Here is a 72,089-nt window from a genome sequence, read left to right on the forward strand (position 1 = left end):
GGAAACCGATTTCGGACACTTTTGATGTCCAAACGATTTTCGGAGAAAAAGCGTCTTGACATCGAAAGTGTTCGGAAACCGATTTCGGACACTTTTGATGTCCAAACGATTTTCGGAGAAAAAGCGTCTTGACATCGAAAGTGTTCTGAAACCGATTTCGGACACTTTGATGTCCAAACGATTTTCGGAGAAAAGCGTCTTGACATCAAAAGTGTTCGAAACCGATTTCGGACACTTTTGATGTCCAAACGATTTTCGGGAAAAAGCGTCTTGACATCAAGTGTTCGGAAACCGATTTCGGACACTTTTGATGTCCAAACGATTTTCGGAAAAAAGCGTCTTGACATCGAAAGTGTTCGGAAACCGATTTCGGACACTTTTGATGTCCACACGATTTTCGGGAAAAAAGCGCCTTGACATCAAGTGTTAAATCCCCTAATTTCCCTTAATTCTTGTCAATTTCCTTAATTCACCTGAATTTCCCTTAATTCTCTTCAATTTCCTTAACTTCCTCAATGTTCCCAATTCTCCTCAATTTCCCCTCATTTTCCCAAATTTCCTGAAATTCCTCTATTTTCCCAAATTTCCCTTAATTCACCTGAATTTCCTTAATTCTCCTCAATTTTCCCAAATTTCCCTTAATTCCCCTCAATTTTCCCCAATTCCCCTCAATTTCCCTTAATTGCCCACAAAATCAATTAATTCACCTGAATTTCCCTTTTCCTTAATTCCCCCAAAATTGCCCTTAATTTCCCCCATTCCCCTCAATTTCCCTCATGTTCCCCACTTTTCCCAAATTTCCCTTAATTGCCCTATAGGCCCTCTCCCTCACCAAGTAGTACCATAGCCATGCGACAAACGATGTTGACGTAACAGCATTTTTTAGAAATTGTTGAAAATCGTGTAATGCCCCTTTAATGACTTAATTAGCATATTTCGGGACGAAACTCTTTTCCAGTATGGGGCCGGTACCTGCCTTCCCCATCACCAAGTACCATAGCCATGCGACAAACGATGTTGACGTAACAGCATTTTTTAGAAATTGTTGAAAATCGTGTAATGCCCCTTTAATGACCTAATTAGCATATTGCGGGACGAAACTCTTTTCCAGTATGGGGCTGGTATAGGCCCTCCCCCGCACCAAGTACAGGGTGGGCCATTAAAAAGTTCACACTTTTTCGATGGCTTATTTCTCAGAAATGAAAACACATATTGAAATAAGTTGAACATATTTGTAAACCTCTATATCTGGACTGTCATTGCTGAAAAGGGCATTAACATCCATGGTCTAATTACAAAATGGCGACCATTTAAAGCAGAGAAGTCAAAAACCACTTTGCATACACGTAAGACTATAGACAATGATCATGCGTATTAAGTTTTTAGGCTTAAGCAAGTTTTAAAAAAGTTTGATGACTCTATATGCATTTACTTGAGTGTCATTGCCGGGGTCATCGGACTCATGCGTGTATGAGTTGTTTACTGTTTGAAAATCATTCACCTGTGAAATTGACACAAAAGGCTGATTGGACATGCTCATTTACATAACAAATACACTAGTTTTGGAGGGAACTTTAAATTTAAAATGCCTTGCGTGCGTTCTTGTCATTCATGTTAGAGATACCCGTGTAAGTACTTTGAGGTGATTCTTGCTGTTCAAAATGCGGCAGTTTACAAAGGAGGAACGAATTTTCATCGAGGAGGAAATTTCAAGAACCGGAAAGGTGCGCTCTGTCCTGAATGCATGGCCGAACCAGTTTCCGAATACCAGACTTCCTAGTCGCCGACACATCTATAATATTAAACAAAAGTTTCACTTACATGGAACTGTTCTCAATCGGAACAAATCTAACAGTGGGAGACCACGAACAGGAAGATCAGCCAATCACATTGCCGATGTTAGAAGGGATTTGCAAGCTAACCCAAGATTGAGTACTCGACGGAACAATTGTCCCCATATTCCAAGGACAACGTTCAGACGAATCATCACTCATGATATCGAATGGCACCCTTACAAGATCCTTAAGCGTCATGGACTGCAACCAGGAGATCCAAATCGGCGACTTCAGTTTTGTAACTGGTTAGTTAACAGAGCACGTCGCTTTCTTGATACCGCTGTTGTTGTTGACGAGGCAAACTTTCAAATGGACGGGTCTGTCTCTTCTCAAAACGTACGGATGTATGCACCGAAAGGCAATCCTCCGAGAGACTTTGCTTTTAACGTTCCACATGACAAACGCAAAGTTAGTGATAGGACCGATATTCGTTGACCAGAACATAAATGGAAACGTTTACCTCGACATAAGCAATGATCAACTAGAGCCTCAACTGGTCCAAATATTTGGACAGCAAGCGAACGGGGCCATCCGCAGGGCGTGGTTCTTTCAAGACGGAGCGCCAGCCCACCGTCTTATCGCTGTTAGAGACAGATTGCAGGAGTTGTTTCCGCATCGTGTTGTCGGCCTTGGACATCATGTGGAGTGGCCTCCGAGGAGTCCTGATCTGACACCTTTGGGCTTCTGGTTTTGGGGTGATGTCAAGGCGTCTGTGTATGCCGAAGTTCCGCCAAGGAATTTGCGGGAGCTGAGGAGACGTATTACAGATGCGTTCACAAGGATCCGACGCACCAGGGTCACTTCAAGAGCAGTTCACCATATGTACGATCGTGCGATGATTTGTATTCGCGAGCAAGGAGGCCACGTTGAAGGACGATAAGAACACTTTAAAGACAGAAGCATTTTCACTGTGGCATGCATAAATCCGTGACTTTATGGAACCATGATAAGCAGTAATGAAGAACAGAACTATTTTTATCAGAGTCAAATATGATTTTACTTGTATTCTTACTTTTCTAGTGCAATATTTTTAATTTCATGGCAATTTGAGACAAATAACTCGTTTCCATTGAAGCACTGCTACGGTTTACATGTGTCTATATGAAGAAATAATTTCCGAAGAGAAGGAGAGACATTCCTGACACCTATTTATAAATTTATCTTGTTATATCTCTATATAAGATTTATGTTATAGTGCAATAACCATCATGAAGACTCTGGTATAAAATTATGCACATTATCTAGAATGCGACTAATAACAAACGTTAACTGCGCAGATTATTTAAAGCTACTGTTACATATTCTGTTCAACTGGAAGGCTACATATTCTGTTTGAAAAAGAAATATTTATTTAAATATGGTTAATTTACAAGAGAAATATTGACAGAACTTTCATGCGTACTGTTATTTTTCTTCCTTTGTTCCTAATCAATTGTGGTGTGAACCAGCGACCACCATGCATATATCGCGTGATCATCCGCTCCATTTGACTTACGTGTGTGCAAAGTGATTTTTGACCCCCTTGCTTCAAATGGCCGCCATTTTGTAATTAGACCATGTATGTTAATGCCCTTTTCAGCAATGACAGTCCAGACATAGAGGTTTACAAATATGTTCAACTTATTTCAATATGTGTTTGCACTTTTGAGAAATAAGCCATCAAAAAAGTGTAAACTTTTTAATGGCCCACCCTGTACCATAGCCATGCGACAAACGATGTTGACGTAACAGCATTTTTTAGCGTTTGTTACTAACGGACTAACGGACAAACAGACTAACGGACGGAGAGACATGGTGACTTATAGAGCTGCTACCCGCAGCTAAAAACAACCCATTAATGTCAACATAGACCCAGGGTCTATGATGCCAACCATTTTGTTTGCGTAACTTAATTATTTAAGATGGCCTACTGCATTTACTTTTCTGATTTTGCCAACTTCAGGGCCGGGGGGGCACTTAACACAAATGACCATACGGGTAGGCACCCCTGGAAAGACCCCCCCTTTTGGATTTCGCAGCTCCAGATCCGAAAGACTCACTATAAAGACCCTTTATTTTGATCATTTCGTCCCTAAAAGAGAAATTGCTCATTCCTCATATTTCTGGGGGGTTTTCAGGCGATTTTCAAACAAAAAGCCAAGAAATACCTTGATTTTGACTGTTCGCAGCTCCAAAAGTTTCCCCCTCCCCTTTTTACTGGTACGCCGTTAGCTCCCAAAGACCCACCACCTCAAAATTCCGGGGGAACATAGAACATACCCACCAACTATTTTTGGTGTTCCCTCCCCGGGCTTCAGGGATGCAAGTTTCCTGCTTTCATGAAGTCCAAATTAATTCCCGCACTTTTCATTATTTTCAGCCCGTTTTGGAGGCTTTTGGCCCAGATTCACGCACTTTTCAGGCTTTTTCCTTCAGGTCAGCTTGCATCCCATGCAAAAACGCCGTGTTAAAATTCAACAGCTCAGGGAATTTGCAGTGCAGCTCAACTGATGCAACTCGATTATTATAACGCCCAACCAAATTATTGCAACTCAAACAAAATGAGTATTAAACATCTTTCGAATCTGTCCAAATTTGACCACTACCCAAAGAATTTAGCTTAATAAAACTATTCAGTGAACGGCTCGGTAGTACACATTTTATAACTTTTTATGGCAATTAAAAATTGATATTTTTGAAATTCAACAGTCCTCGGAAGTAAATTATTGAATAAATCAAATGATATGTAATTAAAGTGTATGTAGCTGGGATGAAAAGCCGTCCATCATCATGATCATATGAAAATTTTGACCTTTCGTATTGAAGATATCAATTTTTCCCCCAAACACCACTAAAAATGTAGGTCTTTTTTTTTTGGGGGGGGGGAATGTATTATCTTCAATTGATGGTCGGCTTTTCATCCTAGCTACATACGCTTTAAGTATATCATTAGATTTAACAGAATTACTTCGAGGACTGTTAAATATCAAAGTTTAATAATTTGCCATTATCTCGAATGTAAAAAAATCAATTGGTATCAGGAGGACATTCCTCGTATTCAGAATGTGATTCCATCTGATCATGGAAGAAAGAACTCTTTCTTCCATGATCTGATGGAACATGAAACGGACAGACGGAGTGACAGAAACATAGATAAATAGCGAAAAACACGAAAATAAAGTACATTAAAATTATATTCCAAAAGACTTCTAATCGTGTTCTGCAAGCGCCTTCAGAAAATAAGTCATTAATGCTGCTACATGTATATAAAGCATGACGACAGCTGATGGAAATTATGAAAAAGACTAAAGGTTATTAATCATTTTAAACTGTTGTGATTTGGTAGTTCACAGCATCTTACGAATGGTAGTGAGCTTTGGCAAAATTGCATTGCTCAATTCTTAGCTAGCGTGTAGAAGAATTAAAATGTCACAGGTGCTGCAGTTCTTGAGTTACGTTGTAAAGAGGGCTGAAACAACAACACTTTTGTAAAACGTACATAACTCATTAACAATAATAAATTAAGCAAGTTTGCAAAGTATACGATTTGTAGAACTAACTTTTGCAAAACCTCAAGGTGTTAATTTTCAATAATATATTGATCTAGATAATAAAAATTGATTTTTAGGTTGCTTCGACCAACAATACCTCGTCTACCCTTAATATGTAGGCCTATACAAATAAATGGAAGTTCCTATATAAATGATATTAATAAGCTAAACTGAATGACGGCAGCTGATAAACATACTTATACTTATGTATGTAGAATTCGAAATAAATGAAGTTCCGCGATATATTGGGCCTTTAAATGTACTAAATATATGTATGTAGAGATGATGAATACAAGAAAGTAATAATTGAACGCAAAAAATGCTATATTTTCGACATCGGCCCTACATGCTATCTGCAGTATAGTAGATATCGAAAAATCATGATGCATCAAAAGTCTTTCCTAAATCATACAATGATAATTGCTAATCTCCGCCGCGTACAATCCCTACTAAGTTATCTACAGTAGATAGTGAAAAAACATGATCAATCAAAATGATTCCATACAAACAGACTTTCTTAAAATCAGTGACGTAGATTTCTTTTTGATATTGGATTTCTTGAAGTATAGCATGTATAGTGAATCCAGCACCTTTTGGCGACAGAAAACTGTTTATTGTACAAAATATTGCCAGTGAAGCTAAGCTGGTGAAAATGGTGCAAACGCGGAATAAATGCGCGCGAAGCGCCCAAAAATGGGCACTTTTGGGGCTAAAATGGCCAAATATGAGGTTAATTTGGTCAGAAACCCACATACAGGCGTCAACATTGGAGGGGGGAGGTGATTGTACCATCCCCCCTTGGAAAATATTGGTGGAGGATCCCCCCCCCCGATCAACGCCTATGCCTAATGCGTTTTGCGCGCGCCTTCAGATATAGTGCTGCCTTGAAAAAAACAAGCTAAACTGACGGTAGCTGATAAAAATTCGGAACAAGACTTATTTAGTTTAAAGAAATGGATTTCCGCGACCTAAATGAGATTGAAATAGGCATATAGGCCTAGAGGGAAATAATGTGAGCCGACTTATGTAGAAAGAGATGATGAGCAAGAAGGTAATTATTGGACGCTATAAATGTTAAAGCTTCGATATAACCTAAGCCCTATACATGCTATCTTCAGTAGATAGCGAAAAGGCATTCATGACACATAAGAAGATTTAGCATACTTAGTCGAGGGAGTCTTCCCGCGAGTCTTATGCCCGAAAAGAAATGGGCGTGCCCATCTCACATTGGAGACCGGGATTGGAGAATCCAATTGTGATTTTGAAAGGAAAACTAGAAGACGGGCTAGAAGATATCTTTCTCATCCTCTGTGTGTGAATATAATTATAATGCGCGTATAATAGAGATAAACGACACAAAATCAAAGATCGTACTACCAGTTGCAGTTGATTCCCCGGGGTTGATACCTGAGAAATCCCCGGGAGAAATCGAATGCCAAGTTCTACATGGCCAGTTTCTGAGATGGGCGGATGTTGGTTCCTCCTCATCTTGATTGATGACTGTAATGTAGGCTTGGGCGCACCGATGTTTGAAGTAAAATTTAATGCTGCCTGGCGCGTGAACCCGTTTCCCGTCACCCGCCCTCACTTCATTTTCTGACCCTCACTTGAAATATTCATTATTGTGATTTTCCAAAAAATACCGATAAAAACTGGTTATATTTGCCAAAAAAATGATGAATATCCATTTATTTTTTGTGGAAAAATCAAAATCAAAACATACATTTTGCTATCAACCCTGCAGACTCCATATACTTTTGAATCTCATTTGGGCTAAACATCCATCTTCAAGTGAGTGAGCGGTAAATAACAACACATTTTACATGCGTGTTGGTCATATAATGAAAGGCAGAAAAATAATGAATAATGAAAAAGTTACCTCACTTGTTTTCAGAAATTATGTGACGGGAAAATCAAAATTGACTAGTGGCCTAAACTCGGGCCTAAACTCAGTAAAGACACAGTTTTGCTCGAGCTTGAGTTCTGCGGCCCTGTCGGTTTTGACTTGAATTTGTTAAACATGTACTCAAGTGTAGTTTTCGCCGTTTGATTATATATGTTCTTGTCTGTCCCTGAAGTTTATCTGCTCGTCGGTTATTTTTTGTCTGTGCTTATGTACAAAGTGATTTTCATCACTCCCAGTGTACTTTTACTAGCTGCTTTTGTATTGTTTTCCTGTCACTTCTGTGGGGTCTGGAATTTTATCGAAACGTGTTTTTGTGCCTATACATTGGTTTTCGTGCCTACGTTGGTTTTTGTCGCTACATTGGTTGTTTGGTTTACCATGTCTGTTTACGTGCAGTGATTTTCATTTTGTTCTAGTCCTGTTGGTTTTGCAGGATAACACTTCCGTGGGCATTGGAATTGGTAATTTTTGGCTATTGAACTTTACTTACCCGGTATGTCTACATAATTTATTTTGTTGTTATTTGTCTCCTCTGCGTACCGTCTACGTCAGTCTAGTCATGATTTTTCTTCTTTCCCCACGTCAAGTTGGTATACCTTGCTCTTTTTCTTTCCAGTTGTTCATATGCCTAAAATAATATATCTTCTTGTACCATTTGCAGGCAGGGCCGGATTTACCATGAGGGCCAGATGGGCCCGGGCCCAGGGCCCCCAAATTTTGTGTAGTGTGCATCTTCCATTAAGCCGAAAAACACCATGTTTTGGACCAAAATAGGGTAAAAAAAAAATTTACAATCTAAAACTTGGCCACTTGAGTGCACATGCCTTCCTGTGTGTTTGGGGACCTCCAAATTTTGGCCTGTCCTCAATCCCGACCCTGTTAGCAGGGGCGGCGCGGCGTAACTCTTGGGCGGCGTAATCAGACCTGACCTTCGGGGGGGGGCAAGGCAGGAAGCTCCTGGTTTTTGGCATAATTATTAGAAGCTGATGTTTCAGAGTACAAATTTCACAATGAAAGTAGTATAGATTTGTTTGAAGCTGCACTAAAATTCTTCCCTCTTTTTTCCTTCGCTGCCCCCTTCCCACTGATCATTTATTGATCCTTGATATGTATTCGGTGTCCTCTTCTAGTGTCATACGGCATTAGCCCTCTTTTTCATCGTGGTAATGTCAATCACAAATTGTTACAGGTCATTTGAGGTGGACTAAGTTTATATTTGGATTGTCAGAACACCTTCCCCAATCAAACACATTTCTCTTGCATTTGATCATCTTCTACTCTTCCCTAGAAAAATCATTATAATACCAAATCTAGGCCTACACACCATGGAATTCACCATATCACGTCCAAGTTCACATTGGGCGGGACATTGGGCGCCACATTCCGTTTTTAAAGGAATTTTTATTCATCGTGGTATCGGTATTTCGTTCAAAAATGCTATTGATTATTGCCCATCTCTAGGTGATTCAGAGAGTCGGAGAAAGTGTAAACAATGATACATGGAGCGAGTAACGAGGAACATCATCGCCAAGACTCGTCGTTTTTCTCTTGCATTTTTACACTGAAAAGATGACTATCTGTCGAAAATAAATAATTGTAAGTGTAGCTGAATATATTTTGTACTACTAAAGTAATTGTCAATGACGATAAGCCAAGGTATAAGGTCAGAATGATGGATCCATCGATCAGTTGTATCCGGCATCAACATTGCATTCCAGATTCAGCATTGAATCAATGATGCATTCGTGCATGGTGGTTTTATGGAATACTGGACACTTCATCCCCTGGACATTTCATCCCCTGGACATTTCATCCCCTCGTGTTAAAACGCTATTGTAGCGTTCTTTGAGCGTGACAGTGAATCAAGAATGTATATGAATATAATAATTTTCTAGAATCTTGAACTTAGAAGGAACTAAAATAAGGAAATTAATAATCTTATTTATCCAATGTATGCACCGTGTTCTGTATGAGCTATCACCAGCTGATCACACGTATAATAATCGATCAATGTTGAATGGCAGCAGGGCCTATAGACTAATAGTTAATAATAGTTTATACATTCAATGAATTTACCTAAATTGAACAGTGCATACGAGCATATCTTTATTTGTTATTACTGTGAGTATTATTGTCATTATATTATTACCGGTACTATTATTGTTAATATTATTAGGCATATTATTATCATCATTATTATTATTAATATTATTTACTGTGGGTTTTTTGTTGTTGATAGCTCAGATTATATATTATTGTTATGTTAAGTGTATTCTCTTTTTTCCTGTTAATGTTATTTATGTATTTATTATGTATTGTTCATTCATTTATTTATTTATTTATTTATTTATTTATTTATTTATTTATTTATTTATTTATTTATTTATTTATTTATTTATTTATTTACTTAAAGTTGTTCATCTAACAAAATTAGTACATTTTAATACTATTTATCTGTTTATTGCATATTGATAAATATGTCTGCATATGGAAGGATCATGGCAATATTTTTGTATTGTCCACTTGATGAGGTGATTAGCGCAATGTCATGTTAAACAATAGGAACAATAGCCGAATGGTTACAGGAAGTTGAATTCTTTCAATCATTGACTGGTGTGCTATTAATCAATGGAATCTACATCTATATAATCATTCGGGAATCTGTAATATAACCAGAGTCTTATCACTGATAAGGTGCGATTAAAAGGTTCTAAAAGTAGTAAAAGGATAGTTAGAACTTATACTTGTAGGAGAATTAAATTAATACTAAACGGTAAAGACTAAGGAGTACTATACGCAAAATACTGGAATTCCATCAGTTCAACTGATAATAAATATCTGCATTATATGTTTTCTTTTTCTCCTGTTTTTGCCCATTTATTTTTCTTGCTTTCCTCCAAAGATCCCCTTCGCCACCTCCAAAGATCCAATTTGTTCTTGTTTTCACCCAAAAAGCAAGTTTTTGCTCCCAAGACCATTTTGTGGGGACACTCTATACTGTTGATCGGCAACCAAGTTTTAGAATATGGCTCAAAAAATGCAGAAAGAACTGATTTGGGTTTTTTTTCCGCATATGCATGTCATTTTACTATTAGAGTGCCCCCTCCCCGCAAACTTTAAAGTTTGAACTACGTGATTCTGGACAGTTTACACTCTGCATCTGTATGGATTCCAATCCATGGCCCCTAAAGACCGGGTTATAAAAAATTGTAAGTTCAGTCAACTTTCAATCAATCAACCCAGAACACCCTCCCGGTCCGTGGATAACGACTGGTAATGTAGTCTAAGCTATTTTCTATTTTCATCGCCCCCCCCCTGTGCCCACCCCCTCCGTGCCAATGTATAATGTCATTTAGTTAGTGATATTTTTAATTTACCCCAAAACAACCTCTTTTTTTTTTTTTTTTACATCATGCATTTTTGTAAAATTAGTTGATTTTCAAAAAAAAAAAAAAAAAGATAACGACTGGTAATGTAGACTAACCTATTTTCTGCCACTGCCCCACTCCCCAGAGCCATGGAACGACATGCAGTTATGTTATTTTTAATAAACCCAAGTGAACCTACATGAAAAGAGAAACTTGGCCCCCCGCTTAGCACTTTTGTCGTCTTAAGCCACTTGTCAGAATTGATATGGGAATATTCTAAGGATAATCCTGGGGATTAAGCCCTTATATCAGTTATCTCCCTGCGCGTGTATCGACTTTAATTTGTTTCCCATTGTCATACTTAGATGCACACTGACCACAGAATGTTTCCTTTTTATTTGAATTAGTTGTTATTACATCTTCTCTGGTTGTTTGGAGGTTTTGTTTTGAAGAGCTTTGAAGGACCATTGACTATGACAGAATATCCAATTTAACAATTTTGAAGTCGGCTTTTCAAAAATCGCCCAATATTTAATGGATTTTGCGGGTGAGATTTTCAAAGTAGCCAAAATGTCGCGAAATCGCGTGAGCCCTTTGTTTGTCGCGGGACGGAAGTCAAACGTCGCCCAATTGGGCAACTAAAACTGGCAATATAGTTATATGTAGGCCTATATAGATTCCACTGATTGAAAGAGTTCAACTTCCTATAACCATTCGGCTGACGGATATTGTTCCTATTGTATAACATGACATTGCACTAAATCTAATCACCTTCATCAAGTGGACAATACAAAAATATTGCCACGATCATTCCCTAGGGCATATATGCAGACATATTTTGATGCTATTATCTTTTATCACTATCTTATTAATAATATAACATACTATCCACATAACAGATACATGGTTCCCATAAAAAATGTACTAATTTTGTTAGATGAACAACTAAGTACATAATAATAAATAAATAAACAAACAAAATAAATACTAAATACATAAATTATAATAATTATAAATAAATAAACAGCCTATAGATACATAAACAATACACAATAAATACATAAATAACAGGAAGAAAGAGAAGAAATGTACGATCTTTTTAAATTTTTAGATTTTTCTTTTTTTCTTCTTCTAAAATGATAATATGCAATCATTATGAAAGTTCCCAATACATTTGGACGCGAAAAACATTGGGAATTTGCAAAGAAACAACATCATAAACTTCACCTCTATCACTCAAACATCTTGCACTGTTTGGATTAGGACAGCGAGTGGGCCTCAGAGTTAGTCTCCTCACGCGGCCAGTTTGGTTACGCTCCCTCCACATGTGGAGGGAGCGTAACTAAGCTAGTTTTGTAGGAGACTACGGTTTATGATCGTGGCCGACATAAAGTCATAATCTAAAATTATGACTTTATGTCGGACCAACAGAAAATCGTCCCATTTTACTACAAATAGGACGAATTTGACAGTTTGCTCATAGATTTAAGTTAGAACATGTGTAAATATTACAAATATGCCAAAAAATCGGTTTTGAAAAAAATAAAGGTAAATTCTGAAAAAAGATCGTACATTATGACTTTAAATGGTCCAGGCTAATATCAACAACAACAAAAAACAAAGTATAATAATATAAATAATAATAATAAAAATATTAATAATAATAGAAATGATAACGATAGGCCTACCCCGGTAAAATAACAAAATAATAATACTTTTAATAATAATAGGCCTACTAGGCGTAATACTGAATTAGAATCATCCGTGTAGGGGGCCTACACGCACTGTTCAATAGGTAAATTCATTGCACTATTGCCATTCAACATCGATCGATTTTTATACGCGTGATCAGCTGGTGATAGCTCATACAGAACTAGTCTCCACAGCAGCCAGTTTGGTTCCGCTCCCTCCACACAAACAGTCTGCCAATGGTCACGAACTGGTCCTTTTTGATTCGCTAACGGTTTTCTGCCGACGTCATCCAGCTTGACGTCAAACAAAGCTTTCAATTGGTCGATCGGCTAGACGGCTACTTTATTATTCATGAGCAAGTTTGACCCGCCATCTCGCCAGCTAGACTGAGGTCAATCAAGTTCCCGTATGTACAGCTCTAGGGCTACTTACGTGTAGCCAATCAGAAACGGCGTTATAAGTGGCCATTGGCAGACTGTTTGTGTGGAGGGAGCGTAACCAAACTGGCTGCGGAGGAGACTAATACAGAACACGGTGCATACATTGGATAAATAAGACTAATTTTAAATAAATATTAATTTCCTTATGTTATTTCCTTCTAAAGACCCTAAACAATTATTATATTCATATGCAATCTTTTTACTGTCACGCTCAAAGAACGCTACAATAGCATTTTAACATGAGGGGATGAAATGTCCAGGGGATGAAAATGCGAGGGGATGAAATGTCCAGGGGATGAAAATGCGAGGGGATGAAATGTCCAGTTACCGTTTTATGTACTGTGACTGTACGCTATGTGGTACGAATCAATACTTGGGCTTACTAAAATGCAAACGCGTAGGCCTACATAATAGTACATTGTACCATCTGAGACCATAATACCATAATACCTTAGGTATTATGGTCTCAGGTACCATGGAGGTATTTATATACATCCATGATAATCTGATAATACCGGGGGGGCACTTGTATTTCAAGGTGGACACCATGCTCGTGTAAAAAAGCATTGGGCCCGGGCATTGGGCAAGTACAGCACTGTACCTGTTTAGGGTGTCAAAAACGCCAAAAATCAGGAAAAAGGGTATACTTTTCCAAGCAAAATACTTGCTTAGGCCTTAAATAAAAAAGGGTGAAATAGGCTATGTTTGGCTTCTATCAGAACAAATCGTAGTAGGGTAAAACATTAAGAAACATCAAACTACTTAAATATTAAACAAGAACCTGAACATGAATTTTTACTTTCTTAGTGTTAAAAAAATGGCAAAATACTTGTTTAGGGTATGTTTTGCATGCGCTGAGTAATACTCGTTTAGGGTGCGTTTCAAGAGTCCATACATGAGCATGGTGTCCATCACGTAATGTAAGTGGCCCCCCAGGTACCATACTTGTGTTGTACGTGTTTTAAGGGGGTACTGCTAGTTACTACACCCCTTGTGAATTTGTGATTATTTTTGCTTTTTTCTCAAAAAATAATAACATACTGGTAACAATAGTTATGTATTAAAACAGTCTCAGTTTTTGTCTTAAGGGGGTACTACACCCCTGACAAATTTTGTGCCTATTTTTGCATTTTTCTAAAAAAGTATAACATACACTATTTCGTCGAATAAACGCCCCCGGGGGCGTTACATTTTCCCAAGGGCGTTTATTAGAGGTCATTTTTAGCACGAAAATTCCCATTAAAATCATTAGGTAAGCTTAAAAGTCACGCTAAAATGACAAACTACGACCTTTTGACACTGACTTTTGGTTCACTTCCTGGTTCGGATGCAGATTTTCGCCATTTATTGCTGCTACTCGCGACCATGTGAGCAACTTGGTAAGCTTACTCGGGAGCTTACTACACAAGATAGCATGGAAATATCAAAATTTTTGAAAAATCTTGGTTGAAAAAAGTGGTGGGGGGCGTTTATTTGAGGGGGGGGGCGACTATTTGACGAAATACGGTATTGGTGACAAGTTAGATAAGTATATTATAGGGGCAAGGACTACAATTACTGTACTGAAAATTCAGCAACTCAAAGCAAGTAGTTATTGATTTATTGATCAAATATTGGTTTTCCTCATTTTTGACTGTAACTCCACAACTGTTGTCTGTGCTGAAATAAAATTTCCAGTGCAGTAGTTGCAGTCCTTGCCCCTATAATATACATATCTTACTAGTCCCCAATGCACTATAATTTTGGAGAAAACTGCAAAAATAGGCACAAAATTGGGTACGGGTGTAGTACCCCCTTAAATACTGTTAAAAAAGACCTTGTTTTTGCACGCAGTATTTTTATTTCATTTTACAAAACTTTGTAAAAATAAATCAGAATTTTGAGAAAAATCCTCCACTCCATCCCTTCTCCCAATGCTTGTTTTCTGTACCTTCCATCTCTCTTATTCACCTGATTTACTCCCTTCAATCCATCTCATTCCCCTTTCTTCCCAATCTCCTTTCCCTTTTAAAAAATCTCTCAGCCATTCTCCTTTTCTCTCCTCTCCTATCAATTTATTTTCCTCTCTCCTTCCCTCTCCCTTCATCTCTCCTCTTGCTCCTCCTCTTACATGCTTCGTCTATCTTCCCCTCTTGAGCCCCTCTCCTCTCACTCTCACCTTTTCCAGTCATGGGCATACTGGGACCTCCGAGCCAGGGAAAAATTTCAAAATCGTCCCGCACCGACTAAAATGTTAATTGTTAGGTCTTGAATTTCTCTCTTTTCACTCAGTTAGTACCAATTTGCGATATGCATACAGCGTCCAATAACCCCAGCAATGAAAACTGGCCAAAATTAGAACAATTGTGGCCATTAAATATAAAACTATCAATCAATTTAGTCCTCGTATCATTTTACCCCGGGTCCCAGTATTTCAAACCGTGGGGGGGGGGGGACTTGTCAATCGGTACACCTCTGCTCACAGTTCATCTCCTTTCCCCATAAGCTTTCTTCTGCTGCTCTTTCCACTCCTCTCACCTCCCCTCCTCTCCCATCTTTCCTCCCCTTGAGCTCCTCGTCTGTCCCCTTCATCTCTCATCCTATGTGCCCTCTACTCCAGTGATATGAAAAGACTGTTTCTTTCATGATCATCCTCTCCACTTTCTCCTCCCCTTCTCCTCTCCTCTCTTGCTCCTCTCCTCTTCTGTCATCTCTTCTTGCCCCTCACCCCTTCCCTTCATCTCCCTTCTCTTCACAAGCTCCTGTCCTTTTCCTCTCCTCTCAAGCCCCTTCCCTACTCTCCAGCTCCTTTCCTCTTCTCTCCTCCACTCCAGTGATATCTTTTTTTTATCCCATCATCTCTTCTTGCCCTCACCTAGCTTCCCTTCATCTCTCCTCTCCAGCTCCTCTCCTCATGTCTCCTCCACTCCAGTGATACATATCTCCTCTCCCATCATCTCCTCTTGCCCCTCAGTCTCACCTAGCTTCCCTTCATCTCTCCTCTCCAGCTCCTCTCCTCATGTCTCCTCCACTCCAGTGATACATCTCTCCTCTCCCATCATCTCCTCTTGCCGCTCAGTCTCACCTAGCTTCTCTTCATCTCTCCTCTCTTCTTGTATTCATCTCTCCTCTCCAGCTCCTTTCCTTATGTCTCCTCCACTCCAGTGATACATCTCTCCTCTCCCATCATCTCCTCTAATCCTCTTGCCCCCCAGTCTCACCTAGCTTCTCTTCATCTCTCCTTACTTCAGCAGTCCAGCTCATTTCCTCCTCTCTCTACCACACCAGTAATATATTATGACAAGACATTTTAGATACTATGATTATGAGAGTTTAACTTCAACACTACACTATTTTTCGCTCACTACATGTAGTTCGACTAGCGTCTTCAGCAGATGGTGATGCTGTGATGATATCTTGTCTACAATCGGGATATCTCTCACTGATGACGTCATATGATTGACAGGATGACTTCATAGGATGTTACGATTGTAGACAAGATATCATCACAGCATCACCATCTACTGTCTAGTGAAAACGTTCCAGGTGAGCGAAAAATAGTGTAGTGTTGAAGTTAAACTCTTTAATCATTTTATCTACCACTACGTATGAATATCCACTCGTATATTTTAGATACTATTTACAAGTAAGACAAAATTAAAACTAATTGTCTACATTTTTACCGAACCCATAAAATGTTAATTTGCAAATCCAGTAAACCTCTTTTGTTGTTACACATTTTATGTATTCCAGGCAAATGGGAACTTCATGAGAGTCAGCTTTTGCAGGTAATACCATCCCTCCTACTGCAGAGCCTGTCATATATTTAAATGTAACTATTTCAACAAATATCTGAAACCAAACCAATCCAAGATGAAGCGCTTCAACGTTGTGGTTACCAACAATCTGTTAGTGCCTTGTTTCTTCCTTATTGATTGTCTTCTACTCGTCGGCCTCATCGTCTTATGGTATTTCCTTGTATTTACGGATAGTTTTCGTCAACATTTGCCGTACATCGCTTGTCAAGATGTACCATACTACAGCTTCCCTAATCTTGATGGTAGAGTACCGGAGATAGTGGTTTATGTGTTGTCTTTTGTATTGCCTCCAGTTGTGGTAAGTTGCATTTATTTCTACCTACAATCTTGGAAATTTAAAGTTTGGAACATTTTTTTGTGTGAAAAACGGAATACTGCCGCCCAGCCCTCTCCTCCGTACAATGTTGAGAAATTATGCCAATGTCCTCAGCAGCTTCCCAAGTGTTCTAACATTGATTAAAGGGGAAGGGAATCACTGTTGTACATCCTGTTTATTTCTCCTTGCAATAGAGGTTATCCACGTTACTCATGTGTGACTTCTAACAAAAGGCACTGGTTCCCGTAGTATTCTTCATTCAAACCAATTCAATGACCTCAGAGTTACTTGCATGACTTTGGCGGGCTATTTTGAAACAGTCATGGTTGCACATGTATGCAGGTACATCCTAAACAAGGTATACATGTACCGTAAAATGGGGTAACTTCGGTCAGCGGGGTAACTTTGGTCGGTCAAATATATTTTATGAAATGGTCATACATGTATTTCCGTACAGCAATATTGTTTTTAGTCATATTTGGTGTCAATTTGTTAAGAAATATATTTGGAAGAAATAATAGTCGCTCATGTCCAATTTCTTTGAAATTTACTAAAAAAAATTTTGATTTTTGACCAAAAATGAGCATTTTTTTTTTTTTTCAGAAAAAATAAAAATCGATATTTGTGAGCAAGGATGTGTGCTTGATTAATTTTGCAAGGGGTCAAATGTCACAAAAAACAACAACTTTCTCATTTGCAGCGAAGACCAATTTTTTTGATTTTTTTTTCTTCATGGAATGTAATGCTCTGACCAAAGTTGCCCCAAATGTGGGGTAACTTTGGGCAGGCTATTTTTAACCCCTAGGCCACCCTTACAAAATTATTGAAAAATCTTTTTCAACTTAAAGGTGTAGAAGGGAACCCTAATGTTATAAAAACTTCAGAGTTAATTAGAAATATAATTGGTTTTGTTTGGAAGCAGTGGTTTAAAAACTATGAAAAGTGGCACAAAGTTACCCCATTTTACGGTAGCAGTCGCTGATAGGATATGCAGCTTAAAACAGATAACTCTATACATATTTGAAAAATATGCCCATCAACGTTCCAAGAATTGTCCACAAGATTGTTAGTCCGGTATCTGCAAGGTTTTAATGTGCATCCCCCAGAACTCTACCAAACCAACTTTTTTAGTTTCCTTTTATGGTCCTATAACACATTCAAGATGTTAACAAAAAATATTCCCCGGCACTCCGGCCATATTCAAGGTTAAAGGTCAACACAGTGGTCAAATTTCAAAGTTGCTAAAATCTAGTTAACAAGCACACCAAATTATTCCTCTCATTGCAAGGATTCAGAAAAAGTATAGTTTGACCTACAGTACCTGCGACATACCATTCTTGAGTTATAAGCAAAAAGGTCAAATTTGGGGCGGTGGTCAGTTTTTTTGGCCACACAGGGGCCAAAAATTAAAAATGCTCCGATTTGAACAAAATTGGTCTCAAATTACTTGTTATGTAAAAATAAGTCAAATAAGGAATACATGTAGTTGTAACCATGTAGGATGTTTCGTTACCTAGGAAACATCACAATATAGGTTGTGGTCAATATGCTGTAATGAGGATTGACCTTTAATGGCCAATTTTGTCAATAACAAAGCATTTTAGACACAGTGCAACCGATTCCTTTTTTGACTTGCTTTTGCATGACGAGCAATTTGAGACCAAGAACGTCGCAGGTAGGTCAAACTATGTATGTACTTTTTCTGAATCCTTGCAATGAGAGGAATAATTTGGTGTGCTTGTTAACCAGATTTGAGCAACTTTGAAATTTGACCACTGTGTTGACCTTTAACCTTGAATATGGCCGGAGTGCCGGGAAATATTTTTTGTTAACATCTTGAATGTGTTATAGCCAAAATATGCTGGACAGGTATCTATGGAGACACAACAACCTCATCCGTATTTTTCTTTCCACATTTCAACAGTCGGAGGCATTTCGTAATTCTCATATTAAAATCTATGCCGATCTGGAAAATTATACCATAGGAGGGGGGACCATACCACCCAATATCATTTCCACGTCTCAAAAATCGGACATTGTGTTATACTGGCCTTCTGACAAGCGAGTCATTCTCTTTGAGTTGTCGGTACCATTTGAACCAAACATCAGTAAAGCTCATTACACCAAACTTGAACGCTATTCTTCCCTGGTTGCCGACATCACTAACGCCGGGTACTGTTGCTCACTTGTTGCTGTTGAAGTAGGCTCAAGAGGCTTCATTGACGCCGACAACAAGAATAGTCTGACTCGTCTGTCAAAAGATCTCAATCTTCCCACAAAGTATTCTGATCTCAAGACCCAGTTGATTAAATCGGCGCTAATGTCATCTTATTCCATTTTCATCGCCAGATATGAAACATCTTGGAATGTTAATGAAATTATTTAACTTTTTCTTCCCGCCATGAGTATTTCCATTTTTGTTTGTATTTTTGTCCTGCCTTGCCTGCAACCGGAATGGGTTGCAGTAGATCTGGGCTTTATATGTGTTTTTCTTTATGTTGAATAAAGATGATTTATATATATATACCATAAAAGGAAACTAAAAAAGTTGGTTTGGTAGAGTCCTGGGGGGGGTCCCGGGGATGCACATTAAAACCTTGTAGATACCGGACTATGTACTGATTGTGTTTTGGTAGGGGATCAAATGAATGAGGACAAAGTATGTAAGGCAAAATAAAAAAATAAACATATTTCACGTCCCCTCCGCTTCCTTTTTGAGGTTTCCTCAAATATATTTTATTTTTTGAAATTCAGTTATAACTTTTCAAAAAATATGTCTAGGAAGTTGGAATGCTTTCTATAGCCTTGTTAAGATACAAGAAACATTTTAGGAAGGCTTTGTGATCATTGGAGGGGGTGTAACTCTCAGAACAACAAATAAAAAAGGGCCTCCTTCTTTTTCCAGGCCGTTTTGTATACACTAAAACAGCTCTAATTATGGGTATTTACACCAATTTTATGATAAAAAATAGAAAATAAAAAGCCCCTCCTCCTCCTTTTTTTTCGAAAACCCGGACGTGAAACATGTTTTATTTTTACTTGGCCTAATCAATGTCTAAACAACCTGTCACATTGTTTTAAATGAGAAATATTTACACACTAACAAACCTGCCACAAATTGTTCTTGCCCCACCCCAGTTGCCCCCCGGTAAAAACCCAAACTAATGTAAATTTCCACTTTTTGTGTCAGTTTGCCGCCCCTTCCTAAATTTTACATCCCTCACATGCCCCCTGCAAAAAAATTTTGGCACTGGTCTTGAATCTGTCATGTCAGGTTTCCTACTTAAATCTCTTGCTGTTTGCCAAAGCAAAGTCATACAATACGACAAGTTCCATTCCAAACAACCAATATACAATGTATCTAAGCAACTGTGTGATATTTTTAAGGGTTATTTGTGCCAGTCTATTCATTAAATTGAAGTGCCCAAGTTCTAAGAAAATAAATGGATTTAAATGGATCTTATTTTTGCTATCTAGGCAAATCGAATCTTTGCATGTAATGGCAACCCATTAATTTACAAAGTGGAATAATATAAACTTGCTTGTGTACTGTACTGCAAGCTTAAGGCCATTGCACAATAGAAAAGATAAACTAGCAGTTGATTCTAACATACAGTCCAAACGCCCTTATCCGGACCTTTTTATACAAAGCTCTATTACTCTATATTATTCGGACATGTGATTTTCATATAAAAACATACAGTTTTGTATTTTACCATGTTGAATGATCATGCAAGTAAATTGCAGGAAGTGGTAAACCTATTGTATCTCATTTTGACCAAACCATCTCGATTTAGAGTGCTTGTACAGAGCAAGAAACCATTGTTATTGAATGAACACAGTTTGTTTATGGACCTACTTGTATTTTAAAGTGATTACTTTTGGGCAATCCATGGAAATAAGAGAAATTCTCTTATTTCCATGGGCAAAATGTCAGGCCAGGTAAAAATAAAAACATGTTTCTCATCCGGGTTAACAAAAAGAAAGCAGGAGTAGGGGCTTTTTATTTTTTATCAAAATATAGGTGTAAATACCTATTTTTGGGCCCTGTATCTACTTACCGTAGGTACTCATTTAGTGTATAGAATAATGTCTAAAAAACGCTGGTAAGCCCCCTCTAATGATCGCAGAACCTTCCAGAGGTGTTTGCAAAAACTAAACAAAAACAGTGTTTTTTGACACCTTGTGAATAATATTGTCACTTTTTATAAAAAACAAATAATATACATTTTGTTTTGACGTTGGGTGTAATGAAACTGATAGATTTGATGGTGGAGAATAATCTTTTGTTGGTATTTTCAGGTGCTTTTTGGTGAGGCAGCTTTAAGTGTGTACAGTCTTCAGGGATACAGAAGCCCAGGTGCTGATAAGACTGTAATTACTCTGGGTGTAAGAATGCATCCCATTATTAGGAGAACAGTACGATTTGTAGGTAAGTTAAAAAAAAGAAAGGAAAAAAACCCTTTGTATACAAGTACATGTCATGTCATGTCAAACTCATAGGTGAAGAAAGAAGAAAACTTGGCTGTTTTATGGGGGGATGGACTTTCCCCCTCCACCAGTAGGGACTGTCGGTTTGGATTTTCTCTGGAAGAGGTTAAGGGCTGGGGTATGAACGTTTGGACAGTATTTATTTTGGGACATCAGAGCACATCAGACATATCGAATTGCATTCTGAATACGAAGAATGTCATTCTGATATCAAATAATTTTGATTTTTGAAATTGCAATTTAATGCACATTTTATGGCAAATCATTAAAATTGATATTTTTGATATTTAACAGTACTTGAAGTAAACTTTATAAATCTGATGATTTATACTTAAAGTGTATGTAGGTGGGATGAAAAGCCGACGATCAATTGAAAATTTTGACCTTTTCAGATAGAAGATATGGATTTTTTTCCCAAAACACCAAAAAAATTAGGTATTTTTGGGAAAAAAATCCATATCTTCAATATGAAAGGTAAAATTTTCAATTGACCGTCGGCTTTTCCTCCCTGCTACATACACTTTAAGAATATATCATTAGATTTATATAATTTACTTCGAGGACTGTTATATATCAAAATTTGAAAAATATCAATATTTTATAATTTGTCATAAAATTTGTATTATATTATGATTTTCAAAAATGAAAATTATTTGATATCAGAAAGACATGCTTCAGATTCAGAATGCAATTCGATAGGTCTGAGGTGCTCTCATGTCCCACAAAAAATACTGTCGAAAAGCAATAAACGCTCATTTTAGATCCCTTAATTAAATGACACAAAAAAATCACTGAAAGCTGTCAAGATATTTTTCCTCATAATTTCTCTAAAGCTCTATTTTTTTTTTCCAAATTCGTTTGTGGCAAGCCCCAGTTACAGATAGTTAGCTTAATAATACATTCATCCATTAAAACCATTTCAAAAATGGCCACCAAACACCTTAACAAAATGACAGTTGCTGAACACTCTAACAAAATGGTAGTTGAGTAGGCCTCTTGTGAATGCCAAGAGCTAACTTGCATATTATGCATTTGAATTGTTTTTGAGCACGTATATCACTATTCATTTCAAATGAAGTACAAGGAAATAAAATATTTGGGTACATGACTACATGTATGTCAGCAAGGAGGTGATTAACATTAAATATGAAAAAAAAAAAGTGCAGACCCAAGCGGCTCGTTTCTGCATGAAAGAGTACAGCCGTATGCCCGAAACTGTCACCCAGTTAATGGCAGACCTCAACTGGCAGCCTCTGTAGACCAGAAGGAAGATTGCCAGATTTACTATGTTTTATAAAATGGTCAACGGGTTGGTTGACATTGACCTACAAAACTACGTTGTGAAGACAAACAGACAGACGAGAGGACATAACCAAAAATACCAGACTATGAGATGGAAGGTGGCGGCTTGGAGAGACTCCTTCTTCCCAACGACTGTAAAAGAATGGAATGAGCTCCCTCCATCGGCCCGGGGGGGTACTCAAGTTTGGTTTTGGTAGGGACGTGCCGCTGAGATTTTGGAAGTAGACCCATAAATATACCAATTTTTCAAGAAATTTGGACCCATTGATATACCAAAAGTCAAAAATGTCGGCCGAATTTACCCAAAATTGTCTTAGTTTTTACAAATTTTCCCAAAATTTTGGGAAAATTTTGGCTAGATTAAGGAAAAATTGGGCTGTTTTCCGAAAAAATTGAGAAAATTTTGAAAAAAGGACCCATTCATATACCAAAATAGGCTTTGAAAAAGGGGCCATTGATATACCAGAAGGCTGAAAATGCTACCCATGTTTGCGTACGTCCCGTATGGTCATTTGTACTGAGTCCCCCTCGCCATCGGCATTAAATTGTAATAGTCTTGAGAGTTTTAAGTCAGCAGTTAAAGACCACTACCAAACCAAAAGTAAAAAATTAAAATATAATGCATATAAGCATCATTCAGAGGTTTATACACAGTTAGGGTGATGCATCGAGAAATGATGTCTTGCTGACTATACAGATGAGATGAGATGAAAAAAACCCAAATGATGAATGCATCAATTAAATATAGCATTCTTGTTTCACATTCACATTATTTGAGTTATCGAATGTATACAATGGAATTAATGTGTCTGTATTGATCCAGTATGATTTGAAAAGAAAATAAGTTTTTAACAACCTTGAGATGTGATTGAATGGCTGCAAGGTTGCACGTTCTTTGAACTTACTGTAATTCTTTTCTTTCTTTCTTTTTCTTTCTTTCTTTCTTTCTTTCTTTCTTTCTTTCTTTCTTTCTTTCTTTCTTTCTTTCTTTCTTTCTTTCTTTCTTTCTTTCTTTCTTTCTTTCTTTCTTTCTTTCTTTCTTTCTTTCTTTCTTTCTTTCTTTCTTTCTTTCTTTCTTTCTTTCTTTTTCTTTCTTTCTTTCTTTCTTTCTTTCTTTCTTTCTTTCTTTCTTTCTTTCTACAAAGAAAGAAAAAATTCATGGACTACCAGTACTATTTCTATATTTCATTTAGACTCTCTGCAGGGCACATTTTCTACATTGTTTGATGAAGGTTTAGTAACAAAAGAAACTTGAGTCATAGTAAGGTGGATATATTTGAGTATGCTAATTCTACCATGCATGAAAGGTTTACTAAATTGTATGTTGTGCTATATGTATTTGTGTAGCCTTGAGCAAATAAAGCTTTTACATAAATGACTTAAAAATTCAAATTATTATATGGTGCCCTTACTGCCCTATATTAAATAGGTCATTCCCAGCATAGTTTTTAAATACTTTCATTTCCTGGATTTTCTTATTATGATTTTAGTTACAAATTTCAGTTGGTAATGATAATTATCCCTATCGAAACAAAACCTACTTCCCTGTCTACCCCAACAGGATTGGTTATCACAATAAAATTAATATAGTGTAAATTAGGGAAAAATAACAAACTTCTGGTTATTTTAGAGAGAAAAAATGGGTACCGTAACTTATTGATTTTGGCCATGCAGAGTTTATCTAACATATGTTCAGAACTGTTTGTATAAAAAGCTGGTCACAGGGACTAATGACAGCAAAACAAAAACGGGGTCATTGGACATTGGGTGAGAGGGAACCGACAAGTGGGGTCAATATGTACACAATTCCATTTGGCTAAGTAAAAAAATATTAGTTTCTTATCCTGACTTTTTTCAAAAAGGAAGATTAGGGCACTTTTTGTTTTGCCTTTTCCAAAACAACAGTTTTTTCCTCAAAAACGATAGATCTATAATCAATTGCAGGAAACCTTTGACGAGCGCATATTTAAAGCATACATCGCTTATTTACTGCATTGGATGCACTTGTCTCTGATTGGCTGCTGAGGCGATCTGCTGTTGCGATGCCAAGTGGAAATTTATGAATGAACTGTGCTCGTACGTGTTGTTAGCTCCAAATTTGCAACATCACGGTAGTCGCGCTTGTCAAAGGTTTGCTGCAAAATAGTATAGTGTCTTTTTGGCAAGACTTCCATGTGTCCGCCATATGTTTTTACATGTTTAATATAAACAAACTACATGTAGCTGCAAAAACGAGACTAGAAAAGGTACTGACAGCAAAAATCTTGTCTTTTTATTGTTTTTTGTAAACAAAAAAACATTTTTTTTGATGCGGCAGCAAAAATGATGCTTGGCGAGGACGCTTGAAACTAATATTGTGTTTTACTTGGCCTTAATAGTGATTGAGTACCCCTCTCCAGAGGCATAGCCAGGGGGGAATTGCACCCCCCCCCCCCCCCAGAGCAAAAAAGTGTCCATAAAATGACTAAAAATGGGACAAAAATTGACAAATGGGAAAGAAAATTTGGCTTTTCCCCTTCACACTAAAATCCTGGATATGCTACTGCCCCTCTCCCAGGGGCTATGGGGCACTCATTATGTTGAATGTGGTGGTACCGGCATTCTTAATTGTTTTATTGATTTGTTTTTCCAGGTTTATTCTTATTTGGATGTTTCTCCACATGGGTCCTGAGCCGTACAACTCAGTTAATCACATCACAGCCATCTCCTTATTTCTTTGCTGAATGTGCAGCAGTACCCGGAACCTCATGTACAGGGTCACAGGTTGTTCTTGAACTCCCGGAATGTGAGGGGTCTAATGATGATGAAGCCCGGTAAGTTGAAGGGTTATTCTCCCAGGGCGATTTCAGGATAAAATCACACCCCTATTTTTAACAATTTCATGAATTTTTGCCCTTCAATAATGCCCCTTTATTCACTAGAACGTGAACAACACAATCACTGTAGGCAACTCATAATTCACAAAAGAATTTACATAGAGAGTAATGGTGTATATTATGTGAATAACTTGCATGTGATCTGAAAGGTATATTTGTTTTAGTGGTACATACCTTCAGTATGCATAGTTTACACAACCTTTAACAGCAATAACATTATGAATTTTGAGTTCTAATTTATTTGGATTAAAAAAACATTCTGTTTTGTCATATGAAAACATAGCTAAATCCTAATCCTTTAGGGAACACCCCAACAGTTCGATGAAGCCCTATAATGAAAGTCCTTTCGTTAGAAGGCTAACCCCCTCCCCTCTAACGTAAGTGTCAAATATCGAAAATTCCAACCCGTATTCATTGGGCACAGGGCCGTCGATGGGGTTGTGGAGGGTGCGACATTGCTAGGATATTGATCACGCTTAAGAAACAATAATTCTATTTTATTTTGAAATATTTTTCTTCATGGTGTCATAATGTGCAGGATTAGATAGTGCATCTATTAATAAAAAAATTCCTTTAAAAGGAATAGGGTGGGCAAATGAAAAATTGTCAAGAGAAATGAAAGAATGAGTAAGTCAAGTTCACAATTAAAAACAGGGAAATATGACACAACATCGATTTCCAATAGGGGAATAACACAAAACGTATAAAACAAAGTTAAAAGAGTTTTTAACTTTATACGTTTGTTATTCCCCCATTGGAGGTTGTGTCATATTTTCCCTGATTTTAATTTGATCTATTGCTTATCCTTTGTTCTCTGCTGGTCAGTTGGAACAGATTTTCCCTGTTTTTATATTAACCCTTCACATCATAACACAAGACGTTTTATGTTAACATTTTATATAAAACATGGTTATAAAACTTTTGTAGATAATAGTTATTTAAAACATTTTTGTAATCATACCTAGAGGGTTTTTTATCATCAGATAGAAAGACTTCTGCTCATCTTCTCTGGTGAGACAACAGGGCTGGGGTATCTTTCCATATCAAAGTTTAAAAATCTGTCATATCAATTTCCTCAATATGTTGTATTGCAACTTATGAGTGGAAATGTTTGATTTTACAATATTTCGATATTATTTTTTAACTTTGTAACTTTATTATGATTAACATAACTGTATTTCAAAGCGTCAAACTATATCATTATTTTGTCCCAACAAACATAATCCAGGGAATAAAATATTCATTCATATTTCTACTGGTGCACATGCAATAATTTGTCTATAATACCTTATACAAGCACTATTTGTCACAAGATTTGAAAAGTAAATAGCCTATGTACACACTGAACACAATGCACATACAAGCTGTATTTAAGTATAGTCCTCTTGCTCTATGAAAAAGGGATGTTTATCCAGGACCAATTACTAGTACAAATGTAATTATCCCTTCAGCCAAATTCACTCCAGGCTAGACTAGGGCACCCCAATGATAAACCACAGTAGACAAGCCAAAAGATAGAAAATTGTTATGTAATAATGGTATTATGGGATATTTTTACACCATTTTGATAGCTCTATAATTGGGCATCAGCAGGGGTAATTGGATAAATTTGTGGGTTTGATAGTAATTCCTTTTTGGTAGAGCAACCAGAGTATAGGCCTACATGCTGAAGCTGTCAGTATAAAATGATATATATGACCTTCACGATGCTATTAATTTAGCCCAAAAATTAGGAAAACTAGCAAAACTGGTGAACTGGTACTGTTCAAATAAAAACATCTGCAAATCTTGCTGCAATTTCCAAATAGTATTTCTATTACTTAAATAATTATTTTCGTTATTTCTTTTAATACAAACACATTACTGCCTATGACGACTTTATCGTATTACTTACATATCAAAATCAAGTAATAATTACAAAACTCGCCAGTAAACTATCACCTCTGTGGGTGTTTGGGATATAACTGCACAAATATTTTCTCAACACTGCGGCATGTGAAAAAGTAGGTCAATAGTCAGAGAATACAGGGTGGGTGCGGCACGCCGCACCCACCCAAAAAAACAAATTTACCCCAATATTGTTCAGTTTTAAAATTGTGATTATCTTTCCAAGTGTAAGGATAATTTATTGGCGCAGTATACAATGTAGTTGGCCAAATTGTGGAAATAAGGGCCAAAACAAGACTATGCCATAGTCAATATTTGACAAATAAAAAACAAATTTTTGATCATGATGAACGCATTAATTCACTTGAACTCAAAATTATGCAGATTTTTATATGTTTATCACAAGTATTCAGCAAGTAATTTCATAATAAATATAAGGTTTATGTTATTTTAATATCCTCTGGTTCTCTAGTCTGGATTATGTGTTGACTTTTACATAATAATGTTTTGCTTAATTTTTGTTCAGTGTATGTTTTTTACGATTGCAATAAAAATGATTGATATGATCAAATAAAAAAAAAACACACAATGAAAGTACATTGTATAGAAAGCACACTAAATCACTATAACATTTGCTGAGGAGGATGCCCTCAATATTTTTCAAAATTCTGTTTTTCACACAATTGTAATGTACTTTAGTAAACTAACATATCCTGCAAAAATCAGGATTTTAGGTGCTGTAGTTTTGTCAAGATCTTATAATGTTTAATTATTACGATAGAAGTATTAGTTGAAAGTGTACAGTATGTATATACATGGTGGTGTTCGGGACAGTCATAACATATCAAAAGAACCAACCCGAGTCACGTTCAAAGGAGTGGCTTGCATTGGCAACATATGCGCTGGTATTAGATAGCAATTTTCTTAACAATGCCTTGTATGTTGTTTGGGCCAAAATTAAAAGAGGACATACATATATCTGATAGGCTAAATTAACATTTTTTGAAAAAAAAATCTAAATGGAAATTTTCCAATATATGGCTTTAATCACCCAAATATGGTATTCCTAACTATCCTTGTTGCCTTTCATTTTTCTCTTACTCACAGACAATCTTTTCCATCACTGTATGCTTCATTAAGTGCCTATTCAGCTGTATACAGTGGGGTAAGTATAAACTAACATTGAAAGTCTTTAATGCTCTGCATGCTAGCTATGCGCTTCAATGGAAAAAGTTCAAGTTTTGAAATATTTTCTCAAAATATCAAGAGCTATCTTAAGAACTACTGAATCAATACTAGGCTTGTTTGTACTCATTTTAATGCATTTTTCATGCTGATTCCAAATATGGTCCTGAAAATTTACGTTTCTGAAATTTTTGAATTTTTGAATTTTTTTTTAAACTTGTCGTCTGCAGTCGACACCCGCGTGAAGAGAGTTAATCAATTGATGAATGGAGTTGGTTGCAAGTGTTTTCTCCGTAGCTCAAAGTGTTTCCTGAATTTGTAGAAAGCTGAATTGAAAGTGAAATTGATCGGAACCCTGTTAAGGATAACCTATTGTTTTCTCCCAAGCTTAAAGTGTTTCCTGAATTTTCAGAAAGCTGAATTGAAAGTGAAATTGATTGGGACCTTGCTAAGGATAACCTTTTGAAAAAATAAAACAACTTTGACTCCATTCACACGAGAGAATGCCATCATTCGATGACGATTAGAAGAAATGAAGTGTGCATGCATTTACATTATGCCTACTTGAATGAAGGTACACACAGTGCTGTTCCACATTCACACCACAAAATTGCCCAAGTTGATAAAGCAATTTGAATGGACTCTTTCATCCAATTGGGTGATTTATGTTCTAAATTTGAGTAAAACTGCTTTTTTGGAGTTGTTAAACATTTGGTCTGTGCTACAGACCGTGTACATGTACTTCTACATGTATTACCCATAGGGAGAGGAACTACTGAGCTGCGCTTCGTGGCTCGAAGTCGCGGCTTCACCACTTGTAGCTTTGCCGCTCATACCCCATTCGATCGCGACTTGAAGCTGCTCATCTCCCCTCGATCGCGAGTAGTCATTGGCAAAAACTATTTAACATTAGGCTACTTGAGAGTTGTTGGCCTGATAACCAATTTGCCTTGGTACTGAATGGTTTGGCAACACCGGTTTAGTGCAGTGATTGCAGCCATCAGAAACAACAGCTTTGTATATTTTGAAAGTGTGAAAATCTGGATTGTTTTCTCTTTTTTAATAAAATTGTACAAACTCACTCATTTTTTTAAAATAATTTTCTGTTTTGGAATATAAATATGTTGTGTGACGTAGTTCATACGACAATTCAAACGGAAATTGCAATTTGTTTTTGTGAGTCGGAATTGAAGTCATTTGTGTAGTATTCATATTTACTGTATTATAATTACAGGGAGTCAACCGTCATTAATCAAGGACAGAGATAATAAGGAAATGGTTTGTGAAATTTGATTAAATAATGAAATATCCCTTGCATGTACATGTAACTAACAATTAATGGCTAGTTAATATAACTATACATAAGCTGCATTCACACAGGAGGTAGACATGCATACAGATGATTAGATGGGCCAGAGCCAAAAATGCTCATCGCTCAACCTAACAATTAGAAATTGTCACAGGAGTGAATTTCTCCTCTGGTTTAATAGACTACTTACCAAAGATTATGAATCGGCTAAAAAAAAGAAAAATTTGCCCGTCAATTTCGGAATGCAAGCAATAAAATACACATGTAGCGCCCTCTCGGTGTGGCGGAATGGAATTGTTAAATTTGATGTTACTACATATTTAAAAAATATAGGATTTTTTTGTTTATGGTATTATGAAGGTCTTCTGTATCTACAATTTCAGCACTAAAAAAATTTCAGTGGAGTTTGCAAAAATAAAGAAATAAATTGAAATATGTGTAAAATTCCATCCCGCCACATTTTGAGGTGATTTTTTTACGTTTTGGAAGGGATGAAAAAAATTTTTTTAGTCAAAACTCTCCAAAATATCAACTATTATGGTAATAAACATTCCTGAGTACACAAAAATTGAATTCATCAACTTTGCTAGACTCAGAGCCATTTTAACTTCTTCTATTTGAGGCCTTTTGTGGTAGGATGCCAGCAATAATGCTATTTTCAGAGTCTATATGGTGTAAAACACGGCCCGCCACATTTTGAGATGATTTTTTTAAAGTTCAGGAAGGGATGAAAAATTTCTTTCTCAGTCAATATTTTGCAATAATTTTTCATTGGAAGTGAAAGAAAAGACAATTTTGTCAGTTTTAAAGGGAGCCAATTGCTTTTTTTCTTGATTTTGACATGGTGGACAAAATTTCGTCCCGCCACATTCCGTCCCGCCACATTGACATGATTTAAACAAATTAATGAACGTACTATATAGAGGGGGGTAAATTTTATAATTCCTTCCATAACAAAAGAAGGATAGTTGAAGTTAATACCAATGTTAGAAACAAATGTTTTATCCCAGTACTTTTGATAAAAATTCAACAAATGTACTGTGTTCACAAATACATGAAGTTTATCATTCCGTCCCGCCACATCAATGAATTTTCCTTGTGTGTGAATGTAGTCTGTAACTTACTTGTTTATATTTTAGAATCCATAAAATAAACAGTCACAGAGCTACAATTTAAAAGGCCTATCAAAATTCCGTCCCGCCACAAACGGGAATTTTGGCTCTGGCCCAGATATCTTTTTTTTTCAAGCAGCGGTTTCGCCCGTGTGGACTCACTTAGAGGTTTAACACTTCAAGAGAACTCAGAGAACCCTTGATGGTACAGTCAGGTGTTTTGCCTGTGTGGACTCACTTACGGGTTTGACACTCCAATGGAACTCAGAGGATTAGAACCCTTGAAGGGTCAGTCAGGGGTTTTGCCCGTGTGGACGTACTTAGAGGTTTGACACTCCAAGGGAAACTTAGAGGTTTGACCCACCTCAAACCTCCAAGGTATTGGGATGTGTGGACGCATAGGGTTGATTCAGAGGTTCACTTCACTGTATGATCGTGCATATATACAGATTGGTCAATTCATATTTCTACATCCCAAGCACATGGTCTCTGTTGGCAAAACATCTGTGCGGATACATTACTCAGGGTGACAGAGAATTTGAATTCTGCATTTCAAAACCTTGGAAGATTAGTGCGCCAGCTGAACATGACTAATTCATATGCTGCCTATAGGTAGGATTACTAATAATTTCAAAGTCGAAGCATCTGCGAAGTATGGACACAAATTTGACACGACACTTGATACATACACTTTTGTCCAAGAATTAAAAATAGCAACCATAGTTACATAAATTACATAAAATATTAACACAAATAGGCAGGGTGCCCTTGGATAATTTGCATTTTTCATAGACTCTTCATTTGATTTCACACAGCCTGAAATAAGCTCACCTTTGGAGCTTAAGCTTTTAACTTGCTGTCATGGGGCCATAGTAGAGGAGATTTAAAGCTGCTTATTGTTAGATTGCAATGCTAATTCATGATATTACTAACAGGATAAAGGAATTAATATAGTAAAATGGATCAGAATGGGTGGAAATGGGTCAAAATGGCTCAGAACACCTCAAAATGTGTCATAATGAATCAATATATGTCAAGAATGAGTATAATTTGGATTTTGGGCTGACTCGCTGGTTAACGTTAGAAACAGAAAAAAGGATGTCTGATTATAATCTTGATGTGTTTTGACCCATTTCCATCCATTTTGATATACACAGTTACCCTACATCCAACTATTTAAAACAGAATATAATTGCCTGAAAAACTATATATGTGATGCGATCAAGCAAAATCAGTCGGAACTCGGATATATTGATTTTGAGATATAGCTTAACAAAGGATATATTTCATTTTGTTTCCTGTTGTTTTGCTCACATCTTTGGAACTGGTTGTTTAATATGTCAATGGGGTTTTCTGCAAAATGCAGCTTTGTAAAATATGCTTTTTACAATCCTATAAGAAACTGACAATTTAATATTTCTGAGTTCCGACCAATTTTGCTTGATCGCATCACATGTGATTGCCAATATATCTTTACAAATATTACTATTATATAAATTCAAATTTATTAGTTTGCTTTTAACCACTATGCATATTCTGTTTTACCTAAATATCTATTTTTTTAATTACATGTTTGTTTTTGTACACGTTGGTCATGCTGCAATGCATTAATGTTGGTTTCAATCTCAATTTTGGTTTCGTTAGGGATGGCCAGCTTTGATTTTGAAACCATATCCCAAAATATACCAAATTTGACAAAGTTCCACTTATTTCTATACAAATTTATTTGAAATTTCCCTAATTCTGGAAAGTTTTGCTGAAAATCTGCACTCATTCCAGATTTTGGGGGAAATTTTAAAAGCTTTTAAAACACCCCATCTATAAACCAGTTTTCTGAAAAATTGCAACCCAAAGTTATACCAAAAAGGTTTAAATTCACCCCAAACCTGCCACACATGTACCTACCTACTCACTATGAAGACCTCCAATGCAAGGTTGCAGTTTTACTTGCATTATGTAAAACAAAAGAAACTGCATGTAAAATGCACATCTGCTTCATCATTTTGTACTTGTTTTATGCTGTTATTTCTATGAGGGTTTATTTTCAATTAATTTGGCTAATTAGCATTTTATATAGGAATATGAAAATAGCAACACCTAATAAAAATACATGAAAAGAGAAAAGTGCATTGATCTGGTTGGATGTGAACCGCAACCTTCATATCACTACCACGATGCTCTAAGTCACTGTGAGAGGCTCGCTGGAAAAGGGGGACTTGAGATTTAAATCTATAGGTATTGGATTAATTATGTGTTACCTAACACTCAGGCTTATGTGCACTGGCCACTCTGAGGAAATGTTAAAATTTGTTCATCCTAAGGTTATCAAGTATGGTATAATAATTTCACTTTTAAAACATATTACAAACATAGAGATTATAGTACTAATTGACATTGATTCTAGAATTATGCACGTTGAAATTGTGAAAATTTCTGAATGCCCATGAATATCACAGTACATACATATGTAAAGTAATAATAAAATCTGACTCTGACTGAGAGTGTTAATTGTAAATCAGCTTACGTTGTGTTGATTCGGATACTACTCCACCCATTTTCTATGTAATATGGACATGTTATAAGTAAATTGTATATTGGCAATGAGATGTAGAATATCTTACGGTGCACACCCATTACATTATAATGTAGAGGTATTATGACACTAAATGTGTTGGGTGTGTTGACGTTTGCCTTAATGATTTCTGGTACTGTCCCACCTATAATTGCTAATATCAGACTCAGAGTGACATAGATAAGTACATTTTGTGGGGTAATTGACTGAAATTTTTAGAATGTCCATATGTTGATTTCATATTATAATACATTTTTATTTTGACAAAAACAGCTAATTTCTTGGAAATGACCAGATACTATAATTAATAAGAAACTTGAAAATTCTATAATTATTGCACAGCCCCTAATGCTATAGCTTTAAATTGACACCCTACTTAAAAAATATCTACATTTTTGACACTGATAAAAACAGCACATATATGTGACCTGTTCGTAAAGTTACAAGTTGTTGGTTTTGAGACCTTCCAATTGTTGAGTTGTTCTTTGTTTGAAAACACCTGTAATATAGTCCGTGGTATGTCCTTTGTGAATGGGGACATAGTATGCTATACCGGGTATAAAATTCTAGAGATAATCTAATGATACAGATGGACAAATGATATTATATAACAACAAGCTATTCAGTTTATTCACGGTCAGTATGCATCGTGTGTGCTCCGGTAGGTAAGTGGTGGTGTTGCGGTGTGTTGCATTATCAGCTGTTATTGTAATGTTGCCACACAAATAGCAGTGTACTAGATTTAGGATTAAGGATATTACATCCCTTCCTCCTTTGATTGTTCAAGAGTTTGCATCATGCAGAATAAAATTGATATTACAATGAATGTAACAAATTGTGCTCTGGTATGAATTTGTATGAGTCCGGGTGTTTTTGTTCTGCAAGTAAGTCACATGACTTTTATGGAGTATAACTTGAACGTTTATGGCTTGTTGTAACAACAATAACTAGCATGATCAACATGCATAACTTTAAGTCTGTAAGTGTAACAAGTTGCTTAATATAGCAGCATCTAGGCTAATTTCAAACTTTGTTCAAAAAGCGATGTAATTACAAGATACATCTGTAGTAACTTTCAACACAAACTTTGTTGCCTTCAAATACTTGCACAACATAATGTCTGTTCATGTTCATGCAATGTCATGTTTTTATGCAAGGTTTGTAGTGTTAACTACATGTACACCAGTTATGTAATATAATCATTCAAATGCACTGGTGGATTTCTGTTGCGTCTTGGGCGGAAGTTACCTTGCGCATGTGCAGGCATGTCGTTTTGTACATGTGCATTTTCATCATTTGTTTCATCCTCTTTTGTTTCATCGTCTCCACTCATGTATTGTTCTTCCTCTCTCCCGTATGCATCTCTTTCCTCTTTTTGTAATTTCTTGAGTTGGGACACATTTCTTGTCATTATGTGATTATCTCTTTGTACAGTGACCTGTGAGCCTTTCTTTTTTATGACAGTGTATGGTAGCACACAGTATGGCGTCACTAATTTGCCTGTGCTGTCTCCGTTCTTGACGAGAACTGTGTCCCCTACTATGATGTCACTGTATTTTGCATGACGTCTGGCGTCGGCATATGCCTTTTGGTGTGACTTTGTATACATGTCACTGGTTTTGATTTTCTCTTCAAGTTGTTTTCTGTTGACTGGTTTTTGGGGCATTTGGGGCAATGTGGTACGGAGGCTGCGTGCATATAGTGCTTCTGCTGGTGCAACTGTTGTGGAGGAGTGAGGAGTTGCTCTGTAACTGCGTAAGAATGTCCACAGTTCTTGACGCCATGGCTTGCTTTCGGCTTGTGCAGTTCTGACTGCTTTTTTAATTGTTCGCATAAAGCGCTCAACTTCACCATTTGCCTCGGGCCATCTGGGAGTGATTCTGTGATGGTAGAAGTTGAGGTAGTTTGCAAATTTTGCAAACTCTTCTGATTGAAATGGGGACCCATTATCTGTCTTCACCACTTCTGGTATTCCATGTTCTGAGAATATCTTGTCCAGAAGGGAATGGTGCTTTTGCAGAGGTTGATGTCAATATTTCAATTGCTGGGGATCTGGAATAATCATCCATTACCACAAGAATATATTGTCCTATGGTAAGGGGACCGCAGAAGTCTACACTCACTCTCTGCCAAGGATAATCAGGGAGTTCAGTCATTTGCAGAGGTTCTCTGTTATGTGCTGTTGTTGAGGCTTGGCATGGTATGCATTTCTTTACTGCTGCTTCTGTTTTCTGGTTTATCTGTGGAAACCATGTTTTGCTGCGCAACAGTGCTTTCGTCTTTGTGACTCCTTGATGTCCCCTGTGGGCTAGATCTATAACCTGACTTTGCAGGCTTGTGGGAATGATAATGCAATTGTCTTTCAAGACAATGTTATCAGGTGTCACAGTGATTTCATGTCTGACTGACCACAGTGATGTGTGTTTATCTTTGATCTTGTGCCATTGGTTACTCTTATAGCACTGTATCACATCCTGAAGTGCCTCATCTGTTGATGTTTCTTGCTTAATGAGGTCATGGGTCATTGCTTTGGGTGTTGCATTGGTGGCGATGAAACTGACAAATTCATCTGCATAATTGTCTCTTTGTGATGGTTGTTGTGTTGGATGACGTGACATAAAGTCAGCTGGGTTACTCTTCCCAGGTTTGTACTGTACCTCCAAGTCAAAACCTTGAAGTTTGAGTTGCCAGCTTTGTATTCTGCTGGAAGCTTTTGATGTAGGTTTATTGAAGATGGGCAATAGTGGTCTGTGGTCAGTGTAAACAGTGAATTGTTTGCCCAGGACATATAGACGGAAGCGTTCAACCGCCCACGATATAGCCAGTGCTTCCCTCTCTATCTGACTGTACCTTTGTTCAGTATCTAGAAGGGATCTGCTTGCATAGCATACATTACGTCAGATACCAAATTGATTGACTTGTGTCAAAATGGCACCGAGCCCAACTGGACTAGCATCAACCCATAGCTCTACAGACTGCCGAGGATCATAAAATGCCATGACCCTGTCACTGGACAGGGAGTCTCTGAGCTGAGAAAGGCGTGTTCTGACGGTCGGTCCATTCAATGTTTTCCCCTTATGTATGAGTTCTCTAAGTGGTTGTGTGATTGTGGCAAGGTTGGGGATGAACCTGGAGGAATATGTTACCATGCCAAGGAGGCTGCTTATTTCAGCTGCGCTTTGTGGGCGTGGTGCATTCTGGATAGCCTCAACTTTCTTTGGATCAGGAGAGACTCCGTCTGCACTGAAGACGCGAGACCCAAGAAGAATTCAAGCTTAGTTTTGTTGAATTCACATTTGTCTCTGTTAAGTGTGAGCCCTGTATCATTCACTCTCTGTAGTAGGGATGTCAGCCTTGTGTCATGCTCCAACTGTGTGTGTCCATACACAAGAATATCATCGGATACATTAAGGACTCCAGGTATGCCTTCTAATGCCTGTCTTATTGTGTTTTGGAACACTTCAGCGGCACTGCTAATGCCAAAGTTTAAGCGTTTGTATCGTTTCAGGCCCACATGTGCGTTGCAAATGTTGTAATGTACCGGCTCTCTTGTTCGAGCTCTAGCTGGTGGTAACCTGACTTTAAATCAAGTTTGGAGAAGATTCTTGCACCACCAAGCTCAGCAGTTATTTCATCTATAGTTGGTGTGTCATGGCGTTCACGCATAATGGCTTTGTTTGCACAACGCATGTCAACACATGCGAATATCATGTGGGTCATGTGGTTTTGGTACCACAACCAATGGGGATACCCATGGGGTGGGGCCTGTGGCTGGTTCGATGATGTCGTTTTCTTCTAGTTCTTTGAGTTTTGCCTCTATCTTTTGCCTTAGCTGAAATGGTGTCTTTCTGTATCTCTGTGCAACAGGTGGGACAGATTTGTCTATGTGTAGGGCTACCTGTGTATCTTTCAATTTACCAATACCGTTAAACACATTGGGATATTTCTCCAGTATGCTGTTCTGATCAGTTGATAATTTGTTGACTTGTTGTTCTGTTATGTTCATTTTGACCAAATCAAGGTCTTCCGATGTTGCTTGGCGTGACAACAAGTTGTCAGCCTCACCCTTCACCACATACACATCTGCCACAGTGAGTTTTGTATCAGTTTCTATTACTGCTATGAATTTGCCTATTATCGGCAATGGCTGCTTTGTAAAATATGGTCTGAGGGTGATGTCGGGCTTGACAAGGTGTATTTTCTGACTTTTGGGTCTAGCATCTTGGATTTGTTTAAAACAGCTTGTTCCGATCAAATTTTGCGGACTGCCTGTGTCCACACATACTTTGGTGGTTATATTTGCTATTTTGATTGTAGCTATGGATGTTTTGCTGTTACCTGTTGCATTCACTGTTGTGGTTTGTTTTGCATTTGTTTTGTATTCATCTTGCGTTGCATTTTCTCCACTGTTTGTGTTCTGATCATCTACATGCATACCGCTTACCAGTTCATTTCCAGTGTGTGTGTTCTCAGTACTTGCTGTTTGTTCCACTGCAAATACATAGTCCTCATTGTTAGCATTGTTACTACTACCAGGACATGTGCATGTACATGTATTATCAACTTGTTTGACTGATTTCACGTTACCTGCTTCCGATTTCCTATTGTTCCCCTGTGTGTGTGTCTTGCTTGGCTCCGGCATACCTTCGCAAAGTGATTCAGTTTTCCACAAAATGAGCACTCTTTGCCTTCTGCTGGGCATTGATTCTTGTGGGGATATTCTCCTCCACACAAGTAGCATGTTCGTGAATTTCTCCTGTATGTGTTCTGTTTGTACTGGTTGGTTTGTCTATGCCCGATACTAGGGCCTGAGGTCATTTTGTTTATTGCAGTGGCAGTGGGAGTTGGGTTAATGTCCTCTAAACGTGCGGTTGTGATCTCAAGGGAGTGTGCCAGCTCTAAGAGCTTATCCAAGGAGCGTTCTTTTTCCATGGCTTTCCTGCGAAATGTGGCTGAAGAACAGCCCTTGAGTAATTGAATGCATATTTCACGATTCACGTCTGTGAATTTGCAACGTATTGCCAGTTGCCGTAGTCTAGTAACATAGTCAGACACGGATTCATTAGATTCCTGTTTAGAGTCTTGGAACTTTATGGTCTCATAAAATATGTTTTGTTTCGGTGTAAAGTGTGTGGTGAGTGCTGTAACTGCCGCATTGAAATCATCCTCTGCCCCTGTGTTTGGCAGAGTGTCAAATACATCATGGAGGTCTGCCCCTCCAAAATGTAGTAGAAGTGCACGCTTGCGTTTGTCTGTGGTGATATCAAACCCCACCATGGCCGAGTTGAAACGGGAAAGCCACCGCTCCCATCGTATGGAAGTGGAAGAAGTGTCACCGTGTGGATCAAATGGCGAGATCTGAGGCATCGCCATCGCCATTGTGGTAGTGTTGTATACAATTCAATGTTATGAGCACGATCTATGCGTCAGATAATCGATGACATGAATGATAACAGTTTATACCGATCAGTTAATGTATTGAGAGTTTGTCAAATATCGGGTTGAAAACACTGATATTCAGATATAATTCTTACGAGTTTCTGCCTTACACTGGTCCAGTGGATGCCTGAATGTTTCTCCTTCGTCGCCAGTATAAAATTCTAGAGATAATCTAATGATACAGATGGACAAATGATATTATATAACAACAAGCTATTCAGTTTATTCACGGTCAGTATGCATCGTGTGTGCTCCGGTAGGTAAGTGGTGGTGTTGCCGGTGTGTTGCATTATCAGCTGTTATTGTAATGTTGCCACACAAATAGCAGTGTACTAGATTTAGGATTAAGGATATTACACCGGGGTACTCCATTCAGCTTTGTCCCCCATTTACAAAGGACATACTGCCATACGGGTGTCTTCAAGCAATCCTTTGTGAATGGGGACATAGTATGCTGTACCGGGGTACTCCATTCAGCTCTGTCCCCCATTTACAAAGGATATACTGCCATACGGGTGTCTTCAAGCAATCCTTTGTGAATGGGGACATAGTATGCTGTACCGGGGTACTCCATTCAGCTCTGTCCCCCATTTACAAAGGATATACTGCCATACGGGTGTCTTCAAGCAATCCTTTGTGAATGGGGACATAGTATGCTGTGCCGGGTACTCCATTCAGCTCTGTCCCCATTTACAAAGGATATACTGCCATACGGGTGTCTTCAAGCAATCCTTTGTGAATGGGGACATAGTATGCTATGCAGGGTACTCCATTCAGCTCTGTCCCCATTTACAAAGGATATACTGCCATACGGGTGTCTTCAAGCAATCCTTTGTGAATGGGGACATAGTATGCTGTACCGGGGTACTCCATTCAGCTCTGTCCCCCATTTACAAAGGATATACTGCCATACGGGTGTCTTCAAGCAATCCTTTGTGAATGGGGACATAGTATGCTGTACCGGGGTACTCCATTCAGCTCTGTCCCCATTTACAAAGGATATACTGCCATACGGGTGTCTTCAAGCAATCCTTTGTGAATGGGGACATAGTATGCTGTACCGGGGTACTCTATTCAGCTCTGTCCCCCATTTACAAAGGATATACTGCCATACGGGTGTCTTCAAGCAATCCTTTGTGAATGGGGACATAGTATGCTGTGCCGGGTACTCCATTCAGCTCTGTCCCCATTTACAAAGGATATACTGCCATACTGGTGTCTTCAAGCAATCCTTTGTGAATGGGGACATAGTATGCTGTGCCGGGTACTCCATTCAGCTCTGTCCCCCATTTACAAAGGATATACTGCCATACGGGTGTCTTCAAGCAATCCTTTGTGAATGGGGACATAGTATGTTGTACCGGGGTACTCCATTCAGCTCTGTCCCCCATTTACAAAGGACATACTGCCATACAGGTGTCTTCAAGCAATCCTTTGTGAATGGGGACATAGTATGTTGTACCGGGGTACTCCATTCAGCTCTCCCATTTACAAAGGACATACTGCCATACGGGTGTCTTCAAGCAAAGAACATCAAAGAAGTCACACAACTGGCGACTAAAAAAATAATGCTCATTACGTGGGAGCATGTCACATAATTTCTTATTTAATATGTTCCCTATTTTTGAAGAGTTATATTTGCCTATGTCTCAAATCAAGAAAAATTGACATTTCGCTTATTGCATATATGAATATTTATGAACAAAGTCGATGCATTCCGAGTTTTTGCTAATGTGCTCCAAAGGCCTAAATTAGAGTTGAAAGAGTTAATGAATTACAAGTCATGCATTATTTTGAATGCTTAGACTTGTGCCAAGTGGTTGAATTTATAGTGACAGTTGTTGTAAGAAAACTTTTTTTTTCCACAAATAGATAAAAATAAATAAATAAATGTAGATATTTATATAGCGCTTTATGCCGTAAACGGCCTCAAAGCGCTTTACATTTATTCCGCCGTTATTAGAATATGTCGGAACCACGTTTGCAGCCTACAATTGGCGCAGGGTTCACCAGTACAACGACTGTGACTACCCCTAACAGCTTCCCATTACACCTGGGTGGGGTGAGGCAAGCGAGGCAAAGCGCCTTGCCCAAGGGCGCAACACGGTGGTGGGACGGGGACTCGAACCAACGCACGTCGAGTAAGCTCTCAGATTATGAGTCCAAGGCCGTAACCACTGAGCCACCGTGTCCTCTTGGATATATGGATTCTGAAACTTTCATTTTCAATTAGCCTCAACTGAAGAGTTTTGAGTGATGTTTCTTTTGACGACACAAGATAATATTGTCATAAATTTCATAAAATTCTAGTGATGTATTATTCTGGTATTGGCATATAGTGCTATGGTAATGCCTAACGCATGCTTGCAACTAATTAGTATGCAGTACTAATTAGAAACGATATGTGTACATAATACATACATGGCTGCAATTTGTGGTGTTATTTATGGCATTAATATAACACATATGAACTATTAATACATAAACACAGATGGAACCAAAAATCATGGTTAATATATGACAGTCTGTGATTTTGTAATGGAAATCTATTGTAATTTTTCGTATTTTGAAACAACTTAATTGACAAGGATTAGAAAAAGAATGAAATACAAAATATAGTGAAAATGTACATCTAGAATATATGTGCAAATTAAAGCCATAATGTGTGATTTGCTCCACAGCGACGCCCTTAATTTTTCTTGAATATCTACTTAGATATATATGCAAATTAAAGCCTTAATGTGCAATTTGCTCCACAGAGACACCCTTCTTAAATATATACTTTTTGCATGTTTGTAATGCCCAATAGTGTACTAAAATAATTATGTTCATTCAATTTGATATTCCTACTCCCCCTGTGGAAGATATTTCCCAAATCTTCCACAGGATTTTAAATAGAATAGCCCAGTTACAGTGGAAATTCCGATTGAATGAACACAGCATGACATAAGCATGACAATTTTTTGCGTACACTGCGATATACGCCAGCGTGTGCGACTGTGCATGGGTAACACAGAAGTAAATCCAACCAAGCGAACGCATTCGTGATTGGTTAGTATTGTTTACAAGGTTGTGCGTTCGCCGTTCGTGTTGTAGTTTGAAACACGCAAAATATGATGGCGGTTGGATCGTATACAGCTGTTGAAAGCTGTGTTCATTCAATTGGAATTCCCACTGTAGAATTGACATAATATTTTTGTAATTTATTTACTTTGTCTAACCAGCAGATGCTGACTGTATACATGATTTTGACCATCATAAAAATGTGTTGGCATATTGCTAATCCGAAGCCATTTTTCTGAATCAATTTTCAGGTATATATCACGTCGCTGTTGGTGCTGACATCAGCCAAGTCCGTCCGTCCCATGCTGTTCCTCCTAATCCTCACCATCCCGTACATTCTGGGCCTGGAGCGAATCTCCTACTATAAGAATAGCTGGACTGATGTGATTGGTGGATGGATTCTTGGCGGTGTTATTGGAGCATATATGGTAAATACTTGATGTTGTACTTCTAACTAGCTTGATGTGCTATGGGGTGATTTCATGTAGGAGGGTGCATAAGAAATCTTTGTAATAAATGTTGCTAACACCAAAGATAATTCATACTCTCTCTAAAATATGGAGAACCAATAAGACAAACATTAAAAAAATGCCAGGGGTGCATTAATTGTTCATAATTGAATGGGTCCACACTCCACATACTATGCACAAGTGCTTGCATTTACCAACATTTTTAGTTACAAAATATAGCAGAAATCACAGGATTATTTCCTTTTGTTATAGGTTAATAACTGCGTATTACTTGTTGCTCAAGAAATTTGTTGATGTTGATGCATCTAATGCATTCATCAACATCTCAGTATGTGTGCATTATTGTCACTTCCTACAAGTAAATAAGCAATTATTAACCTATAATTATTACAATGTATGTTGATCTTGCATTGCACTTTTGGCTGATTTTGTTTTAATTTCGACCTTTAGCTTTTGCTCGCTACACCTAGTGTATACTTTCTAATAATTGGAATTGATAATGATGCATAAGAAACCTTGAAATAAACTCATGTCCGTAACACAAAAGAAGATTATTATTCGGTTTTAATTTAGTAGCTTCTGTGCACTATTGGGCTTTGCCTGGCTTCGACCGAATGTTACAAATAAATAAATACTTCAAGTTGTAAAAGATGTCCATCTTCTCTCCCACCCATCTTCCTCTCGGACTTCACACTGCAGAGCCATCTCCAAAAGCCATGATAAAATATTTTTTTAATGCTGAAATCTGGTGTGTTTTGTGTAGTTAGTAAGCATATTTCTATTTCTTTAAAAGCATTTTGACATGATACATTGTTGCTGTGATTTCTTTGAATGGACATAGAGATATAAAAATAAATGAAATTCTTGGAACTATTTATTCATGTGAATCAGTTGTTTTCTTCTTCTTTTACAGTCAATTCACGTTCTACACTGCTTCCGTGGATCGCTGACTCCTTCACGCATCAAGGAATATTACGCTGATAACGCGCACTACTCCCCAGAACTCAATGGCAACAAGCGGTTTGATCGAGATTACTACCGGGAGAGCCAACGCTCTGTGAGAGGGCGGATCCGGGCGAGCCTTACCTGCATACCTAGGCGATAGGACCATGGATGTAGGTTTTTAATTAAATAGTTTATAACTAGACATTGTAATTTTAGATCACTGACCCTTGACCCTTGTTGTTTAACAAAGTTCAGGAAAATGATGGTATTCAAGAGCTACAGCCAAGTGTACATAAAGAATTCAGTAGGAGTTCACATTTGTCTATCAAGACAACAAATATTGTACCTTTGGAATGTCTTGCCATGCACTTGGTAGACTTGTTTTTGACAGATAACCCCCTGCATACAAATAAACAATTTGGCTTCTGTTTTGGAAACCAGTACACTTATTAATTTAAGCAATGATCAATAATAACAATAGTGTAAAAATGGTCCTCGACATGGCTTCAATTAGGCCATTATTTTCATGTTTCCAATTCTGAGGGGAACATTCCCCTCAGACACCCTGCATTGTGCGACACGCTGGCGCTTTGCAGCCATGCAAAAAGATGGTGACAAAAAGTGTGCCACATTGCGCCACTTTCTGGATCTACCACTGCAAGTACCTACCAAATTATCTGTACAAAGAGGACTATATCTTGTACTTGAGCTGTTACTCATTTGTAAAAAGCTTGAATTCTTTCAGTTTCCCTTGTGACTAATTATAAATTGGACTATTCCATTTAAAATCCACACTACGCCTGTAGAAGACTTTGGAAATATCTGCCACAGGGGGAGTATGAATTTCAAATTGAATGAGCACATTAAACAGCTCCGTTTGAATTTCATACACCCTCTGAGAAAGATTCAACCCGAATCTTCCCCTGAGGGGGAGTTAGTTTCAAATGGAGCTGCCTAAAGTGTTAATTCCATTTGAAATTCATACTCCCTCTGTAGAAGATATTTCCAAAATCTTCCACAGGGGTAGTGTGGATTTTAATTAGAATAGCCCATTGTTTTAAACTGGTATGCATATTAACCTGTAGCACTAATTGCACATATAGTCTTTGGGTGTGACTAAACTATGCAGGTGTTCACAACAGGGGGATGGGGTCATTATTGCAAAGGACTATTATTCTGAAGGGTCATTATTCCAAAGGGTCATTACTCCGAAATTTAAAATAAGGGGGTTGTTATTACAAAGGTTCATTATCCTGAAGGTCACAACTCCAAAGGCTTGTTACCCAGTTGTTACTCAGCTTTACTCATTACCAGGGACAAGTGATTTGCACGGAAAAAATAGCTAATTGCGCGGAGATTGCGCAGAACTTTTTTTCAGTGCAAATCGTGTATCTCTGCCCATAGGAATAAAATTGCCAATTGTGCGGAAAAAAAGTTTCGCGCAAATCACTTGTCCCTGATCATTACTCCGAATTTTGGAATAATGGTCCATCGGAATAATGATCCTTATTGTAAATTCCGAGTAATCACCCTTCAGAGTAACGACCCTTATTGTAAATCTGGAGTATTGACCCTTTGGAGTAAGGAGCCCTCGGTGTATTGACCCTTCGGAATAACAAAGTATTGCCCATTTGGAATAACGACTGTTCGGAATAAGGAACCATAACCACTCACGACAGGGTAGACTAACTTCAGAAATGCGTGTCACTCATGCAAGGAAAAATAGTATTGAGGTTCTTTCTGTGTGCAGCGCTATCCGGAGTGCTATTCAGATAGTTCTTCGCATGGTAATACAAATGGGAACTAATAATTAACCGTAATTTTAGTGTACCGCCTTTCATGACGTGCCTATCAAACGTTGTGCGCTTTTATAACATACATATATAAGCGTGATTTGTCCGTACACTGCCAACACAACACATTGATTCTGTCACTGCGAAATTCAACATCATGTTACTCTCAACTTTAGATGAGACACATATGGTGTTACTCTCAACTTGAGATGAGACACATCCGCCTATCCGGTATGACAGAAAAGTTAAGAAAATGGAAGTTTAAGGATTACCTCCTCATGTTTCAGCTGATTACATGAATCTCAAATCAAGCAGTAATCCCTGTTTTTACTAGCCTTGATTCAAGCCGTAGTGCATTTTAGGATAGTGGTATCAATATCTGTGGTGGTATTTATCTTCATTTGACTTCTACTATAATACCACATGTTTAGAGATATCAAGCAAGTGTCAAATCCTGCTTCTTTCTAGTTTGCACAAACAAGACAACAGCAAGAACTCCCTGAAGGCATGTCACTATTAAACAGCCAACAGGGGAGGGTCGGAGGGAGGACTTTTAAAATATCACACCAATTGGGATTAAATTAATTAGTAAAGATTATTTTGACAAGGGACTACATGTAGGCTCTAGGGTATTATAGGCCTACAGCATGAGACAGGGAAGTGAGAGTTCTGTGGTATACCATATACTAGTGGCTAGAATACTTAGTACTTTGGTATAGGCCTATATATTAGTATGCTAGTTCTTTTAGCATGTTTAAGGGGAGGGAGGACATGTTTAAGAACCGGGCTTGGTCATAGAGTGACAAGGGCCATAGCTGAAAAAAGAATAAGATACCGGTATCATATCACAGAGACATCAGGTCCGAAAGGGCTTGAGCAAGTCGATGTTTATACATGATCTTCCATCAACAATATAGGTAATACTAATAATATGGTCATGAAAATGTACAATTCTGAAATTTAAAAAAATAATTGTCGACACCCTCATGGAAAGATTTAAAGAGGTGCAATTGCTTGAGTCAAGGGATATTATAAGAAATTTTCTGTTCAAAATATTTTGTCTAACCACTAAAGGATCAAAAATTATATATAGGTCCATTTTATAGTAATATTCTATTGTGTATTTCATAAAACAATGCAAATAACTTGATCTGTAAGTGTAATTGCTAACCAAGTTAAGGGACCCTTTAGAAACACTTGTTAGGGGGGCCTGATGCAAAAAAATTTCATCACAAAATTTATTTGGGGGCCCCCTTTTTAGATCCCAAAAATGTCAGGCCCCCTCCACTTTTTTGACAAAGAAAAGCATATAAACTCACTTTTCCCAGGAAAATTTGTGGTCCTTTTTTCAGGCTCCCACCTCCTTAGGAGGATCAAAACTTTTGAGGGCCCCCCTTTTTGCATCATCAGGTCTCCCTTAACAAGTGTTTGTGAACAGTCCCTAACCATGGTTTCCAAATTCGACACCCTCACTCACTTGATAATACAAGTATATGGACATATTTATTCTACCTTCATTTTGATATCAGATAAAAGAGTAATGGTACTTTTTGTGCATTGTTTTGATGTACATTGATAATAATTTGCCTTCTGATTTTCTCCTTCATTTTCAAATCTATGCTCAGTCTCAGAACTTTTCAGGTAATATTTTGTGCTTCAGTGTGTTGTATTGATAGAGCACTTGGGGAGTGGTAGCACTTGCACAAGTTTACGCAGTTGCACTTGATTATTGATTATACACTTATACATGTACGATCATAATTTAAACTGACACATTTTCAGGGAATTCCTACATAAATGTTTAAAACCCTAATGCTTTCTTACATGGTTTTGTTTTTCTTGTTATATGTCATTTTCTTTTTGTTTGTTTTCATTTAATATGACATTTTCTGCAGTTTCCTTCTTAAAACTAGCATACATTGGTTGCAAATAAACACATCATTTGCCATTATATTGCATTTGGTAGAGAACCAAACTCTTAATGCGGAGATCACTGGTTCCAATCCTGCATCAGTCAAATTTTGTTTGCTCCCCTTCTTCATATTTTATTTAATGTAATTTCATGTCATTAAAAAGGTAAAGCATTTTTATGTGTAATTATGTTGATGTTAATTTCATAAATTCATTTGATATTTATGTTTTATATACCGTAAAAATTTGATAATAAGCATATGTGGCTATATTAACAAGTTGCTCGAACAAGAACGAATTTTTAGGGTAGTTAAAACTTATACATATTTTGCTTTTTAAGAAAACTTGTTAATTAAGGCACATATGCTTGTTATCGATTTTTTACGGTATTTAACCAACATTTCATTTCAAGAACATGCACATACATTCCATGTTGTTAACATCATTACTGTGATTCTAAAATGTTTTTTTTTTTATAAAGTTAAGTGTTTTCAGCACTTTATAAGTTAGTTTGAATCTGGGCTTCTATTGTAATTCACAAAAATATATCATGTACACACAAAAAAGGGTTTTTTTTCCAGAAAATATGGTTTATAATAAGTTGTTTAATAAAACGATGTGTCCTGTGTGGTTTTACTCATACTATCGAAATATTAGTTGAACATGATGTTCATAACACTGTACGTACATGGTGTATGGGATGAAGGAGTATAAAAAAACGTGGTAATCTGATTATGGTGTACTACCATGGAAGTTGTGTAATTGTGGCTGTTCTATGGGCCACTGTTATCTCAAAACCTAGCTGGAATAATGTTTATATGGGCGATGAGCAGGGTTCGGTTTTTGGCCTGTTTTTGCCGGCAAGGGTGGCAAAAACCTGTTTTTGTCAGTTTTTGCCTGGTTTAAACTGGCAAAAATGACAAAAACTCACATATAGTCACTCAAATATGATAAAGTAACACAGAAAGCTCATAAACAGTAACACAAAACTTTTAATGAATCATTCAACATATTTTTTGTCTCATCAAGTCCTTAAAATAAAGAAGTTTTGAATTTGATATATGACAAACTTTGGCACTTGAGCAATAAGAACGCATGCCTTTAATTTTTTAATATGGTACTTATAATTACAAAACCTGGTCGTGTTACATTCAGGAAATTGTTTTTGTAACTTAATAATTTGTTTTGAGATGAAAAAACTGATCTATTAATAACTTTTTTTTTTTAGTTTTTGCCATTTTTGCCGGCAAAAACTGTTTTTGCCAAGCGGTTAAAACCGCGGTTTTTTCCACTTGCAGCAAAAACATGCGAACGCTGGCGATGAGCCTCAATGTGAGGAAGCAACACTCAATGTTGCATTCAGAGCAGCCACCTTTCAGAACACTATGCTTCATCAGAATAGCCACCTTTAAGTTCTCATGTACGAGGGGGTATCAAAAAGTTTTTGAAATCCCCCAGAAGTGAAAGAGCTATATCAATGAAATTTTGTCAGTGTAATCACTGGTACACTATGGATCAAAAATGGTCTCATAAGTATGCTTACTTTTTTTACAGGTGGCACTAGATGCCAATAACCTGCTGCCCCAATTACTGCGCATAAACTGCAAGATTGAGAAAATTGAGGCAAGCAGTGTTATTAAAATCCTGCTTTAGAAGGGTTACAGTGCCTAGAAAATCGATGATGAAATGAATGTTATCATCGGTGGTGATTGTGATATGTCACTGTTGCTTTTTGGAAAAGGAATTTTTATTTCATCACAGATTTTTTGGGCACTGTAACCCTTAAAAAGGAATTTAATCACGCTGCATGCCTCAATTTTCTCCATTTTGCTGGTTATGCGGTTACATATAGGCAGGTACTGACATCTAGTGCCTGTAAAAAAAGTAAACATACTTATGAGACCATTTTTGCACCATAGTGTACATAAGGACCAGTGATTGCACTGACAAAATTTCATTGATATAGCTCTTTCACTTCTGTGCGATTTCTAAAACTTTTTGATACCCCCTCGTATTTAGTGTTCATGTATCTTTCAACTAACATGTATATCAACTAACATGTATATCAACTAACATGTATATCAACTAACATGTATATCAACTAACATGTTTACATCTTATTATCTAATTAACACCTGTACAGCTCTACCTAGGCCAGCTGTCTCACGTCATCATACTCTTGATACTAACTACTATAGCTACGATGCTAGAAGAAGCCACTTGAACCGAGTCTCTAGTGGATTATCTCACTCAACCGTGGTCGCCAATCCTAGTCTAGAGATAGGCGGCCTCGGGACCGAATACTTCTAAAATACAGATGTGTCTTTTTCTGTTTCTACTAACATTAGTACATGTAAGCATAGTGTAATAACTGGAATGGGCTATGCCAGTTGAAATCCATACACCCCCTATATGGGGTTGCTTGAAATTCCCCTGGACAAGGAACTCACTGCTAATTTGTCTCGTTGTAACCCGTACGAAAATCGGGGAGCTGATCCTGGTTGCGAAGGTTATTTGTGGAATGTCTAGGATGTGCGCTCTTGAAGCAGCAAAGTCCCTGAAATGCTGTTAAATGGTTTGTGGAATGATGTGGGCCGTAGTGGTCACCGACAACCTGTAAAGTGTGCTGAGGCTTGTGGATCAACGTCTAGGCATGGTGCCTGTGCGTAGTGCACTATAAATCACTGCGCTTTCTTCTTCTTCTTCTTTCATATGGAATGTCCCATACAGAGGGTGTATATTATATTTCAAATGGAGTCACCCATTCAGGTAATCCCATTTGAAATTCACTAGGTCATGTCTTCCATAGGGGTGTATGGATTTCAACTGGAATATAGCCCAATATTATCATGTCACAACTAATATCCATAATTTATGTATATATACATTTTTCATCATTAGGTATGATTATGTAAATAATTCTCACATCAAAATCTTATTTATGTGGCTCATAGAAATTCATTAATACACCAGCTTTCAGTTCAAAATGGTGTATGGTGCTCAAGATATATTGTCAATATACAGAAAAATCTAAGTTTACCACTTTTTTGGCCTAATGTGAGTAGTAACATTATCATGTGAATGCAAGAAAGTCATATTTTCGTTAAGGGGTCGGTCACCCACCATTGCACAGTATTTTTGTGGGGCCTGAGAGCACATCAGACAATTAAATTGCATTCTAAATACAAAGAATGTCCTTCTGATATCAAATAATTTTGACTTTTTAAAAATTATGGCAAATTATCAAAAATTGATGTTTTTGATATTTAAGGGGTGGGGTATGAACGTTTGGTCAGTATTTATTGTGGGACATTAGAGCACATCAGACATATCGAATTGCATTCTGAATACGAAGAATGTCCTTCTGATATCAAATAATTTTGATTTTTTGAAATTCGCAATGTAATACACATTTTATGACAAATGATTAAAAATTAATATTTTTGATATTTAATAGTACTCGAAGTAAACTTTCTAAATCTGATGATTTATACTTAAAGTGTATGTAGGTGGGATGAAAAGCCCGACGATCAATTGAAAATTTTGACCTTTAAGTATTGAAGATATGGATTTTTCCCCAAAACACCAAAAAAAAATTAGGTCTTTTAGGGAAAAAATCCATATCTTCCATATGAAAGGTCAAAATTGTCAATTGATCGTCGGCTTTTCCTCCCAGCTACAAACACTTTAAGAATATATCATTAGATTTATAAAATTTACTTCGAGGACTGTTACATATCAAAAATGTGAAAAATATCAAATTTTGATAATTTGTCATAAAATTTGTATTATATCGTGAATTTCAAAAATGAAAATTATTTGATATCAGAAAGACATTCTTCGTATTCAGAATGCAATTCGATATGTCTGATGTGCTCTCATGTCCCACATAAAATACTGTCGAAACGCCCAAAACGCTCATTCCAGATCCCTTAACAATCCTTGATGTAAAATTTACTTTACTTTACTTTTCATATGAAGATTTTTTTTTTTCTCAAAAAGACCTGAAAAATTTAGGTCTTTCTGGGAAAAAATTGTGTATTTTCCATATCAAAGGTCAAAATGTTCAAATGATCATTGGCTTTTCTTCCCAGCTACATACGATTTAAGTACACATCAGTAGATTTATAAATTTTACTTCGAGGACTGTTAATATGAAAAATTAAAAAAAATATCAATTTTAATAATTTGCCATAAAACGTGTTTTATATCACCAATTTCAAAAAATCAAAATTACTTGATATCAGAAGGACATTCCTCGTATTCAGAATGCAATGCAATTCAAAGGTTATATATATAAGGGGGCAAGGAATCCAATTACTTTCATTGTATATGTTAAGAAATGAGGTACATTCTAGCGGTACCTCTTTTCTTCTCATAAATAACGTACCGCTTGTCTTGAGTCACTGTAATTCCAGTGTAGTAACTGGATTTATAATATTCATAACTTTTGTTACCAGTGTTTTATTATTTTTGAGAAAAATGCAAAAATAGTCTCAAATTTATCAAGGGATGTAGTACCACCTTAACCCATGAAGATTTAGTCTTTTGCCTATCCAATACCGTACGTGTCATAATGGATGGGCTGACCAATATTTTAAGTACAATACGGTGTTCAGCGTGATATTGGACAGCATACACCGTTAGCTAATGGCTAATGTTGCCCTCTTGAGCGAAAGCGTTGATCCCTTGTTCGCTAATTCAAAAATAATTTGTGTATAATTTCCAAAAAACGTTGATATGAGTCAGTTGCATTCCCATGCATTCCCACAAAACTTGAATTATATTGGCAGATATCTGCTTTTGGTAACAATTTATAAGAAGAAAAGTTCTTCTCTTAATTTCTTTCATTTATTCTTCCATTTTTTTTTGTCCCTGTAGTTCCGGCGGTAAATTACACTCATCAGCCACACATGCAACTAGTTCAACCGCATCAATTAGCTCTGCAGAGATTAGCCAATACTTCTTCCTATTCATATCAAAGGTAATAATATGAACTCGTTCAGCGGCCGGCATCTACAAGCTTTGCAGAGATTAGCCAATACTTCTTCGTATTCATATCAAAGGTAATAATATGAACTTGTTCAGCGGCCAGCATCTACAAGCTCTGCAGAGATTAGCGGATACTTTGGGTATTCGTAACTTCATTGTATACACATCACAGGAAATCATGCGAACAGGTGCAAGAGCTGTAAATGAATGTAAATGTATTTCTGCTACTAGGTAACCGATTATAAAATGTAGGCCTATGGTTTAAAAACAGTAACAATGTTGAATTTGACAAATTATTAATGCCAATCAGCAACAACAATAATTTAATATATTCATATACCCCCTATGGAAAACATTACCTAAATCTCTGACACTGGGGTGTAGATTACAAATGGGAGTCACACATTCAGGGGGTAACCCCATTTAAAATTCACACTCCCTGTGTGGAAGATTCAGGACATGTCTTTCATAGGGGGTGTATAGATAATAGCCCTATGACATATAAATCTTGGCACCTTAATATCTTCCGCTGATAAACCTTTTCAAATCAAAGTCGGAAACACAGGTTACGAGCACCAGGTGCGTATGCAAGCATCCTTAAGCTCACATAAATTCATATAAGCGCTCGGCAGGGACATGCATTAGGCAAAGTGCAACTAGCGTTTACAAGTGCTGCGCCAAATAGATGCGTGATGACCCAGAAACTGGGTATCATAAACAAACAGTTGTCTTCAGCAGCAATGTGAGAGTTCCTCTCTCCAGCTGATTTCTTCTTTTTTCTTTGCCAAAATTATGTATTTTCTTTTATTTTCAGCCCATATTTGGCATTTTTACCATGATTTTACTCTGTTTTTCAGCATTTTTGTTAGTAATTTTCCTCTTTTTTGGTCATAGGCCTCTAACATCCATACTTCAGAAAACTTAAAAAGAGTGAACGGAAGATACATTTTCAATAAGGTTTTAAACAAAAAATGTGTTATTTTCATGAAGCAAATTTGTAAATAGCGCTAATGAATGATGATGATAACTTTGCACCACCTATTTTATGGTCATTGTGAGAAATCATCAAGGTTTGTGTTGGGCCTTGTGTATTTTGACCTCCCTAGGAAAATTACCACGGCCCAAAACGAACCCCTCCAATTTCATACCATGACCCCAAAACAGATAGCGGGCAGTTCTTCTTGTATAATTCAGGCCAATATAATTGTCAGTTGTTTGTTGTTGATATTTGAAAAGTGTTATAATTTTGATTCCAAAGATTATGTCAAAGCACCAGGTAAAAAAAAAAAATTGTATTATTTTTTAAAATCACTTTGTATAAATCATGGCACCTTGATATAATTACATGTATATTCTTATATTGTTAAACATCATTGATATGTATTCAAACGGTCATTAGGTCAAAAAATTGTTTGGTTGCCCTCTGCGACCGACCAAAATCTTGGGTCGAGTTTTTATTTGTTTTTGGTTTTCAATCAATTTTTTTTTAAAAACCTTAAATTTTGACACCGTTGTTTTCAATCAATTTTTTTTTAAAGAAACCTTAAATTTTGACAGTATCAAGGACATTTTATATTTGTTATTCTTTCATTAAATGCATATTTGATTAAAAACAAGTCATTTTTCCATTTAAATTAAGTCCAAAATGCACCATGTTTTACTGTAAAATGTTCAAGCATTTGTCAATACCAGCCTTTTCAAAATGGAGGACAAATTGAGGAAGAGCCCATGAAAAAAAAAAAAAGAAAACGGGATCGATCTCCTGACCCTCCAAATTTTGTCTTGGAATGGAAGGGCAACCAAACATTTTTTTTTGGCCTTGCTAATGCAATCCAGCAAAATCATTGGTACGTGCAAAAAGTCTTTGATTTTTTTAAATTATAGCCAAAGAGAAGAGTTCAGACTCGCTTATCATTGTTTTCATCAGTATAAAAGATGTCACATATATTAGGCAAATATTACTATGTTGTTTCTTAAGTAATTGTCCATCAGGGTTCCCTGTAAGGATTTTAAAAAGCTTGGACAGGTTAAACTTTTGTTGGTCTCTATTTTTTTATTTGTTATTGTTGATATTGATAGTTTAATACAAATTTCCTCTTTACCAATGTCTCAACATTCTGGGTCTTTGAATGATATATCCTTATAGGGAAAAGGGGTAAAAGGGACAAACTTGTGTTCACAGGCCAGAGTGCCGTCTCTTTTGTGAAGTGATTGGGCCAGACTCCTCCGTGAAATGATGCTGCGGGGGATCACTACACCCCAGGCACTACACCTCCTCCACAGCAAGTCTGCTCCCTTCTGGCATTGTTTCAAGCTGGTACCCATTTGTACACCTGATTATGGGGAGGCAATAGCCTTGCCTAAGTGCACAACAGCTTGACATCATGGGGATTCGAACCTACGACATCAAGCTACCGTGCAGTTTCGAGTCAGAGTCTTAGACCGCTACACCACCATGCCCCACTTATAGGGAACACTGAACATTTGTCATTCACAAAGATGTATATTTAAGTCCATTCCAAAGATTTAAAGCAATTTTGACTTCCGTTTAAAAAAAAAAAAAAAAATGTTGTGTTCGATCTTATTACTTGCAGAGTATGTTGGCATACCTGTATTCTTTTACAAAAATGTGAAAATCAGATTTGCGATGATTTTCATTTTATTTTCTGATTTAGCGGTCACTAATCATGCCTTTAATTTTATTCCATGCTTAAAAGAATGAAAGCAATTTCAGTTTATATACTTTTAACACACTTGATACTTGTATTATTATAGTAGAAGTCGCACACAAAGTTGGTGTGTTGTAAATTGTAGAGTAATGAAACAAAAAGTGTCTTATACAACATATGGTCATAATTATAAACAAATTGTTTGTGCACAAAATTGTTTTGAGATCATTTAAACAAAAAGCCCAAAAGTAAAAAGTGTTATTTTTGTTTGAAAGAGCAATCTGTCAATACCAAAGCCTTCAAATTTTCTAGTGTGTGTGTTTAAGAGTTTTTAGGTACACTATATTATATTTCTGTTACATGTTTATCTGTATTTAACCAATTTATTAACCATTTATATGATGACTGCAGTGTTGTACAATGTTATGTATTTTTAGATATTTTATGTTATTTCATTTATTGATGAATATTTTTATAGTCTGTTCAGTCTAAGGTGAAACATGACCCCATCCATCAACCTTTGTAATCTCATAGACCCTGTCCGAAGACGTGTTCCATCCTTTTCTACATCAGGCATTCTCAAATGGATATTCTGAAGTGTCACTGTCTGAAGTGAAATGAACTTGGAGTGCCACTATCTAATGCAAGTGAGCACAGCATGTAACAGTTGGGGTCGGCCTGACAGGGGTCCAGGAGCAGGGCCCCTGGATGCTCTTGGATTTTAGCTTTCTGGATGATTCTAGGCTGTCCTGGCATGTTTTGTGCAAGTTTCAAATTTAAAATAAGTGTACTTCAAATAAATTAAAACTGGTTGAGAATGCCTGTCTACATGATCCCTAATAATTAAAGTATGTTCTACAATGAGTTGGCAACATGACCTTTGCCCCATTTGTATTAGATCCATGCATTTTGGTATAGGTCCACTTTCTACTGGACAGACTATAGATTACTAAAACAATCTCTATATAACCCAAGCATGGACCATAGCAAAAATGTTGCATTGCACACAAAAGATCATTACAAAGCCCTATTCAGTCATGTATAAGACAGGAGGACAGGTTGTAAGTAATTTGGGTTTGGCAGTATGAGAAAGCTACAATGGGCTATTACAATTGAAATCATACACCTATGGAAGACATGATGTTAATCTACCACACAGGGAGTATGAAATTCAAATAGGGTAACCTGAATGGATGGCTCCATTTTAAACGTACCCTCTTTGTGGGAGATTAAGGTCATGTCTTCCACAGGGGGTGTATGGATTTCAACTGGATTAGCTCAATATAACAACTGAAAAGAGAGCAAGTTACACCAACATGATGTCAATTTGATTAATCCCTGTTGATGTGGCGATGCAAGTAACGCAGGAAACACAAAATGCTTTACTGAACAAGTTTTAATATCGGGTGATGTAAAGGGTATAAAACATTTTAATAACATTCAGAAAACATTTTTGAAAATGTGATGCAAAACATTATTTTAATATATAACGTTTTTAAGTGTTGACCAAAATATTTTGCAAAAATGTTTGGCAACAAATATTTTTGTAATAACATTTTGATAACATTTTCAAAATGTTCTTGCGGTGTTATTTTTTTTCATACAAAACGTTTTTATGACCTTTGTATAACCCAACATTTAAATGTTATTAAAACGTTGAGACCCAAACCAAAAGGCGTTTATAACACTATATAACGTTTAAAAACATTGTTTTGTCTGCTGGGAGAACACACAATGGTATGAAGATGCTAACAGTAAACAAAACATATAGACACAGAAGTAGAAGAAGTAGTGTTAACCTGCAAAAAGAACAGGATATATGTGGTGAAATTTCTTTCATTGAGTAAAGACATCACTGATTTTTCTCTGAATTATTGACCAAATAAGGTAAATATAAATTTTACCTTTTTGGCTAAAAAAAGTAATTTTAATTTAAAATTAGCTTTATTTGGACAAGCATTCCTATAATGGACACACAAAAGCCAAATTCGGGCTTATTACTTTTTCTATAGTGTGTTTACAAAAAATTGATTTTAAAAATGTGTTTTTTGTGGTTCTCCCAAATGTGTGCCTTTAGCTTTACAACAAATCTGTGTTTTATTTACACAGGGGTGTGAGAGTCTGATTTCCTTTTTTTTTTTGCCCAAATTCATGTGTTTTCTTTCATTTTCGACCCATATTTGTTGTTTTTATCCTGGTTTTACGCTGTTTTTCAGCATTTTTTGTCATTTTCCTCTTTTTTGGTCTGTGGCCTCTCACACCCCTGTTTACAATCCCTGACGAATTCCCATTCCAAAAATGTATACTTTCTATATCTTGCATGAATTAGAAGAAGTTACAGCACATTTTTAATGAATGCATTTCTGAAAGTGCACAGCCACATTGAGGAGTTGTTCGTTTTTTGCCTATAAGAGTGGAATTTTCAGTGAAATGTAACCCCTCCCCCATATCTGTCATTGGGCTCCATCTGTGGATCCAACTCTCTCTTGCACAAATTTGGCTTTTTCTTTTCCTTTTGGAACTTGACACTGTTAAGGAACAGGGCTCGGAGATTCCACCCTCCCCCCAAAAATAACAAAATGTGCATTATTTTTAAATTAAAAAATTTGTGATGCGATCAAGCAAAATCAGTCGGAACTCGGAAATAATAAAATGAGAGTAAAAAACATTTACAAAGCTGCATTTTGCAGAAAACCCTATTTAAATTGAACAACCAGTTCCAAAGCAACGAGCAATTAAAGAGTTGCCAAAACAACGGGAAACGAAAGGAAATAATTCCTTTGTTTGGCTATATCTCAAAATCAATGTTTCCGAGTTCCCGACTGATTTTGCTTGATCGCATCACATTTAAGCATCATTATTTTTGTATTTTAACACCATTTGAATGGAAATTGATGGTTCTTGCTGGTTGTGCTTTCTCAAAAATGTCCAGTTGAAGCTTTTATACAAATAAAATGAAGAGTGCAGATGAGAAATGCAATATATCCGAATGCTGTTTTTTATTCTGGATTAAATATTCAAATTTCCTTTTTTCCTTACGTATGTACGCTTAGTTCTTTTTTAATCAACATTCAAATTTAATTAATCAACTACTCTTTTTTTTTATTTGGAAAATGTGTTATTATGATATTTATTCGTTTTTAAATTTTAAAAAACCATAACACAAGTACAGACAGAAATTATCGGTTTTAGCATCTGAACTCTATAAGTGAAACTGCATTTTTGTTGCTAACTAACATGACTAATGATTTTTTGATAATGATTTTTAGTAAAATATATCAGTAATATAAACTAACCAAAGGATTAAGTATGTGTTTTGTACAGGTTTGGGGATAGATATATTATTTTTTTTGTATAAATTTGTAGCCGTATGTATGTATAAGTTTATTAAGTTACAAGCTGTATGTATTTAAGTTATACATATCGATGTAAAAATAAAAAGTAAGTAACAACGTTATTAGTAAAAACTTGTGTCATTTTTGTCATTTTTGTATTTATTTTGTATTTGCTATATTTTTGACGTATAATCAAAGAAGGCCTTGTGTTTCCTGGTTGCCCGTCCGTCCGAGCTTGTGAGCGTGATTTCTTGGGATTTTTAAGGCGTGTCCCAAGAAACCTTATGTTTTGGTTTTGGGCTTAAGGGCTCTGGTATGAGCATTTGGACAGTAATTTTTGTGGGACATGTGACTTGACTTGCAACTTGTGACTTAGACAAAATGACATGGACTTAACGAAAATGACTTGTTACCAACGGAAATCAGAGTTTGCTTTCAGGTAAAATGCAATTCATGGATATACATAGAATTTATGAATATTAGTACAGTTGCCTCATGAATTATCATTTTGCTCTACAGATTTTGATCATTACCATCTCTCCACGCATTTCTTCGTAGGTTATTCTTTTCCCTTAAAAAAAATCCGTAGGGACGATTTTTATGATTATAAAAATCAAATATGGCAACATCCGATGGCATTCTTCTAGAAGACAAAAGTGATCTTAAAGCGGTCAATCTTCTTTTTATCCTCGCGATAAATAGCCTAGACCTTCAGCTCAACCGGTGTAAGCAGTATGCAGACTCAGAGTATTCGACGTACAATATTGTATGTAACATATCTACGTTATTTAAGGGCTGGGGTATGAACGTTTGGACAGTATTTATTGTGGGACATTAGAGCACATCAGACATATCGAATTGCATTCTGAATACGAAGAATGTCATTCTGATATCAAATAATTTTGATTTTTGAAATTCGCAATTTAATACACATTTTATGGCAAATCATTAAAATTGATATTTTTGATATTTAACAGTACTTGAAGTAAACTTTATAAATCTGATGATTTATACTTAAAGTGTATGTAGGTGGGGTAAAAAGCCGACGATCAATTGAAAATTCTGACCTTTCGTATTGAAGATATGGATTTTTTCCCCATAACGCTTTAAAAAATTAGGTCTTTTTGGGAAAAAATCCATATCTTCAATATGAAAGGTCAAAATTTTCAATTGACCGTCGGCTTTACCTCCTGCTACATACACTTTAAGAATATGTCATTAGATTTATATAATTTACTTCGAGGACTGTTATATATCAAAAATTTGAAAAATATCAAATTTTTATAATTTGTCATAAAATTTGTATTATATTGTGATTTTCAAAAATGAAAATTATTTGATATCAGAAAGACATGCTTCGTATTCAGAATGCAATTCGATAGGTCTGAGGTGCTCTCATGTCCCACAAAAATACTGTCGAAACACAATAAACGCTCATTTTAGATCCCTTAATCTATTGCCATTCTATTTCCAGTAATATTTAAGTTCTAACGAATGTTTGACACGTGAAAACTTCAGTCTGGTGCGATACCAATCTGGTCGCGTCTGCCAAATTATGATCAAACGGGACAAGTTTTTTCTCGATTACAATCTCCGTCTTCTGGATGCCAGCTGTACCCAGTCTTCCACTTCTTCCAGGTTCCACACCATTCCCTCATGTTCTGAGGATTGGTAATCTACTATACCTATATACAAGTATTAAAAGAAACTGCACAAGAAACTTATCTAACTTCTTACAAACGTCATTGACTGTATGGAAGAAAAAATCTATATATGGAGCGTGAAACCAGACTTCAAAACTTGAAAGAAAGTATCACCGATTCTTCTCAACGACATATAGGGCAGAACTTCTGTTCTTTTTTTTCTTCAATAAGACGGAGCATCCTTCAACTCCTGCAAGACGTCCCCGACAATCCTGGGGATATGATAACCAACTGAACCTGTAAACTCATCTTTTGAGAATTTTTTTCAACGGCTCTTTTCAGAGCCATGCACCCATACTTCTAAAAAGAAAATATGCTGTTTGCACTTATAGTAGGGCCTACTAGTTTCCACCCTCTACTCACTACTCCAGCCAGCCAGTATACAGGCATGAGAGTGGCTTTGCTTGGATAAAGCTGAAGTAGAACAACAACAAAACACCTGAAAACAGCGTGAAATTAGCAAAAAAAGACCCACAATTGGGCTGAAAATAAATAAAATTGCGTAAATTTGAATAGTCAAAAAAAGCTGATCAGCTGAAAATGTCATGCCTGCTATATAGCACAAATAAACTGTACTTTGTATCATTTCTTTGCATTCCTATTAATGCTCTGCGTGCTAGCCATGCGCTTCAACGGAAAAAGTTCAAGTTTTGAAATATTTTCTCAAAATATCAAGAGCTATTTTAAGAACTACTGAACCAATACTAGGCTTGTTTGTACTCATTTTAATGCATTTTTCATGCTGATTCCAAATATGGTCATAAAAATTTACATATTTTTTTGAATTAAAAAAAAAAAATTGAAACTTGTCGTCTGCAGTCGACATCCGCGTGAAGAGAGTTAAAGAGGAAGCCCCACCAGAGCAGTTCTTCTGGAGTAAACCAAACCTGCCTGGTTATCAAACTAATCAGTGATAAGATTATCGATGAACTTGACAGTTACTAGGTGATGTTTTAATGTTATTGCATCAATTAGCATCTGTCAAATTCAGAGTTAACCTTGTCACTATTAATTCGATAATCAGGCAAGTTTGGTTCACCCCAGAAGAACTGCTCTGGCGGGGCTTCCTCTTAGCCCTACTAGTATAGGGCCTTTTGACTGTGGTGATCCAAAACCATGCATGCATAAAACCTGGTTATGTCCAGAGAGCTGCTGCCAGTGACTGCTAATTCCCCAGAAATTATCTCGGGGACAGCGGTTAGTGGGTTGTGAGCTGTCACTGGGTTTTTAGCAGTTCTCAGTATATAGCATGGTGTATATAATGTGTAATATAAAAAAAGGCCCTGTGGTAGGGCTACTTCCTCTTTAATCAGGATTGTCTTTTAGGCCTATTCACATGATTTTATTCTCACTCTCCACCTATCCCTTAATATTTATAGGCCTACAATCCATATTGGTTGCTACTATTATACGTCTATCTGCTCGTATCCGCATACTAATATATAGGCCCTATAGGCCTATATAAGATGCAAATATATTTGATACTTCCTTTTAATTTGCATATCGAATACATTATTTAAAAATATAGACACAGATAATAATACATTTCACAACACTGTGTTTCACGCCAAAGCGATCTTCAGGTGAATAAATTAAAAATGAAAAACACGATGATCAAAGGCCTTTCCAAAAACTCCTTTGATCATCGTGTTTTTTTTTTAATTTATTCACCTGAAGATCGCTTTGGCGTGAAACACAGTGTTGTGAAATGTATTAATATCTGTGTCTATATTTTTAAAATAGCTCTACCATTTATTGGTATCGAGCACTGTATAGCTGTCTGTGATACTTTTACTTCTTAATTCTGAATACATTATTTACATAGCACGGTAGTGCAATTATTTCACCACACGTAACGTACGCTTTCCAGTGCCTGCACTACCAATCTCTTAACCTTACTCGGTTAAGTTACGCTCTCTTTTCATGATAAAAACTAATCGCCACCACATTTATCTAATTATTTACAGGACTAAAAATCTGGATATGTCCCACTTTTGTCAGCTGGCTCTGACTTTTCTACAATACTTCCTTTGACAAAAAAATGACTTATTTTATACTATAGGCCTACTATACTATATGTTTACACTGTCTCATCTCAAGTTGGAACAACCTCAATGCATCATTTAATAATTTTCAATTTATTCTACTCAATACATGGATCAAATTTGTAATTACTTTGCTGTCACTTTTAGTTTTATATTGGAAAGTTTCTACATTTCTGTCTCCAGGTAAGCATTGTAATGGCTCTGTCACACTACGACGGACTGGGTCAACGTACATCACCGTATACAAAAATATTTTATCCGGTGGAAAAATCACCAGTCCGGCAGAAGATTCGGTGGGATTTGGGGTCCGATTCCCGTTCGTCTCTCTATGCGTTGTGACCGCTAATCCTGCAGGCGTCTTAAGTCCGATCGTTCAACGTCCGACAAATGACCGGCGAATCCGTCCCATATGGCACCAGCAGGGACGTCGACCCTATCAGAAAAGTGGGGGAAGAGAGGATGTTTGAGAGGGTTTATGGCCCCTCGGAGGCAGTGGCGTAGCTTCCATTTGCTACTTTCTGACTTTGATCATATCAACTATAATGATGAATAAACAAAGAACATAGGCCTAACTGTATCATTACTTATGTATAAAATCAAACATAGTTGTAAAATAATTAAATGTATGTTCCTTGTCAAAACGGGTTGATGTATGTTGCGACCACTTGTTTTAAAATAAAATGGAAATTTTATTTCAGCACAGACAACAGTTGTGGAGTTACAGCCAAAAATGAGGGAAAACCAATATTTGACCAATAAATCAATAACTACTTGCCTTGAGTTGCTGAATTTTCAGTACAGTAGTTGTAGTCCTTGCCCTTATAATATACATATCTTACTTGTCACCAATGCGCTATAAAAAAAAAAAAAAATGCAAAAAATAGGCACAACATTGGCCAGGGGTGTAGTACCGTACCCCCTTACAGGGTGTCCCAAAAACAAGAGGCCCCACATTGCGCCCTCTTTTTCTCCTATTTCTGAAACGTTGATTAAATATATTTTGGTATGTAAAGAAACCCTAAATCGTTAGCTTTAATAAACCAAAACAATTTTTTCAATCGGCTCACAATTTTTGAAGATATGCCCTCTTTAAGAAATGTACCCGTTTTCACTCTGTCCACGGATGAGGTTTGGCTACATCAAAGATTTAAACGAAACACACGGTTAATGACATGGATTAATAGCATTAGTCTTGAGAAAGCATTCACTATAAGCGAGGATCACCAGCTAACTTCAAACATCTTCGCAACCCCGTATTACTGCTGCATTCGCAAGTATCCGGCGCACAAGGCCTTAAGGATGGTACGCAACGCAATTAATGCAAAGAGAACTAGGGCTGAAACATGTATTCGTCACGGAGGCAACCAGGTAGAGGGCAGAGCAGCACAGTAAACTCACTTCAAAAGAACCAAAGACAAACTAAACAGCCCTTTTCAGGGCTACCTTTTATTCCAAAAGAGAAATTACTTATGTTGTCAATAAAAAAAGCAAGAAACGAGAAAACATAAGTAATTGCAAGTCCCATCCCACATCAATTTCGCCCAAATTAATGACACTTAACAAAATACATAACCCATAAGCCCACCGGTAAAGCCCATTCCCTTAAATAAAGTTGTTATTTTATAAAGTTATCATCGAGGAATGTTTTATATTCATGCATGGTATATGCACTTTTCAATCTTTGAAGTAGCCAAACCTCCTCCGTGGACAGAGTGAAAAACGGATACATTTCTTTAAAAGGACATATCTTCAAAAGTTATTAGCCGATTGAAATAATTGTTTTGGTTTATTAAAGCTAACGATTGAAGGTTTCTTTATATACCAAAATATATTTGATCAACTTTTCAGAAATAGGAGAAAAAAAGGGCGCAATGTGGGGCCTATTTTTTTTTTTAATGACACGGCGTACACCGAGATCTACACATGTTCTGAAATACAGTAGAAAGCTAATATCATAATCATATAATTTAGTTATTTCTAGTAGATAGTAGGCTAAATCATAGTTCACCAGCTAGTACAAGGAACTTATATCATGTACGGTATATATATAGTACGTTGTCCTCATTCACAAACTGATACTACCGTATCTGTCCAGCGAGCGGTCCGTAGCGACGTGTTTGACGGTTGTGTAAGCGCAAGCGCAGCAGCCGGTTTATCACAACGTTTCACCTGGGAACCAAGGGGGCACAGTACCATGCCAGTGCATTGATTGGTCACCCCAGGTTAAATAAGAAATGAATAAATAAATATATAAATAAATAAACGTTAACAGAAGTTACAGAAACCACGCTTTTACTGCATGTACAATCATTCCAAAACATCCAGTTACTAACTGTCGTCAATATAGTACACTGTAGACAACAATTACCATAATGTTAGCGACTTAGCGTTGACCAGGGGCTATTTTATGGGGAAAAAGACACTGCAGTTGACTGCACGTTGGCTTCTTGGTTACTTTTGCCTCAATGCCCAAGCCATAGGGCCTGCACTTTGGCTCGTTTTTTGCAGGTTTACATGGTCCAATAATCACAAGATGACTGACATGTGGTAACAAAGGAAGCAGTCACTGCAATTTGATTATGTCCCATATGATTGGCCATTCAAGACACCCCTGTGAATATACTATAGGGGCCTTTTCAAAATATAATACCTGTTTGCTTGACTGCATTGACAATACCGGGAACAATACACACAGTGTATGCATTGGACAAACTTTTTACAATAAGCATGATAAGTGATGATGTGACCTCCAGATTTATACATCGTTCGTCTCTCACACTGACGACATTTGATTGAATGGACTGCGCCGTGATTACGGTGAAGGACACCGGTTCAAATCCTTTGTTTGGAGCCAATCGATAAAAGCATGCAGGGCCTCTATACCCTACACCCATGTACAGTTTATCCCTTACATAACCTATGTCTTGAATACGCTGGCAACGTTATGTAATAATCGGATTAATACTATATAGCAGCAGGTAAAAACAAGTTTTAAATAATCCGCGCTACAAAGTCCCATTCAGTGATCCCAGCGAAAGTGGAAAAAAAAATCAAATTGTTACGTGTATAAATTTTTTAATGAAAAACAAATGGCAAAAAAACAAAACAGGAAAGCGACAGTATTGACGAAGTTGAAGCCCCATTCAAATACATGTAGCTAATTTATATACTGTCAGTACCGGTATATAAATTACAGACTCACGTAAATGCATTATTTTTTTGTCTTAGACACACGGCTTTCGGCTGAACCACTACACTAGCAAGCTATGTTAGCACATCTATGACAATGACGAAACGTACAAAATCAGCCATAGGCCTTTTATGACCTTTGACATTCTTTTGTGGCGAGTGACATGGTCTTTCAATTCACGCCGAGTGTCCTTGACAGGTTCGACTATGCTTCAGCGGTCATGAAAGAATTCAAAAGATAACCTCTGCCCCAATAATCCCAGGCAATTATCTGAAACTGCTCCTCGGATCATAAGAACTCAGTCCTCAAATGATAGTCATAATAATGTCCAAAATATAAAAATTACTGACTATCATTGAAGTCAGTCTTCCGCAGTCTAGTATCCAAAATCTGAATTTTGATGATTTTTACGATCGTCGGGATGAAATAAAAAATCAAAAAATCACTGAATGGGCCTTTAGTTCCCTACTCTCCTTACCCTGGCAATATAAATCAAAGAAAAATAAAGAAAAAATAAATAAAACAAAAAGAAAAAAAAAAAAGACAAAGAAAACGCATTCTGAATACGAAGAATGTCTTTCTGATATCAAATAAATTTCATTGTTTGGAATTCACGATATAATACAAATTTTATGACAAATTATTAAAATTTGATATTTTTCACATTTTTGATATATAACAGTCCTCGAAGTAAATATCATAAATCTAATGATATATTCTTAAACAGTCCCTGGCATACCATACATGTATAGGCCTATGTATAGTACATTAGTCTGCTTTATCTGTTTTGTGCTGTTCAAATTTAAACATAATTTCCATAAAATGTAAGCTTTTACTGTCAGATATGTCCCCTTTTAATTTTGAGCAGAACAAGTGAGGTAAAGCAAAGAAAATTGGAATTTACTACTACTAGCGCCAATGAATGTTATACGATTGTAAAGCGGTACGATCCTCTGGGTGTGTGTGTGGGGGGGGGGGTGCGTATGTGTGTCCTGCACGCGTATTTTTCTGCAACTATAACGGGACGCAATACGATACCGGTATGGTATAAGAATCAAACTTACAAGAAAGATGGCTCTTGTCAAATCCTACAATTCTGTCAGAGAAAATATGCATATTTGCATTAAAAAAATTTATTAATTGACATAATTGATTAATTAATAAGTATTTTATTTAATGATTTACCATAATTCCAAACATGTCAAACAATATGTCAAATTAAAGCTAATGAAATGCTTTATAAATTGGTAAGAGCACATTTTGCAGAATGCATTTAGTATTTTAGTTACATGATTCCAAACATTCTATTCCAATTTTTTGCTACACACGCATAGGAGCTGTACTTTTAGAATCCGCGCCTTATCAATAATAATTGTCTTTCAATCCATTGTCAAAGTACTGTGCTCCCTGTAGCATTATAGTGACCAGGTCGCGATATTTTTTTCCTAGTCAACATTTGCATCACATAATACATTTACATGATATAGGCCTATATGAGGCTGGATTGAGCTGTGTTCAGTTTTATACGGCGGATTTATTGCCATAATTATTACCTCTTACTTAACAAAAGAAAAACAAATTTATTCCAATTAAAATTCTACCAGGGTTCGAACCCACAACCTTTTATTTAACAGTCGAGATCGAATACCACTACGCTGTGAGTGCTTCTGCCAGAAATGCGTTTGTTCATCATACTTATTGATTACGGAATAAATCGCAAACACACGATATATATATTACTTGTCTATTAGTAATAAATACGTATATAATCTCCAATCAATAATGAACCTTGCCTCCGACTATGCGGTTCCTATGCAAATGTTGACTAGTAAATTAATATAGGCGACCAGGTCCTAGAGTGTGATGGTTTTGTAGCAGATGACAGTGCTCATTCAAGCCTGTCAAGGTCAGTTAGTAGCCACTTGCTGAATGGATGGCCATTATCAGCTATCAAAGAGATGCCTTGTGCAGCTGCCAATCACAGTAGAGGTTTGATAACATTTTGTTAAAAACCCAAATGTGATATAAGGACAAAGCTGTGCATGTTGGTACTTAATTGTTTGGATTCGTATGTTGAAATTCCCTTGTATTAGTATTTTTATGTGTAGTGTATATTGTTCATAAATTATATAGCTTTTAAATTTTGGGCATTTTTGCTCTGTTGCACTGTACCATTATGGAATTTGAGCAAATCAATTACCGACACAAGCAGGTATACAGTGTATTATTTTATTTTTATTTCGTATCTCAGGAGCACAGCTCACTTGGTAAGGCTTCAGAATTTGGTACACGAGCGCTTCGAACTTTAAATCGGAAGGTGGTGAGTTCGAGCCTCATCACGGTCACATTAATTTTATAAACCAAATATTGTTCGAACTTTTCATATTTGTTTTTCTTTTATTGTTTCTTTTTCTTTGTCTTTTTTTTTTCTTGTTTTATTTAATTTTTCTTTATTTTTCTTTGATTCATATTGCCAGGGTAAGGAGTGGAGGGAACTAACGGCCCATTCAGTGATTTTTTCATCTGGACGATCGTAAAAATCATCAAAATTCAGATTTTGTACAATGATATAGTCAGTAATAATCTTTTGATCATTATATGATCATCATCCGAAGAGCAGTTTCAGACAATTGCTTGGGATTGTTGGGGCAGAGGTTATCTTTTGAATTCTTTCATGACCGCTGAAGCGGAGTCAAACCTGTCAAGGACACTCGGCGTGAATTGAACTGATTTAATTTATATACTGACAGTATATATAAATTAGCTACATGTAGGCCTATTTGAATGGGGCTTCAACTTCGTCGATACTGCCGTTTTCTTGGGGGTTTTTGCCATTTTTTTCATTAAAAAATTTATAAAAGTAACAATTTGATTTTTTAAACTTTCGCTGGGATCACTGAATGGGGCTTTGCAACGCGATATATTCAAAACTTGTATTCACCTACTGTTATAGCATTAATCCGATTATTACACAACTTCGCCAGCGTATTCAAGACATCCAATGCAAATAATCACCTAGATTATGACGTTCATACCGTAAATATGGCGGAGTACTCAAATTCATTCAACAAAAGCATGATTACAAGCTATTGCAATCTACCGCGACAGCTCGTCTCACACTCATAACAAATGCACTATAGGATCAAATAGGTTGACGACAACGTTTGATTGAATGCACTGCATTGCGCCATGATTACGGTTGAAGGACACCGGTTCAAATCCTTTGTATGGAGCTAATCAATAATTTCACGCACATCCTCTATTATTGCCCAATTATTGCCCGGGATGATTGCACACTGTAAGCTATTGTTATAATGTTTGATGAAATCGTGTTTAACTATTTGCTTAAGAAAGGCACAATACAGATAAAGCAGACAGATTTACTACATGTGGTACATGTATATACATATAGGGAATGTGTTCGAGTATTACCTAATTATAATAGGGGAGTATCCAAAAATGAATTCACACCCCTTTCAAATGTCGAGCCAAAGTGCAGGCCCTATGGTGTGCAAAGGGGGGGGGGTCGAGGGTGTATTCCAAATCCAGTTTCTGAATTTGGTGATACATTTTTGATCTCAACCAGGACAACTTGTTGTTTCTAAGAATATTTTCCATGATTGGTTACAGGGGCGGCGGAGGGGGCCAGTGGCCCCTCCACTTGACCTGGGGGCCTGCCCCCACACTTTTAACCCATAAATGTGCTGTGTGTAGCATGTCTGGGTGAACATAAATAATCAAATCTCTATTCTAGACCCTTAACATGCTTAAAGAAAGTGTAAAAATGATGCACGAAATGGCTTCAATTGGACCTTCATTTTGCAAAATTTTCCAACTCCCCTGTATTAGGAGACCCAACACTATTTAGCAATAATTTATACAATTATAAGGAAAACTTATCCACGAATGGCTTCAATTTGGGCCTTCATTTAACCCATTTTCGGATTTTTCAAACTAAAATTGTACACAATAATAGTGCCAGAATGGTCCACCAAATGCCTTCGGTTTGCAAATGTTTCACACTTCTCAGACACCCCCCTGCTTTCGCCCTTTTTTCTGCTTTGGACACCCGACACTTAATGTTTACAGTAATTAAAAACTTCGGTCGAAGTTTTGCCACAAGTTAAAAAAAATAACGGTTAGTTCATGAAAAAGAAGAAGTGAAATTTAGCAAAACGCGGCGAGGTTTATTTGCCCGTAAGAGAGCTCCATTGTTCCGCTATTGTATCCGCTATTGTATCCACTATTGTATTCTATTCATAAAAGCTACTGCAAGAATCGCGGCAATCCCTGATATTGCTGATGTCTACCGCCGGCGTTTCGCATTTATTAACAATCAAAATTATCCCATACTCTTACATTTATAGTCTTATTCTCACCTTTTATATAGTATTAAGAAATTGCAATTATGAAAACTACAAACTTTGAAAGTGAAAATATATTTACCATCGAAAATATATCATACTTAAATTCTATTCGCCACTTGCACGGTTCCGCCATTATGTACTATATGCGGGGAGAGCCTCGAACTGGCAGCATACATGAAAGGAAGAATTACGTAACCTTACACAGAATGTTATATGACTGGTTCAATTCCCATTTATGTATGCTGCCAGTTCGAGGCTCTCCCGCACATAGTGCATAATGGCGGAACCGTGCAAGTGGCGAATAGAGTCTATAATATATCCAACCCAGAAGTGCACATTTATTTAAATTGTTGTAATAGCGCCCAAATATCCCCACAAATATCTTATACACGATTTTATTGATTCATTTTGGGCTAAATCAAAAGTCAGAAGTAGTTAAAAAGGGCAACATCCTCACCATTACTTGCTGCTTTACAAATTATCCTCGCTTGACCAAACACGCATAGTACGTTGATCGAAAAACCTAGCGTGGTTGTCTTAACAATGCAAAAGAGATGTACAGCTTACCCACTAACACTAGCTCATTTACAAAAACCTATTGAACAGTTACGTAGTCCATCGATAGTGCGGACACTCTTCACTCGCAAACCACCAAAATTCGTGCTATTTTGGCGTTGGAAAAGAAATCTCGTGAATAGAGTGCCCTCTCTACTATCTGCCTACATGTTTACGTTCTAGAAATGCCAACTAAAATCATCCAACAACTTCATTTAAAGAATTATTTCAGTATAGAAATCAATAGGAACAGAAAGAGTATGGTCTACACATTCCAGGAAAATGTTTTATTTGTTTCTTCCGCCATTCTATATTTCCCTAAAATTATCACATTTTTCTCCAAAATCCTATGTAAATGATTCTCCACGCTACGCAGAAATTATGTGCGATAAATCATACAAATTTGCCACAATTTTACATCACTTTAGACAGTATTGCAATATCTTGATGATTTTTAGGCATTTTCAACGGCAACTTGAGTATATTCAGAAATCAAATATCGCGCCAAGGGGATGACACTCTTATTCACGCATTCATTTACAACGCAAACTTGTATCGAATCCCGGTGGTTTGCGACCAATGAAATGTCCGCACCCCTGGATTTATTCATCCCTGGTATGAATTATTTATTAGGTTTGTCAAAGCAATAACCACGATCCGTTTTGTAATAATATAAAAGCACTTGCAATAGAATCCCGCTGAGTTCAATGAACTGCGCCCTGAAACCGATGGAGAGGTGCCCCATAAAGAAGCTATTCCATTGACCTCTATTAACAGGTCAGTGAGCTCTCCATACACAAATGAACAAGTACAATAGGACAAGGCCAGCACCTATTACCTGCTTTGTAACATGTTATTTTGAAGTCGTGAAGATTAGTAATCGTCTGTGCATATGAACTGCGCATTTATGATGCAAAATATTAGTTCTATATAATATAAAATTACAAATACTGGAATTATGATACACGGTATAGGTGATATATAAAACGACTAATAAAATCATGTCATCATGGCGTCATGTCAAAGGTTCATTATATCCCGTATGTTTGTCTAAATTCATATATATATTTGAAAAAAATTCTACACCCATTTAATATGTACTCAGGTGGAACCTTGCCTTTTTAATTTTCATTTCTTTTTATGTAACAAATTCAGGTTTTTCCATTACGCGGGGCCGCCGGGCAATACAAATTTAATGCTAACATTGAATGAACGCAGAATCAAGAATGGGCGTTTCTAGTACATACAGCGTCTGACTCTACCTGAGGACCTAGCCTAAGTCCCATGGGCTCCAAGAGTGGCTCTCCATACACACATGAACAAATACAATGACGGGTCGCCATTGCACTCCATACACAAATGATCAAATACAATGGAGAGTCCGACTGCCATGCAAATGATATCACACATGCTCTGTGATATCACACTGATCAGACTGATCTTTATGTTATTACAGCGAGGCTCACATACAATGTTCAACACAAAGTGAACGATGTTATAACTTGGAGGGCTAACAAACCAACACCGCCAAATTCGACTGACGTGTGAACAACGTGGGATGCTATGAGGAAATTGAATACTCGTTGTCTGATCATGCATGTGTGTTTATTGTTCGGATATCGGTTACTTAGCAACTCTCGTTCCGCCTTGGGTTTATTGAATACACTCTATATAAAGTCATCAATATGTCGTTTCCAGTCCTTGGCTGAACTATTGGGTTCAGCTATTAATTCTTTTAATAATTCTGTTAACCCCATAGCATTAAAAAACTAGTATTTTGATAAATAAAATAGCTGGATGCGGTATGCAGCTGATTGGGGTGGTTACGGGTCGTTAAAACCACTAACCGCGAAATATGGATATCCAACTAGTTTGCCCCGCAAATCTACAAAGAACCGCTAACCGCGAAATATGGATATCCAACTAGTTTGCCCTCGGAGCTTCAAAAACCACTCACCCCGAAATATGGATATCTAACTAGTTTGCCCCGCAGG

The 72,089-nt window shown here is 36.9% G+C and overlaps 1 protein-coding gene and 1 long non-coding RNA gene across 2 annotated transcripts; both read left to right on the plus strand.

Annotated features, from left to right (window-relative positions):
- Positions 1–8,741: 8,741 nt before the first annotated feature.
- Positions 8,742–43,662, plus strand: LOC140140655 (phospholipid phosphatase-related protein type 1-like; the record flags this gene model as incomplete). Its single annotated transcript, XM_072162412.1, has 7 exons — positions 8,742–8,867; positions 16,504–16,866; positions 21,187–21,316; positions 25,310–25,490; positions 28,548–28,605; positions 42,372–42,548; positions 43,504–43,662. Coding segments are annotated over exons 2-7 (948 nt in total), but the record flags the coding sequence as incomplete, so codon positions are not given.
- Positions 43,663–43,665: 3 nt separating this feature from the next.
- Positions 43,666–57,457, plus strand: LOC140141508 (uncharacterized). Its single transcript, XR_011857425.1, has 3 exons — positions 43,666–43,705; positions 46,954–46,969; positions 52,121–57,457. It is a non-coding gene; the product is annotated as an uncharacterized lncRNA (long non-coding RNA).
- Positions 57,458–72,089: the final 14,632 nt, after the last annotated feature.

This window comes from Amphiura filiformis, chromosome 19, assembly GCF_039555335.1.
Source record: "Amphiura filiformis chromosome 19, Afil_fr2py, whole genome shotgun sequence".
Classification (NCBI taxonomy): domain Eukaryota; kingdom Metazoa; phylum Echinodermata; class Ophiuroidea; order Amphilepidida; family Amphiuridae; genus Amphiura; species Amphiura filiformis.